The 68,575-nt window shown below is 51.4% G+C and overlaps 4 protein-coding genes across 14 annotated transcripts in view; all 4 read left to right on the forward strand.

Moving 5' to 3' along the window:
- The first annotated feature begins 376 nt into the window (after positions 1 to 376).
- Positions 377 to 6,682, forward strand: Ihh (Indian hedgehog signaling molecule). Its single transcript, XM_040753294.1, has 3 exons — positions 377 to 986; positions 3,364 to 3,625; positions 5,242 to 6,682. The coding sequence occupies exons 1-3, from the start codon at positions 672 to 674 to the stop codon at positions 5,898 to 5,900; spliced, it is 1,236 nt and encodes a 411-aa protein (XP_040609228.1). The 5' UTR covers positions 377 to 671; the 3' UTR covers positions 5,901 to 6,682.
- A 9,599-nt stretch (positions 6,683 to 16,281) lies between these two features.
- Cfap65 (cilia and flagella associated protein 65) lies at positions 16,282 to 50,621 on the forward strand. Of its 10 annotated transcripts, none has more exons than XM_040753295.1 (34): positions 16,282 to 16,364; positions 16,914 to 16,959; positions 18,804 to 18,993; positions 20,884 to 21,068; positions 23,968 to 24,070; positions 24,808 to 24,974; positions 25,107 to 25,306; positions 25,506 to 25,651; positions 26,148 to 26,370; positions 26,732 to 26,997; positions 27,844 to 28,044; positions 28,265 to 28,639; positions 30,141 to 30,278; positions 31,315 to 31,560; positions 32,337 to 32,561; positions 33,255 to 33,413; positions 33,600 to 33,750; positions 34,132 to 34,263; positions 35,444 to 35,657; positions 35,950 to 36,078; positions 42,051 to 42,227; positions 42,459 to 42,525; positions 42,699 to 42,809; positions 43,482 to 43,673; positions 43,780 to 43,938; positions 44,695 to 44,838; positions 45,830 to 45,943; positions 46,128 to 46,235; positions 47,703 to 47,747; positions 47,956 to 48,158; positions 48,695 to 48,823; positions 49,281 to 49,760; positions 50,202 to 50,339; positions 50,451 to 50,621. In XM_040753295.1, exons 3-34 carry the CDS (start codon positions 18,874 to 18,876, stop codon positions 50,560 to 50,562), a joined length of 5,559 nt encoding a protein of 1,852 aa, XP_040609229.1. In that variant the 5' UTR covers positions 16,282 to 16,364; positions 16,914 to 16,959; positions 18,804 to 18,873; the 3' UTR covers positions 50,563 to 50,621. The 10 variants fall into 10 exon arrangements, 7 of the variants coding, with proteins under 7 accessions (XP_040609229.1, XP_040609234.1, XP_040609231.1 ...); XR_005879884.1 differs by having other exon boundaries at positions 16,318 to 16,364; positions 50,182 to 50,339; XR_005879885.1 differs by having other exon boundaries at positions 16,318 to 16,364; positions 50,227 to 50,339.
- Positions 50,622 to 59,644: 9,023 nt separating this feature from the next.
- On the forward strand, positions 59,645 to 62,978 carry Cryba2 (crystallin beta A2). Its single transcript, XM_013113720.2, has 5 exons — positions 59,645 to 59,785; positions 59,964 to 60,128; positions 60,789 to 60,930; positions 62,270 to 62,412; positions 62,773 to 62,978. Exons 2-5 carry the CDS (start codon positions 59,968 to 59,970, stop codon positions 62,918 to 62,920), a joined length of 594 nt encoding a protein of 197 aa, XP_012969174.1. The 5' UTR covers positions 59,645 to 59,785; positions 59,964 to 59,967; the 3' UTR covers positions 62,921 to 62,978.
- A 3,233-nt stretch (positions 62,979 to 66,211) lies between these two features.
- The window catches only part of Fev (FEV transcription factor, ETS family member), a 4,737-nt gene continuing 2,373 nt past the window's right edge, over positions 66,212 to 68,575 (forward strand). Inside the window, exons 1-2 of one of the 2 annotated variants that reach the window (XR_005879887.1) lie at positions 66,212 to 66,381; positions 68,026 to 68,101. Coding sequence is in view for 1 of the 2 variants with exons in the window: in XM_005070484.3 (XP_005070541.1) it covers positions 67,303 to 67,354; positions 68,026 to 68,100 (127 nt within the window). In the remaining variant the exon portion in view is untranslated. Of the gene's footprint in view, positions 66,382 to 67,168; positions 67,355 to 68,025; positions 68,102 to 68,575 lie in introns of those variants that run through there. The other variant, XM_005070484.3, reaches the window with a different exon arrangement.

Raw genomic sequence — 68,575 nt, forward strand, 5'->3', positions numbered from 1 at the left:
AGCCGCGCAGGGGGCGCAGAGGGCAGCGGGCGGGCGGACGCGCGGCTAAGGAGCGCGCGGGACAGGGCTGGCTAGCCTAGGGGCCGCCCGCCCGAGGGGGAGGAGGCTGTGCCGCCCTTGCTGCAGGTTCGCTGTCGAGCGCGCAGGAGGCAGGGACATGGATAGGGTGCGGTCTGCGCGGGGCCCCGAGCCCGGATCTCTTCCATTTCCCCTCTCACTCGACCCCGGGCTGCGCCGCAGACGGCAGCAGCTCCCGCTCTGTCCGAGCCGCCTGACCGCCGGGCCGGGGTGCTAACCGCGGGTCTCTCCAGCCCGCCGGCCCGGCCAGCCCAGCCCAGCCCGGCGGCCCGCAGCCCCGCCGCCCGCCGCCCCCCGCCGTCGCCGCGTTGCCAAAACAAACGGGCCGGCCTATTTATTGGCGGCCGGCGAGCCGGGCAGCTCAGAGTCGAGGCGCCGAGGGGGACAGCACGCCGCCACCAGCCAGGGCCCCGGGCCCCCGCCCCGCACCTGAGTCCCGCCGGCCTTGAGCCGCGCCGCGTTGCCCATGGCGCCCCCGCCTGGAGTCCCCAAGAGCCACCCAGACGCCTGAACCCCCGAAGCTCTCCCAGCCACGCGCCCACCTATCAGCCCACCAGGCGCCCTCGCCTGCCGCTCTCCCGGGCTACCCGGCCATGTCTCCCGCCTGGCTCCGGCCCCAACTGCGGTTCTGTCTGCTCCTGCTGCTGCTGTTACTGGTGCCGGCGGCGCGGGGTTGCGGGCCGGGCCGGGTGGTGGGCAGTCGCCGGAGGCCGCCTCGCAAACTCGTGCCGCTCGCCTACAAGCAGTTCAGCCCCAACGTGCCGGAGAAGACCCTGGGCGCCAGCGGGCGCTACGAAGGCAAGATCGCGCGCAGCTCGGAGCGCTTCAAAGAGCTCACCCCCAACTACAATCCCGACATCATCTTCAAGGACGAGGAGAACACCGGTGCCGACCGCCTCATGACCCAGGTGAGAGCGATCCGTCCTCCCAGCGCGCCATCGAAGCACCGCCACCTGCCCGGCCCTATCCTCTCGCCTGGCACCTTTTCCCGACTGCCTGGCACGCCCCCTGGCACCTGCACTCATGAATCCCGGGTGTCTTTCTGCCCAAGACGGGCTGGCCAAGGGACCCCGCGCAAGTGCTGGCATTCCGGATCCTGCCCATGTCTTTGAGAGGAGTTCTTTGCTGCTGGCAAGCCCCACAGCTCAGCAGGTTGGCGGGCAGCCCCTTTGCCCGCAGCTCAGGTCAGATCTGGCACTCGAAGGTACCTCAACCTGGCTTCCTCTTGCGCCTCGAGGGACCACGTCAAACCTCCTGGCCTAACATTTCTCACAGCCCAGCCCTGGTCATTTCAAAGCCACTTGGCACCCCTAAGGCGAAGAAGCTCAGGACATCAGGGACTTCCCACCCCGTGGTCTTTCCTTCACACGCGCCCTTGATTAGCTGCGCTGCCCTCTCCTGGAGCTGTGCCTTGGCTGGCTCTGGGCTTAAGGAGTAGCAGGGGAAAGTTGAGTTTGGAGGCAGAGGTAGGAAAGGGAACCAGCCGAGTAAGCCCACGTGTCTGTCGCGAGGGTTGAGCGGCGCGGTTGTGGTTAAAGGGTGGGGTGCTGGAGCCTCCAGGCTCTGAGACCAAGCTTGGGGGAGTCCTTGAATTTGGTGGCACGGACAAAAAGGATTGGAAATAGGATTAGGGATGCCTAGGAAGGCCGGGAACAGAGCTGACGCTAATTTATCTCTCCATGCGCTGAGGAGGACCCAGCTCCGCCAGACATCAGGGTCGCACACTTTCATTTCCGAAGCCTGGTGCGCCTTGGGAAAGACATATGCCCCTTCCCGCTGGGATCTACCGGCTCATTCCCTGTTAACAGGCTGCCCCTTTTCTAAATCTTTAGAGAGAGCAGCTAAACCACGGCCTTCAGCATGCGCCCTGGCGCCGGGGCCGGCCGGCCGATGTCGGGGCCGAAGGTTGGCCGGTGGCCGGGCCGGGCTGGGCGCCGAGGAATGCAGATAAGGATCCGGGCCACAGGCTGGGCAATCATTGACAGCGAGCGCCCAGGCTCTGTACCAGAAGGAGGGGGTAGAAGGGAAGAGTCGAACGGGAGCTGGTTAGTAAGGCAGACAGACATACATGAGGTCTAAGGACGGGACCACGAGTATCTAGAAGGAGCTCGCAGAGCTACCTTCTGGGGGGGGGGTCAGCACCCCCAAGCCAGGCTGCGCAGTCAGGAGAACTGACTAGGCCTTGGGTTATAGTCACTGTTGGCTCCTGGGAGTCTAAGTCCAAGGGTCTGTGGGGCCCGAACACAGCGGGGCAGAGGTAGGTTGATACTTGGCGGGCCTAGCACCTCACCTCGGTGGAGGGTCCCTTCCTCGAGGGTGAGAACTCCACTCCCTTCCCTCAGTCAACTGCACGGTCCCCTGGGTGAAGGACCAGGACCCTTGAAGAGGCAACCACTGATGATCCTTGTCTGAGGGCGCAGCTCTACCCCCACTCTGTTCAAGGAAGATCCTGAAGATTCAGAGCCGGTTTCTTGAGATCAAAGGCTCGGGTTCTTCTCTGGCCCTTTCCTAAATAGGGGCAGTGCACCCTGGTGGAGGTGTGAGAACTCCCTGGTCCTTCGCGGGTGTGTGTGTGGGGGGTTACTTTCTGTCCCAGTCAGATGGGCAGGGTACTGGCTCTCTGCCTGTCGTATCTCCAGCTAAGCCTGGGCAGGCGTGGGCTCAAAAGAAGGTCCCAACAGGAATGTTTATGTGGCACTTGCTGGAGGGATCTAAATAGACCTGAAATTTTCCTCCAACACACCCCCTGACCCACGCTGGCCGGGTCTGCACCTGCCGTGCTAGCGAGGCTCCGTGTCGGGTGGCCTCAGCTCTGGGGCTGCGGTGACACCTACTGGGCACCTTTGGCCTTGCATGCCTAGCAGGTCAGCCCGCAGGCAGTAGAATGAATGATACAATCTGCCCCTCCAGGCATTGGTGCCTAGGTAAAACCGAGAAACCCGACTCTGGAAAAGCATGGCTACATTTGTGGCGAAACCAAACGCTAATCAGGGAGAGGGAGCCAAGCGGAACTCCACGGACTGGAGAAGAGTCCCCTGGGGGTGCGTAACTCCATGCGCCCTCCAGATATGTGGCGCCACTATGTGGCCTCGTTCCCTGGGGACTCCTGACTGCTAGACTAGGAGAAGGCATTTAGAGTCCTCTATTCCTGAGGGAAAAGGGCAGAGGTCCTCCCAAGTTTTCCAAGTCCCTTGAGTGCTGTGGGAGAGTTGGCGGAACCTTGTCTGTTACCTGCATCCCGGTAGGGCCCCTTTCCCTAACTCTGAGCTCCGTTCCTCTCCGCAGCGCTGCAAGGACCGCCTGAATTCGCTGGCTATCTCTGTCATGAACCAGTGGCCGGGTGTGAAGCTGCGGGTGACCGAAGGCTGGGACGAAGATGGTCACCACTCAGAGGAGTCTTTACACTATGAGGGCCGTGCGGTGGATATCACCACCTCAGACCGCGACCGAAATAAGTATGGACTGCTGGCGCGCTTGGCAGTGGAGGCCGGCTTCGACTGGGTGTATTACGAGTCCAAGGCCCACGTGCATTGCTCTGTCAAGTCCGGTGAGCCGCTGCCGGGGGGCTGGACCCGGGGCCGGGGCCGCAGGGCATGGGCAGGCAGCACAAGGCCCACTAGGGCCAAGAAGGTGAAGATGGCCTCCAGGGGATGGAGGCGGGGAACCGAGGGAAAAGGATTTCGGAGGCGGAGGCAGCGGCGCTCCCGGCAGCTGCTTTGGACTGCCTGCTCCTCCCATGTCCGGTAGTGCCTGCCGCGGCAGGAGCCTAGAAAGACAGGGCCTATCCCTGCGCCACTGAGTGCTGATGTGGTGGTCCACAGCCCAGAGACCGCCACAGGAAGTGCAAGACAGAACAAGCTGAAGAGATGGAGGAAGCCAGGCTGGCAGGCACCACCGCTCCCCCTCCCCCCCCCCGGCCCCCTTTGCCCCAATCCAGGTCCATACAAAACAAGGCATGGCGGGGCGTGGGGCCAGTGTGTCCAGACATCAGTATACCTGACCAGGAGCCCAAAGGTTCAGAACCTATCACTCAGATGCAGGTCAGGCCTCCCAGTGGGGCGCAGGCGTCCCCAACCTCTTCCCCAGAGCCCCGAAACTGGACATTTTGGGGTAAAGCCCAAAATAAAGTGGACTCAATAAAGTGGATTTGCCCAGATTGGCCGCCTTGTTGATCGGAACTGGCAGGCACTGGAGCCTTGCCCCTCGTCCCCAGGCTCACCAGTGTCCCTATGGCTTACACTTAACCCTCTCATGAAAGTTTCACACGACTCTCCTCTGCGCCTCAGCTGGCTGCAGGCTCCGCCCTCTGCGTGGGACTGTATGGTAGAGCACACACAGACTGGCACACTAGATCTTCTTGGTAAATTTTCCACCTGGGGTCACAAGGGTGATCCTACCAACAACCCCGGCCCACAACCCGACCTTCCAACTGTGCGTACTTAAAATCATATCCACCTTCATCTAACACACTGACCCAAGGCCTGCTCCCCAAATGGTCACTTCTGTTCATCACTTCTGACACCAAACACTGTCTTCCATCCCACCTTCTGATGCCACTGTGTCCAGTCCCTACATAAGTGACCAACACATGAACTGGGAATGAGGATCCTTGCCCTTGCCAGTAACTGAGCACTCACTCTGAGGGTTTTCAGGAGTTTGTTTTCTCCATGGACTGGCCTTCCTCTGCCTTGTATAGACTCAAACGGTCAGCTCTGTCATAGTACTTGGAACATCAGTCCGGGAGAGCCATCTCTTGGAAATATTTGATCAAGCGGTAGAACAGACCATCTAGACCCCAGCAAAGCTAAGCAACTTCCCACTCCCACAAGATGGCAGCTTTCCTGGGGTCAGCCCATTAGTAGCCAATGGCCCTGCTGACCTCCAGGCCCTGGCTGCTTTACATCAGGATGTGACCAGATGGGGACATCACCTGTGTTAGAGCCCCAGTGTGCTCCTTTCATTGGCCAGGGCTTGGGCCGGGGAGAAGAGGAACAGATGATCATAATATGAGTTTGGATGGGTCATGAGAGGCTGAGGCATAATGCTAAGGGGTTTCTCTAAGAACGAGAGCAGCTCCCCTGGGTAGGGTGGTTGGGAGAGGGGCACTGTACCTGAGAATGTGGCCATCCAGCAGTAACACCTTCATGTCCCTTCTACCCACAGAGCATTCGGCTGCTGCCAAGACGGGTGGCTGCTTCCCTGCTGGAGCCCAAGTGCGCCTAGAGAACGGGGCACGTGTAGCCCTGTCAGCTGTGAAGCCAGGAGACCGGGTGCTGGCCATGGGGGAGGATGGGAACCCCACCTTCAGTGATGTGCTCATTTTCCTGGACCGAGAGCCAAACAGGCTGAGAGCTTTCCAGGTCATCGAGACGCAGGACCCCCCACGTCGGCTGGCACTCACCCCTGCCCACCTCCTCTTCATTGCTGACAATCACACAGAACCAGCAGCCCACTTCCGGGCCACATTTGCCAGCCATGTACAGCCAGGTCAATATGTGCTGGTAGCAGGAGTGCCAGGCCTACAGCCAGCTCGGGTGGCAGCTGTCTCCACCCATGTGGCCCTTGGGTCCTATGCTCCACTCACAAGGCATGGGACATTGGTGGTGGAGGATGTGGTGGCCTCCTGCTTTGCAGCTGTGGCTGACCACCACCTGGCTCAGTTGGCCTTCTGGCCCCTGAGACTGTTTCCCAGCTTGGCATGGGGCAGTTGGACCCCAAGTGAGGGGGTTCACTGGTACCCTCATCTGCTATACCGCCTGGGGCGTCTCTTACTGGAAGACAGCAGCTTCCATCCACTGGGCATGTCTGGGACAGGAAGCTGAGAGGACTCTAGCCACTGCCCTACTGGAACTGCTATGCTGGATCCAAAGGCCTCCTCACCAGGAAGGCACCTGTCTGAGGACGCTTGTCTCCATCCTCCGCCCAGAGTGGAGACACCACTGAGACTTGACCAGGTCACGATGGGCCCCACGCCCTCATCTCGGTGCAGTGGTGGATGTGAACTGAGCTGATAAGGGGCCGATGAGGCTCTGCTTATCCCCCAGCTCACTCGCACTTCGATGCTTCACACGCCGCCTCCTTGCAGAGGGAGGACTGCTTACCCCAGTGTTTCTCAGGCCTGGGCTTGGGACTTCACTGTTGGCAACTGATCACAGTGTGAAGAGAGTCTGCCTGTAGGTGGGCTTACACCTCATACACCTCAGTTGACGCTGCTAGATTCCCTAGGAGCCGGCGGGGGAGCTGGCTAGACTCATTACCTCCCAGAACTGAAAGACCACAGCCAGCCTGGCCAGCCTGAGACACGACCCTCTCAGAAGGCCACTCCCCTCCAGACACATCCCCCAGACTTTGCTGTCAATGGGCAGAGTCTCTGTTCCAGGCATTGTGACCCTAGTACCTGGGACTAGGGGAGGAACCTGGGTGTCCTTGCCACCTCTGCCCAGGCTAAACTCCCTTGTCTGCTAAACCACAACCCCCAACCCCCTCCTCCAGTCTGTCTCCCTCACCTTATTTATTTGCATGGAGGGGGAAACCCATGGGAGAATGTTGGGAATGTTTTGGTCTTTTCTTTGTTTTGTAATAAAAAATTATTTAAGTTGTTAGAGCCATGGAATCCGGGATGCTAGCTGGGGCCAATATACAGTTAGATCCAGTCATGCGTGGGTGGTCTAGGTGCCTTCCTTTAAGGTCAAACCTCAGGGCTCCCAGCCTCACTACAAGCCCTTTTCACCTGCAAGATGCGTATGGGACAGGGCTTTTACAGTTTTTCCTAAACATGGCTGTGCCAGAGACAGAACAGAGGTAACCAATCTGTGGTCGTGTCACACTCCCGGAACCATGATACTATGCCCTAGGGAAAGCTGCTCCCCTGTTTGTCTTGAACCTTCTCAAAGACAGTCCAACTTTTAAACTTGTTTTCTATTGCTAATGGACTGAAGTATGAAAAGAAAAGAGTCTGTGGAATTCATGTTTGTAGGCGGCCCATGTGGAATTCATGTTTGTAGGCGGCCCATTCTGACTCCCTGGACAAGTCAGAGGCCCCTAAACTAACATCTGTCAACCATCACAATCACCTGGGCCGCTTGTGTAAAGGATGCTCTTGACTTCCAGGTTTCTGTCTTCATAGCTCCAATGGTGAATGGTCTGTGGTTGCCAGTTAGCTTTTTGTCACCAGGAAGAACTACTTGAGAAAAACAAGAGAAATGGTTTCTTTTGTCTCATGGTCTCTGAGGTTTCATCCCATGGCCTGCCAGCTCCACTAGGCCCCACCTTCTCACAGTCCATTCAGGTAAGAACTCATCATGAAGAAAGATGTTAGTTCCACGACCAAGCTTTCACATTCCAAACCACACCACCACACAGAAGTGCTGCGGTTCTAGAGAAGACACAGTGTATTGCCAAGACAGAATAGCACTCCTCACTCAGGTCCTCTAACATAAGGCAAATTTTCCTGCCCGAATCAGATGAGCTGAGGAGAAATAGGCAGGGTACCCAGAGAACAGCAAGGAAATCAGAAAAACCACACACAAATTGCTGTTCCTGGACTGGACAAGGTGTCACTTGCCTTTAATCCCAGCACTTGGGAGGCTGAGGCAGAAGGATTGAAAATCGGCAGTCAATCTGGACTATGTCATGAGACTCTGCTTCCAGACAAAACAAATAAACATCTTTTATCTGGCCATGGTGGCACTTGCCCATAATTCTAGCACTCAGGAGACAAAGCAGGAGGATTGTTAGAAGTTCCAGGCTAGGTGGGGCTACATAACACCTTGACACAGAATAAACAAGCAAACAAACCAACAAATAATCATTGCCCTGGAGAGTGGTGCCCTAGGTCCCCACAGAATGTCATCTAATGAAGACTATTGCTAAGCAGTATTCTAGACTTTACCCTTGCTGCCTATTGAATTCTTACAACAACCCCATGTGATATATAATAATGTCATCATTTTCCAAATGACAACACCCTGGAGATGACACTTCAAGGGGTGGAAGCGAGATTTGTGTCCTTCTAGTTTACCTCTTAGGCCACCATTGTCATAGGCTTTCTTTTCATGGGGTGAACTCATGACCTCTCTGGAAGGACACTCCTAGCATTCCAGGCCTGAAAGTCTGCTGTGTTGGCACATCTAGAATGGATCTATCTCTCTGTAACAGATCCACTGGCTGAAAGGTTCACATTTCTTATATGAGAAATATGAGGTGACAATTATGATACCCTTATCCATTTTCTTTCCCATTCTTTCTTTTTAAAAAGTAATTTATAATTTATTTTATGTGCATTGATGTTCTGCCTGCATGTATGTCTGTATGAGGATGTCAAATCTTGGAAGTACTGACAGTTGTTAGCTGTTATGTAGGTGCTGGGAATTGAACCCTGGGCCTTTGGAAGAGCAGGCAGTGCTCTTAACTGCTGAGCCGTCTCTCCAGGCTCCCTGGTAGACTTTCTGTTTGGTAGATCAGGTTATAATGACAGCTGGAGAGTACAGACGCCCAGAGTACATGGTTCTCCAGGCCATGGAGGACAAAGGAGAGGGGATGGGGGAGACAGAGCAGGAGGGGGACACAGATCAGTGAGCAGGGGAGAAAACAAAATAAAACCAAAAGGGAAATTAAATTAACAATAATGATAATGGCAGTCATCGAAGTCTCACCAAGGTAGCAGGAGTCAGGAGGAAAGGACTGAAGTCAACGGAAGAGCCTGGAGAGCTTGGAGAAGGGAGGGGCGCATGACCAGAGTTTCCAGAAGCTTCTCTGGCTTCTGTAAGGAAGAGACACTAGCAGGGACAGCAGGGAGTCCATTCACTGTAGGAAGAGTGGGTGGCCTGGACTGGGGATGTGACCACGGGGCTAGAAAAATGGTGACAGAGATAATAAAGCAACGAAACCAAGGAGTGAAGCCAAGACCAGATGGGTCTTGGTGGTCAGGAAAAGACCAAAGTGCAGTTTGGAGCTTGTCCGTGTGGGCTTCACCTCCCCCACCTCAAGTACAGTTTAGCTCAGCGACTGGCCCTGAAAAGGGTTTTCAGCATTTTCCCACACAAACGTCCCGTCTCCTCATGAGCCTGGACACATGAGCCGCGGCGCCAAGGTTCCCGCTGTCTCTGCCTGCACCACCTCTCCATTTAATGCCACCATGAGAGAATACTGCAGGCGAAATAGTTGATGAAGAAAAGCCATTTCATTCTCAAAGTTCCCGAGGTTTTGTGTCCACCATCAAGGTGTTGCCATCTTGGCAGTGTGTGTGTGTGTGTGTGTGTGTGTGTGTGTGTGTGTGTGTCCTCTGTCCTGTCCCATCTGATGGCATAATGCCAAATGGAATCTAAGGAACGGCGCAAACACACAGCTTCACTGGGAACTCACTGGACAATGACTAACCCATCCCCAGGGTATTAGCATTTGTGCGCTCACACAAGTGGCGTCCTCCCAATCTTATCACTCTTACAGGTCCTATCTCTTGCCGCAGACACGTTGAGGGTTATTTTTATAGCACACGAATTTTGAAATCAAGCCATGGCACCCCTATACCTTGAAAGTCCTTGGAGAAGGAACTCAGATTATCCCGCTGTCCACAGGTCCAAGTCCACACGCCCTAGGGGAGAGACCTGGAGATAGTGAGATCTGGGGTGTTGGGGTTCAAAAAAAACAACGTCCTGGGGGTTGGGGTCTCTGGAGCTGCCTGGGGAGACTACCCTCAATGAGAGACACAGTGCAATTAGGTGCCCATTCCCGTCTGTGCTGGCGCCTCTCTGAAGGTACTCACCCCAAGCCATTCCTGTAGCTGTCTCTCTTGTTTAGAAATCACCCTGGGCATGGCTCATTGGAAGCCAAGAGGGCTTCAGTCCTCTCCTCTTGCACACATGAAAGGCTTTAGACAGTGGGTGGACCCTGACCAAGGCAATGGCTCTTTAGGGGGTGGTCTGACATTGTGGAAACACAAACAGGCACTTTCCATTAAAGAGACCCAAGGCGGGGCCTTTATGGCTCTGTGTTACTTGGGCAAAGGTAGGTGAGTGGATCATCAGGAGCTAGTGTGTGGAAGAGAGGTTCAAGGTGCTCTCAGGGGCTAAGGAAGTGATAGTTGGAGCTAAAGGTGTCAGAAAAGAGCCTAGGATGTGTGGTGGGAACTAGGAGCTGTGGCAGGGGCAGGGCTAACAGCCGATGTGACCGGCTCAGCACAACTGCCCAACTGCCCAAAGAGGACGATTCTAGCAATGCAGGCCTTTGAGGGAGAGCACAGGCCCCTTTTCTCACTCCAGAGGGTGCCCCTGGCCAGATAAACCTCCCCGTGGTGACAGCTCCTACTACCCTGTGCCCTCTGGCCTCTGGATGGCTGCACCTGCTGGGGCTCAGCCCCACATCCCACACCCCAGTCAGCTTCTCAAAGCCTCTTTGTTTCCCAGGATGAGTCTGGCCAGCCCGGATCTGATAAGGCCTCTTTGGGTAGATAGCAGCCCAGCCCCGTGTGCTACACTGCCTTGAGACATTGCCTCACACACGTGTCAGCAGAGACTGGGGGTGGGGGCTTCCCATCCAAGTCGGGGTGTTTGGCCTCTGGTGTAGCCCTACCTGCAGCCCCTTTAAACCCTCTATCATCCCATGGGGAGGCAGAATAGGAGAATTAGCATGCCTGTTTCAGAGATGAAAAAAATTAGCTTCCCAGAGAGTAAGCAGCTTGCTTGTGTTCATTTCTTCCAATCAGGAACTCTTCCTATTGGTCAAGTGCGTTAGATGAGCTATTTACATCACAGCTCCCGGCCCTAAGCACCAAGTGAAGCTATCACTATGTCCTCCTTTGCACATGAAGAAATAAAAGCCCGAGAGAGTTGTTTTCCCAAACGCAATAGCAGAACCTAGATCAGAACACAGGTTCCTGCAGGAAAAGCTAGGGAGATGGGAACTGATGAGTCCATCTTATGGGTATTAGAAGGGATTTCTAGCCACAAGCTAAAGGACATAATGAGTCCAGGAGTGGGTATAACCTTCTTAGAAAACAGTGGCCCTGGAGGAGGAATGACCTAAATGTTGTGGGGGAACCCGAGATGGGGTATGAGGTGATTAAAATACATCCACAAGTTCTTTGATTTTCCCTGTCCTCATGAAAGGCAGGGACAAGTCTGAAGATAAGTAACCTCTAACAAGTCATAAATGGCTGTACAACTTCTTTCTATTTATACCTCTATCTGGGTGTTTATGGCCAATTGTGCACCTGTCAACCGTGGGATTTTGCCATCTGGGACATCATTTTAATGTGGTTTTGGGTATCGAACAGCAAGTGTTTTACCCACTGAGCAATCTTTCCCACCCAGTTCTAATCTCTGTCTCTGTCTCTCTGTCTCTCTCTGTCTCTCTGTGTGTCTCTGTGTCTCTGTCACTCTCTCTCTGTTTTTTGAGACAGGGTTTTTCTGTGTGGTCATGGATATCCTGGAACTCACTCTGTAGACTACACTGGCCCCAAACTCACAGAGATCCACATGTCTCTGCCGCCTGAGTGCTGTGATTAAAGGCGTGCACCACCACCATCCTGAAGTTTTAATCTCTTAATTCCAGAAAAAGCAAAAGGTGGGCAGAACTAAAATCTAATAAAGAATAGATTAAATCAAACTTCATATTGGAAAATTCCTGCAGACACCACTTTAACAAAGAAATCAAGGTTAACAGAACCAATAATGCAAACTGGCATGGGACAAAGAAAGAAAGAAAGAAAGAAAAATCTAACGAAGGTAGAATCTTGTAGATCAATCACAAGTAAGCTCTTTTCCCATCTTGACCCAAGAGGACTTTCACATCCAAAGGAAGTCATCTGTCATGTCTTTATTTCATCATGAAGTCCCTCAAATCTAAAGTCTCCACTTATTGATTCTTATCATTGACAAAGGGCTTGTTGCATTTAACAGCTACTTTTTCACTCACGTGGTCTTCTTCTGGTCCTCCAGTTCCATGCCTACTTGAGGTCCCAGCACCACGGACAGCTCCAGTGGTTCTGGACATTCCCCCTTTCTGTCTGCTTTCTAGCTAGTTTCTTTTCCCTAATCCAAGCCCCCAAATTATAAAATGAACTGAGGGAGGGTGTCCTTGAGAGGAGAGAAGAGTGGAGTGCTTAGGAAAGAGCCTGGGGTCATTGAACTCAATATGAGTTCAATCCCATCACTTAGATTTGAGGGACTTCTTGTTGGAATAAAGACCTGGGTGTACAGATGCTGGTAAGAATTTGTCCTCAAGACTAGGTTGAAACTAGTTAGTATCGCTTTACTGGACTGAACCCTCCCCACGTTTGTTCTTTCAGTCTTCTCTCCACATACCCAGGCTCTGTCCCATGACCCAAGAACTAAAGGGTCAAGACCTGGCACAATGTGGGTTCTAGGACACTGCTCTGGCTCAGACGAAGCTGGTGTTTATTCTGTGAACTCCGGTGCCCATATCTTACCAATTGTTACATGTTTGGAATACAACTCCCATTTCTTTCATTTTTATGGAGGAGTAAAGAGAGGCTTTACAATTTGTCTGACATTGTCAGAGAAAGATGGAACCAGGATTTGAGCTTAATTTTTTGGGGGGACAGGGTTTCTCTGTGTAACTTTGGAACCTATCTTGGAACTCTCTCTGTAGACCAGGCTGGCCTCAAACTCACAGAGATCTGCCTGCCTCTGCTTCCTGAGTGCTGGGGTTAAAGGCGTGCGTCACCACCAACCAGCTTGAGCTTAAATTTTTTAAGATGAAATATTATGTTTTCCCCCCATTCCCTTACTTTTGGCCTATGTGGGTTTCTACTCTGTGGTAGTTTAGAGTATAGGTGGAGGGAGAAAATTGTCTAGGATGACACGAGATTTTTGCCTAGGAAAATTAGAAACCCACAAGTTAGTCCTAAACAGGGTGAAACTTTACTTTGAGGTCTCTTGTCACATGACAGCTGTAATGGTTAATCTTCGTTGTCAGCTTGACTGATTCCTCTAGGAGACACACCTCTGGGCACGTCTATGAGGGTGTTTACAGAGAGATTAACTGAGTAGGATAGACTTACCCTGAATGTGGGTGGCATCGTCCCATGAGCTGGAGGCCCAGCCTGAGTGAAAGGGGGAAGAAACCCAGAAGAGTGTAGTACTAGCACACTCTTCTTTTGTTTCCTGACGTATTAAGATGTGGAGTCCCAGACACATGCTCCCACTGCCTGGAACCCTGCCATGGCTTTACCCACCATGCTGGACTATAAAATTTGGGACTTTCAAATCTCCATCCCAAACAAACCCATCCTCCTTTAAAGTGTGTCTATTGGTGTTTTGTCACAGTGATGAGAAATGTAACTGATACTTTAGCCTCCAGCCCCTTCAGTTTTGGAGAGGCAGCCCTTTTATCTGTAAGTGCTGGGTGGGCATGTCAGCTGGTCAGCAGAGCATCCCCCAGCACTTAGGTACCCCGTGTTTGACTTTCCCTACTTCAGCACAGCAAAACAGCCTTCGTCCTGGAGAAACAGAGAAGGGGGGTGTGGAAAGGAGAAAGTGTACTGAAGGAAGGCCAAGGCTGGTCAAGAGGGAAGGTGAGGCCAGGCATGGCGGTTCATGACTTTAATTCCAGCACTCAGGAGGTAGAGGCAGTCAGATATCTGTGGGTTTGAGGCCAGCCTGGACTACAAAGTGAGTTCTGGGACAACCAAGGCTATTAGGTAAAGAGGAATATTAAGCTACATAAAGTATACAGGGAAGGGATGCCGTATGATACTTTATTAGAAAAAAACATAAATATAAATAAAAAGAGAAAGGAAGGAAGAAAAAAGAAAGACAGGAAATAAGGAAGAGAGAAAGAAAGAGAAAGAGAGAGAGAAGGAAAGAGAGAAAGAAAGAAGGAAAGAAAGAAAGAAGGAAGGAAAGAAAGAAAGGGAAGGTTCGCAGAAAGCTGGGTGGTTTGTTTATGGAGATCAGAGGGGTGGGGAGAAAGTGTTTTCTCTGCTTTTCACTCCTTAATCTTCACACTGTGTTTTGGAAGTTGACTCCTACAGGAAGTTAATCATCAAAGCCTTTGTGTCAAATGTCTAGAATCCTGGAGACTGATGCAGGGGGATTTCAAGTATGAGGCAGGCCTGGTCTACAAAATGAGAACCTATATCTACAAACAAATGAAAGAGGAAAAAAAATCCACAGCAAATAGATAAGGAAATCGAGGTTCAGAGATCATGTGACTTCTTCAAAGCCTTACAGCCAGAAGATAACAAAGGTTAATCCCAGGCCTGTCTGCTTTCCCAGTCCAGAATCTTCTCTATTCTAACATGTGGTGGTGAGAAGATGCTTGGAAAGGACTCTTAGCCTGGATATTTTGTTGCAGTGAAGCCCAAATTGCCAAATGTGCTTTGTCCCTCCTGCCCCAGGTCAGACAAGGACCTCAGGTCTCCCACATAGCCTTCCCTTCTCCAACCTTTCAGTCCTTATCAGTTTCCTGAGTCATCATTCACTTTCATTCACAGCCCGAAGCAAACAGAAGCTGTCAGTGGGCCTGGGGAGGACTGACCACTGGCATCCAACATCCATTATCTTCGGGAGAATCTAAGCTCCTGAGAAGGGGACTTCCAAGGCAAACTCAGCTTCTGCTTCCCTCCACTCACACCCAGCACCCAGCCATACCTTGGCAGGTTATTCACCTTGTTGGGCAAAGTCCAGTAGGCGGGGTCCTCTCCATGGGAGTCCCCACATCAGTTGAGATCACTCTGCGGAGCTTCCAGGAGGCAGTTAAAATTCCATAGAAACACAGGCCACAGGGCCTGGTGAGAAAAGGAACTGACCTTTCATCATCCCAGCCCAGAATGCTTCAAGTTATAAACCCACAGGACTCTGGGAAGGAGTTTCTCTTGGATGGAGACTGAAGGATTCATGGTTCAGAAAAGGCCTGACTTCATCATCAGGTTGTTCTTATTGGGATCTCTAAGGTCCCCACCAAATTCTGCTTCGAGGGTCAGTGCTCTCCGTTTCTTTCTGACATAAGTATGAAAAGGTTCTCCCCCCCTCTTTTTTGTCCATAAGGTTTAGCTGAGTCGGGCTGATTAAAAAAAGAACTTGAGGAAAAACAAAAAAGAAATCATTATAGGAACTCTAAGCAGCATAAACATCATCATGTCCAAAGTACAGGCTTTTGATTCTGAGAATCCCGTTAAAACCAGTGAAACACTCACTGAGTGCCACATTCTTTAATCCTCACAAAACTCCGGGCTTAATCGGCATGACTTAACTGACCTCCTGGCCTGCTCTTCCAGCACTCCTGACCTCCTCTGGTCATGTGATCTCTCAAGCCAGCTCAGACCACTTTGTCACTTCAGTCCACCTTACATAGGGGAACCCCAATCCTTCACACTGCTAGTTTATTTTCTGGGTTTGCCCCCCAGCTCTCTAAGTTGTCCCTCTGTAACCATACCACACCTTTTCACTCTGAGAAGAAATGGGTTCACTGTTCAGGCAGTAAAACATGTTTAATTGCCGAAGAATGAACTTTGAGATTCTCAACTTTGTCTATGTGTACCAGCAAGACCTTACTCCCAATATGCACAACTGAGCTTCCAAAAAAAATCCCTGTTGCATGTAAGAATTTCTTCATACATTAACTTTAGTCTCTCTTCAGATGAGTTAATTCACCTTGATCTTGGACCAGAAGACACCCTGGAAGAAAGTGCCAAAGACATTCTCTTTCACCAGCAGAAGGAACACATTTAGGAAGCACTGTGCAATAAAAATAACCAGGGGCTGTTTCAATTGAACAGTTGAGATCATAGGGAAAGATGCTCTGAACCTAGATCAGCAATGTCTGCGAGAGACTAGGAATGAGACCGACAGTAGTACATGAACACCGTTGTCGACTAAAGTAAGGATTGCCAGGGCGCCCTGAAAATTAGTGGAAGCGTGTTTGCTTTGTCTGAACTGGAAGACGATCACAGTAATTACTACAGCAGGGAAGGTCTGAGCTTTAGGGAGATTAAATTTGGGCAGCACTGACTTGGGGTGCAGCTTAATGATACTTAGTGAGCCTCATCACCAACAAAAAAAAAGATAAAGATGAGAAGAAAGAAAAAGAAAAGGGAGAATAAAAAGGAATAGAAAGACAAGAAAAAAGGAATGAAATGAAAAGGAAAGGAAAGGAATGGAAAAGGCGGCAAGTGGGCACATTCGCTTTCCCTGAACCTTGGCTCCCTTGGGTTGCCGTCGTTGCCCTGGGATACCAAGAGACGCTGTGTCCCTCGCGTCTCGTATCTATGGAAACGTCTGCAAGGCGGCAGTATGAGTTCTGAACGTTGAAGCCCAGCGAAAGAAGTAAGTGTTAAGGAAAGTATCTGTACCGAGACCCCTTCCTCTAGGAAATCGCGGCGGATCTTTAGACAGCACTTTTGTCGTGGGCGAGATTAATTGGACACGGGATGAGGGAGACCTGGAGAAGCCCTCTAAGAATAATCCGTCCCCTTCGTTTTTCCCTTTGCTTCCTCAACTCTACTTGGCAACACCCACCTCTCCATCCCTGTTTTTCCACAGGTTATTTTAGAAAATTTTAAGATCGGAAATTAGGCAAATAAAAGATAATATCCTTTTCCCTACCTTGAAACTAGAAAATTGGTTTAAAACAAACCAAAAAAAAAAAAAAAAAAGCAAAACAACAAAATCCCCACAACTACTGGACCACTTTTCTACTCTTTTTCTCATCTCTTTTCCGGTCTTTCAGAGACAGCCTGATGTGTGGGGACTTTCAGATGGGTGAGGCAGGGACTGTCTGTTGAATCCCCTGATGTTTGAGGGACAAGGGAACAGGGGCAGGACTGCAACGCTATCCAGCGACAGAAAAGTAATGACTCTCCTCCCCACCAACAGCTTGCATTTCCTGGATCGTGTCTGAACACCCATTGTACAGTTGGAGGTAGGAACCTTACTTGTTTTGTTGCAGGTCCAAAAGAGTGCAGGCTGTATAGTAAGTGTTCGGGAAAGGCTCTGTGAATGAATGGTTGGGATGAAGGCAGGAATGGAGATGGCTCCCTCCAGTGGTTGGGGAACCAACCCTCTAGGAACAAATGAGGCCTTCTCTGCTTGGTGGAGAGGGAATGAGTGTGTCTGCGTATGTGTGTAAACTCACAAAGGTGATTGTGAAATTGTTGAATGAATGTATTATCGCTTGGGGAAGTTAACCACCTGAAAAGGGAGATTTTTAGGCTAAATAAAAGGCAAGTCACAGTTAGTCAGTGGTGCACACCTTTAATCCCAGCACTTGGGAGGCAGAGGCAGAGGCAGAGGCAGAGGCAGTCTGAGTTTGAAGCCAGCCTGGTCTACAGAGCAGGTGCCAGGGTTATACAGAGAAACCTTGTCTCAAAACAAAAACATCAACAAAGACAAACAAACAAAACAAAAAAGGGTGGCGGGTGGCATGCGATTATAAACAGTTGTAAGGATTAAATGAGTTCCAGGACAGCCTCCAAAAGGTACTAACTAAAAAAAAACTTGTTAAAAATCTGGCAATACTACCTGACTCTTCAGTTCTAAGTAGAAGGCAGTCCCAAATTGATAGTTTCAGATATTGCTATTTAAAGAAGTAAAAAGGATACTCAACAGTGTGAGATATACAAATATGTTCAAAATAAGTATTCCAGTTTTGCTGTTCAGTGTGGTAGCCACTAGCCATCTGTAACTATTGAGCATTTGAATTTTAGATGTTCTGAATTGAGATAAATTGCAAATATAAAATGCACTGGACTGAAGAGATGGTTTGGTGGCAAGAGTTCAGTTCCCAGCACACACATATTGAGTGGCTCACAACTGCTAGTAACACCAGATCCAGGGGATTGAATACCCTCCCTGGCTTCGACCAGTACCTGCGTGCACATAACACACACACACACACACACACACACACACACACACATACACACACACGAATAAAAATATCTTGTTTGTTTTTGAGGCAAGGTTTCTCTTTGTAGCCTTAGCTGTCTTGGAACTTGCTCTGTAGACTAGACTGGCCTCAAACTCACAGAGATCCTCCTGCCTCTGCCTCCTGAGTGCTGGGATTAAATGTGTGTGCCACCAACACCCAGCTAAAAATAAAAACCGTAAAAATACGATACACTGTTGAGTATGGTGGCACACTCCTTTAATCCCTGGGGAGGCAGAAGCAAGTGGATCTCTTAGAGCTCAAGTCCAGCCTGGTCTACATAGCAAATTCCCTGGCCAGCCAGAGCTACATAGTGAGGCTATGTCTAAAAAACAAACAAACAAAACCATACCAAACTGAGTAGACCATGGGAGCAAGTCCATGGGCAATGTTCCTCGGTCATCCCGGTTTCAGTTCCTGCCACCAGGTTTCTGCTTTGACTTTCCCGGGAGTCCTACGGTAAAATGAACCCCTTCCCTCTCTAAGTTGCTTTTTGCTCATGGTGTCTATTGCAACAGTAGAAAGCCTGCTAAAACACTGGGTAATGTCACGTGTGGCCACAGAAGAACATGACTGCCCGAACCTTATCCCAGAAACCCTTTTGTGTGGTTTCTTGAGTGGCACTTGAGGCCACTGAGCAAAGCTCTGATCTTCAGCCTCGTTTCTCACGGTGCCCCTCAGAGCACTTGTCAGAATAAAAAGCGAATCTCTCCTCCATCTCAACTATGATCTTCAGCCTCGTTTCTCACGGTGACCCTCAGAGCACTTGTCAGAATAAAAAGCGAATCTCTCCTCCATCTCAACTATGGTGACTCTCCTCCATCATCCCTCTTCTGCAGGTTCCTCCTCTGCTCCCCTCCCAGATCCAGGCTTACATGTGGATCTGGTAGGAATTTCTGGGTTGGCTAGATGCTCACCCAGGCAAACTCCGGCCACACTATGAGGCCCGGGGACAACGGAGACTACACTGTGAATGAAGGATCGTGCCTGAGTGCCAGCACACTGGCAAGTAGCAGTGTCTCTACCCAGGTGAGGATCTGGTCAGGGTGGTGGGTCAAGCGTGGCTAGACCACATAGGGGCGTTGTGACAGTACAACAGGGTGAGAATCCGAGAGACTGTCTCTCCCATATACACTCTGGCCCTCACCTCCCCAGATGGAGCCCTGGGCAGACTTGAGTACAGGCGGATGCTGTCCCAGCTGTTGATAGCCCTCCTGCTCTGGCAGGGAACTGACTCTGCCTCAGAAGAAAGGGCTATCAACGTCTGAACTCGCTCTCCAACCCTACTGAACATTTACTGATGTTGATAACCTGCGGGTTTTTTCATTGTCCTTGACTATGTATTGCACTAGTTGATAGTGTGCATGTGTTTGTGTGGTGTGTGTGTGTGTGTGGTTGGTTGTCTATATGGGCATGTGTGGAAGTCAGAAGTTGCTATCAGGTCTCTTTCTGTGTTTCTCTCTCTCTCTCTCTCTCTCTCTCTCTCTCTCTCTCTCTGTCTCTTCCACCTTACATTTTGAGAGAGTCTCTCACTGAACCTAGAGCTTGTCATTTTGGGTAGACTTGTCTGTCTAGCAAGCCCCTGGGATCTACCTGTCTGCCCCCCTCAGCACTCACCCCTGCACAGTGCTAGGGTTGCTTGGGATCTGAATTTAGGTATTCATGTTTGCCCAGTAAGCACCCCACCCACTGAGCCTGAGCCTCCTCCCCCCAATTGAGCTCTAGAGTGGCATCTTTTTTCCTGATTGAATCATGACTGATGCACTAATTGGTTTTGGTAATAGATTAGTCTTCCTCATCTGTGCCACATTTCCTCCATAGGCAATCAAGGAAAGAGAATAGATTGGCCATCCAATGTTCTTAGTAAATATTGAAACGGAAAGTGTAATATCCAGAGAGAAGGGATTTGTAAGTCTTCTTCACCATCATGGCCCAATTGCCTTGCATGGTGCCTGGCACATGACAATCAGCAAATATTTGCTGAGTGGATGACTCCATCTTGTTATGTAACAGCAGACAAGCAATAATTGGTCTAAGATAAAATAGTCAGTGAGTTGATTTTTTATGGTAATGCCATGGAAGGAAGAGGTAACCAGTTTATCCATCTTCCATTTTACTGCCTGAGGGGTTTCAGCGCCCTTCCTCCTCAGCTGGATAAGTGACATGGGTCAATGAGAGAAGTGGCTTGTTTGTTTGTTCTGGCACAGTGAGGTTTTTTTGTTGTTTTTGTTTTGTTTTGTTTTGTTTTGTTTGTTTTTATGAGACAGGGTTTTTCTGTGTTGTTTTGGAGGCTGTCGGTCCAGCCCGGCCTCCAACTCACAGAGATCCTCCTGCCTCTGCCTCCTGAGTGCTGGGATTAAAGGCGTGTGCCACCACCACCCGGCTCACAGTGAGTTTTAAACAGCACTTGAGCTGTCCTTGGAAGGCATGGTGGGTCTTGGTCACAGGCAATATGGCTCCTTCTTCTGCTCCAATAGTCAACTGAGGGTCAGGTGAAGGGACTGTGCAATGCCCTGCATTCTGGGGAAATGCCTGGGTAGACCATTCCAGCTAGGAGAGGATTCTAGAGAGCAGGGCAGGTTGAGAAAGAGAAGGAGGTGCAGGAAGCAGTGCCTGTGGTGGCCGAGGGATGGAACCCAGCAGCCAAGACCCCCATCTGCAAACCTGATGGAGCAGCTGGATAGGGCAGCTCAGGCAAGCCCTCGTTTCTGGGCCTTTTATGAACAAACAGTTACAGTGACTTTGCATGTGGTGATGCTGGACTCCTTCTCTCTAGCCCACATCCCAGGGTGAGGAGCGTCGTCCTCTCTTAAGTGCTAATGGCAGGATGGAGATGGGCGCTCTGTCTGTTTTCTGAGTCTTAGCATGCTATGCTCACTGATCGACTTTGCTTCTCCCCCTTTCCTGCCACCTGCCCAGCTTCTAAGTCCCCTGGACAAAAAAGTATGCATCCCCAAGAAGCAAAACGACGTGAGGAAGAGAGTGTTCTGGGGCATCGAGGTTGCCGAGGAGCTGCAGTGGAAAGGCTGGGAGCTGGGCAAGGAAAGCACCAGGAACCTGTCCCTCAAAAATCTCTCCTTGAAAATCCAGAAGATAAAGTACAGGTACCAGGATGAGGAGCCCAGAACCTGAGCCCTCAAGCCCCCAAAGTGGGTTTTCTTTGAAAAAAGAAACAAAACAACCTTTAAAAAACTCACCAGTTCAGAAGTCTATTCAAAGCACATGCAGTGTGAAGAATCCTAGAAATAATAACTGGAGGCCACATCATGGGACCTTCCTCCCCACAGAGAACTATCCTGCCTCCTGTTTTAATGACTTCCTTGCTTTTCCAAAATGGATTCACCGTGTGTGTTGACATCCTTAAATGGTACAGTTTAATTTACCTTATGAACTTTAAATGAAAGAATACAATATACTTTTGTAATCTTAAAAAAAAACAACTTGGTTTGTCTTTCTGTATAATCTCCAGGTCATAAAGATAGTCCCCTAGAGTATTTTTCTAACGAGACTTTTGAATTGTTCTTTTATCTATGTGGAATTGCTTTTTTGTGGATGGCCTGATGATATAGTTCCTCAACTGAATGTTCCATTTTCTCAGCATCATCTATTAAGCTGATGCACTCCAGTTGAGGGTCTTCCCACCACTGACACAGTCTGACTGCTTATGTGTAGCTCTGCACTCTAGTCTACTAGTGTACTCCTGGGTTTAATTGTTGCAGCCTGAATTAATCAATTGAATTTACAGCAAACTTGATATCTGGTTGTGTAAGTCCCCCACCTTCTCAAGATTGCCTGTTCCTTTTTCTTTGTTGTATGAAATTTTTAACATTTTTTATTAATTTTTTTTACATTCCAATCCCAGTTTCCCCCACTTCCCTCCTACTCCCCCAATTCCCTCCACCCCAGCTCCCATCACTCCTTGGAGAGGGCAAGGCCTCCCCTAGTCTGTCCCATCATCTCACTGAGGCAGGACCAAGGACCACTCCACCCCGCACACCCCTGTGTCTAGGCTGAGCAAGGTGTCTCTCCATATAGAAGGGGCTCCACTAAGTCAGTTTGTGCATTAGAGTTAGATCTAACGCACAAACAGTGGCCTTGCCTGTTGTTCTTATCCCTTTGAACTTTCTTAAAAATTTAAAATCAACTCAAAACACACACACACATACACACTTTTTGTGTATGATAATGGGATTTGAGTGTATATATAAATGAATTTGGGGGATTACACATTACAGTACTGAGTCCCCTCCAATCTGGTTCTCCGGTTCTGGGATTATGGGCATGTGTCACCATGCCAAGCTGTATGTGATGTGCTTGAAGTTGTTTTCATGCTTTGTTTGTTGATAGTTTTTTTGAAGCTTTCAATGATCTTACTATATAGTCTTGCCTGACCAAGAACTCACTATATAAACCAGGCTGGCCTAGAACTTGTAAAAGTTCTCTTTCCTCAGATTCACAGGAAATAGGATCACAAGTATGAACCACTGACCAGCTAGGTTTTCTAGCATTTTTAAAAGTTGTTTTTAAGATTAATTTTTATTTTTGTGCATATATGTTTATGTTTGCATGTGTGTATGAGTGACAGAAGAGGGTGTTGGGTGTCATAGAATTGAAGTCAGAGGCAGTTGTGAGCTACCATGTGGGCGCTGGGAACTGAACTTGGGTCCTGTGAACCTGTGAAGGAGCAGCAAGTGATCCTAACTTCTGAGCCATCTCTCCAGCCCCTAGCATTTGTTAATTGAGATGTTATTTGTTTTGTCTTTTTTCATATGTCAATTGTATCAACTGACTTTCTGCATTATTTCTGAATAATTCCAACATTATTATGTTCTCCTTTTTTAACTAATATTTGGTTTCTGAGATTAGTCTATAGTTTTCTTCCTGCCTCTGTCAGGTTTTAGTAATGACATACGGTTGTTTGGGACTATTTCTATATTATCTGGAAGAGCTTAAAACTGGAGTTGTCAGGGTGGAGAGATGGCTCAGAGGTTAACAGCACTGGCTGCTCTTTCAGAGGTCCTGAGTTCAATTCCCAGCAACCACATGGTGGCTCATAACCATCTATAATTGGATCTGATGCCCACTTTTGGCCTGCAGGCACACATGTGAACAAAGTACCCATACATTAAAAAACAAAACAAACAAACAACTGGAATTGTCTCCCTCTACTGCTAGGTGGGACTTGCTGTGAATCCATCTGTTCTAGTACTTTCTTTACAGGAACATTATGCCTACCCTTCCCATTTCTTTAGTGGTTTGGGGCAGGATGACTGTCTAATTCTCGAGTTAGTTTTGTAAGTCGAGTTTTCCTGTGGGTGTGTTTGTCCCACCTACACTTATCTGACCACTGGTGCAGTCATAACCAACATCATGTTCTTTCTAACACTCCGAAAGTCTGCTGTTCCCATGCTACCCTGCTGGGTCCCTGTTACGTCAGGACAGGCCGTCCATATGTCTCTCCATGACGACCATCTTCAGCAGAGATACGGGTCCTGATATGAAAGGCTATAGGTGTAGAAGGAGTAGGGAGTCAGGTATGGGGTCACAGACCCGCAGGAATAGGAGTTCAAGGCTCCGTATAGTGAGTTTGAAGCCAGTCTGTGCTACACAAAACCTTGTTTCAAAGAAAGAAAGAAAAAGAAAGAAAGAAAGAAAGAAAGAAAGAAAGAAAGAAAGAAAGAAAGAAAGAAAGAAAGAAATGGAAGAGGCTGGGCATTGGTGGCGCATGCCTTTAATCCCAGCACTTGGGAGGCAGAGGCAGGCAGATCTCTGTGAGTTCGAGGCCAGCCTGTTCTCCAGGACAGCCTCCAAAACAACACAGAGAAACCCTGTCTTGAAAAACCAAAATAATAATAATAATAATAATTATAATAAAAGGAAGAGGAAGGGCATAGGTCCTGTTGCAATCTGGCCCCATTGAGCTTCCTCAGTACTCCAGCTTTGGCTTCTCTGGTGGCTCTGAGCCCAGCTCTGACATGTTCATCACCTGGCTCTTCACTGCAGGCCTCCCAAGACCAAGTTCTTCTTCACCATCCTTCCTCAGCCCATCTTCCTGAGCCCAGGCATAACCTTCACACTCCCCATCACCTTCCGACCTCTAGAAGAGGTAAGGTCTGCCAGGGAAGCAATGCAGCGTGGGGAAGGCAAGAGAACAGAGACCCGAGCAGGGGTTTCCCCCAACACCTGCACACCCTGCAGAGGCAGGAGGATTTCTCTGAGTTTAAGGCCATCCTGGTCTACATAACAAGTTCAAGCCAGTCGAGGCTACAAAGTGAGATACTGTCCCAGAAAAAAAAGCAACCAATCAACCAACCAAACAAACAAGCAAAATAAAAATACAGCTTAGGAAGACTCCAAAAGGGACACAGACCTTGATGTCATCCAATAGAGGGGTATTCCCCATTGGGAATGGGGTCAAAAAGGCTGTAATGATCACCAGAAAGCTCTAGATTCCTTAGCCTCTTGATCCCTGCAGGCTTGCTCAGAATTTTCGGTGAAACTTTGTGTCTTTGAGAGCCATTATGTTGAGTCATACTCTCACTGTGTGACCCAGGCTATCCAGAACCCTCTAGGCTCAAGCAATCCTCCTGCATCTGCTTCCCAAACAGCTGCAATTACAGGGCATGCCTTGGAATTCCTGGTTTCCCACAAAAGTGGCCCTTTTCTCAGAGGCCAAGACAGTCTAAGAGCTAAGGAAGTTAGGACACGGTGGGCTACATCCCAGCCCACCTGCCAGGCATTTATTGGAGGGATGGCATAGCAGGGACGGGATGTACTATCCTGAGTTTTACCTGGAGTACCACTCACTGGTGACTGCCTCTTTCTCTGCCTCCTGTCCTGCAGAAGGAATACACGGACCGGCTGTGGCTCGAGAAAGAAGAAGGAGTGTTCTGTGTGTCCCTGAAGGCCTCCTTGCCTTGCCATAAACTAGCCTGCCCATCATCCCTGCAACTGCCCATGTGTGCCATTGGGGACACAGTGGAGATCTGGTTCTGTCTGAACAATGTGGGGTGAGGAGGAAGGGCTGAGCCCCCGAAGGGGAAATAGCAGCCCCTGGGAGGAGAGCCGTAGGGAGCAGAGGAGATGAGTTTATGCCAGAGGGGAGCAGAACCCCAGGACCTGACCCTACCCCCTCCTCTTAGGGACCTGCCTACCTTCTTCACCTGGGAAGTCCCAAACCCATTCCAGATATTTCCCACTACGGGGTTACTGGAGCCAGGCCTGGGTTGTAGGAGCAAAGTGACCTTTCAGCCCCTCATAGCGGTCGTTCATGAAGTCGAGGCACTGTGCTGGTATGGGAAGGGCGCCAAGCAGAAGAACAGCATCCAGATCCAGGCTGCAGGTAAGCCCGCCCGCCCATCTGTCCCCAAAGACCCTGCAGCCCTCCCTGGGCCTTAGGCCCCAGTGTGCCCCACAGGTCCCCACCAGCCTCCTGCCCGTTCTATCAAGTCACAGACTGTCCCTCCTGGATGGGCAGGGGACACGGACACTTCAGCTGGGGCTATAGAGACCCTCGAGATAACCCCCCATCTCTGCCCCAGCTAAGTGTGCACAGCTTCTGGTGAGCATAAAACACAAGCAACCAAAGGACCAGGACACGGAGGGTTTCCAGAAGGTGGTACACTTCGGCTCCGTCGCCGTGGGCTGCACCATGGAGCGGCAGATCAGGCTGTACAATCCATCTGCGGTGTGCATGGGCTGGGAAGGGATGGACGAGGGAAAGGGCAGGACTCAGGGACCCCAAGACTCGGTATGCTTAAAACCCATGGCCTCTCCTCTCTGCTCTCAGACCCAACGCCTTACACACTCATATTTATTGATAAAAACACGGGACTCTGTGTGTGTGTGTGTGTGTGTGTGTGTGTGTGTGTGTGAACAGCCGTCAGCAGGTGCTCTCTCTCCTGTCAGCTGGGGTCAGGTGCCCTGTAGCCCACTGAATGCCTGGACCCTAGGTCTAAGGTTAGCTCTCATACTACCTTTGGGAGAAGAAAAGGATGCCCTCACTTTGGGCAGTCTTGAGATGGGACACACAGCTCGGCCTCTTTCTCCTGGTGTTACCTGCTACTCAGGCCTGACTGGATACCAGTTGTCCCTGACCCTTCATGTGGCCTCCTCAGTATAATGCACAAACTGCCCAAACCTGTGACAAGAATCTTTTCTCTCCCGAACCGCTGACCCTACAGGTGAACGCCCCCTTCAAGATTGAGATGTCTGAAGACATGGTGACCAAAGAACATGCCTTCTCATGCTCCATGGGTCAAGGCATTGTGCCCCCAGGAGAGAAGAAATGCCTCTCAGTGTTCTTCCACCCCAAGACCTTGGACAGCAGAACCATAGACTACTTATCCATTGTGCCTTCTGGTTGTGCCTCCCAAACTCGGCTCCAAGTCGTTGGTTTCTGTAAAGGTAATGTCAATCCCAGGAGGTTGTGACCCCCCCTCCCCAGAACATGAGCATCTCACTAGGGAGTCATTCCCTTGAGCTTGTCTGCTCCAGAGAGACCTTTGCTTCCGGGTCCCTCAGTCTAGGTGTCTTCTGCCCCCTGGTGGCCATGTGGGGAATCATTGTGGATTCCTGGTGAGTCCATCTTTCCAGACAGTGTTGATGGAACTCTGAGGATTTGCAGGGGTCCTGGGCCTTACCCAGCCTGGCCATCTGGCTCTAGAGAGCACCTCATCCCAGCAGCGGGACCTCTTATGAGATGCCCTCTGACCCGCCCACACGAGGAGGAAGGGGCCTCTCACAAAGACCGGTCTCCTCTCCCTAGGTCCTGAAGTATCCTTGCAGCACTACTGTGTCAACTTCAGCTGTGTCCAGCTCGGGGAGAGCCCAGAGCAGACCCTGTGGATTGAGAACAGGTCAGACTGTTTGGCTCACTTCCAGTTTGACATTGACTGCCCGGAGAGTGTCTTCAGCATCAGGCCTGCCTCTGGAACCCTGGCGGGCAAGGCCCGTTTGACCCTGCACTGTGCCTACCAGCCCACACACCCTGTCATCTACTTCCGGAGGGTGGCCTGCCTCATCCACCACCAGGTGAGTGATGGAGAAGGGACCAAGCTGGGGATGAAGAGGCCATTCCGTTTAGTGAGAAGCCACGAGGCTCAGATGAAGGCAAGGCTTGGACACTCCCTTCTTTTCAGAACATCTGAGGCTGTCTGTCTGGGTCATCTCTTCCTTAGAATCTCTGCCATGGTTTAGAGGCAGAGCATGGCCAGGGAGTCATGAAAGCTCACTAATCCAAGTGGGCATGCCAAGTTTGCCTTAGGCTCTGCTGCTTCTGATGTTAACGGCTGCCATTGCTGTCAGCCAGCTGGAAGCAGAAATTTGGATATCACACCATCCCAGGGTGGAGACTCTGAAGCGAGAATCCAAACCCAGTCCCTTGGGTGTGTACCTGGACATGATGACAAAGTTGAGGCTGGGATGTAGCCTATCCTCATCAACTAGGCCCTGGGCTGCACCCCTCTACCTGGGGAAGGGTTCCTTTGCCCAATTCTCACAAGTGCCACATGCACCCTGGGAGGCCTTGAAGTGAAAGGACGGAGCAGACCTGGTTTGTGCCCCCCCCCATGGGCTAAATGCTAGGTTCCTGATTGGCACTGATCTTCGGGAGAATGCCCAGGATCCATGGGAAGGCGGAGGGCAGTAAATAGGTGAGCAGCCTATCTCCAGTCCTGGGCTGCTCTTGTCTTGTCCGGAGTCCCACTATCTCCTCAAGCAGCCAGCGACTCTCAGGATGCTCCCGTGACCAACCATCCTCCAGCCTCTGCTCCCTGTCTACCCTCTGTCCAGCCCCCACACCCCCTTGCCTCACCACCTACCCCAGGGTCTGTCTCGCACGGACAAGCGTGACTATGGTGTGGGACTTCGATGTCACAGGACCCACTGTTTCTGGACCTGATTGGGACCTGTCACTCAGCCAGCACCAAGCCAGCCATCCTGAGACCTCAGCACCTCACCTGGTACCGAACACACCTGGCTCGGGGCTTGGCACTTTACCCTCCAGATATTCTGGCTGCCATGCTGAAAGAGAAAAGGCTGGAACGGGATGGGAATGGGGCCCTCATGCTGCCCGCTGAGGTACGTGGGGCGCCAGACATTCCTGCCCCCTAGAGGCAGGCTTCTCTCTCCAGGTCCTGGTCCCTTCCCTGGCAGTCACTGAGTAGGCTTGTGCTCTACACCATTGTAGTGGGGGTGGGAGCAGGGGGTGACCTGCATGGAGATCTTACAGTCTTTTCTGGAAAGGAGGGAGCTGAAAAAAGCCAGCAGCAAGAAGAATGACATTTGAACCCTGTCCCAGTCTCTCCCTACACAGGGTCTGGAGGACTCGCCAGCCACAAAGTACCCCCACATTCCCCCCATGATGGAGTACTTTTTTGATGGCACCAGGGACCTGGCGGTCTTTCCCCCGGCTGTCAGTCTAGAGCCTATTGATGTGGACTTTGGTGCCTGCCCTGGGCCTCAAACCCCCAACCCTGTTCCCTTGTGCCTGAGGAACCATACCAAGGGCAAGATCACCGTGGTCTGGACTCGCAGACCTGACTGCCCTTTCTGGGTGACCCCAAACACTAGTGTGGTGCCCCCGCTCAAGTCCACAGCCCTGCGTCTGCACTTCCAGCCGTCTTCCCCCAACAGCCTCTATGCTGTGGAGCTAGAAGCCTTTGCTGTCTTTAAGGTGTGTGCATACAGACCAAACAAACGGGAAAATCGGTCCTTCCCTGCCGCCTGCAGGGCAGCCACTAGCACAAGGATGACAGGAGCCCACAGGGCCCATCCTCTCCCTGCAAGCTTCTGTTTCTCTTCCTTGGCTGGACAGTGCCCTCTACTGGCTTGATTCTCCCAGATTCTCTCACTTCTGTGCAGTCTCCCTTCCTCTCCTCCCCCAGGGAAAAACTCAGCTGGGATCAAACTCTGGGAAAACTTAGTACCTAAGGAGGAGTTCTCTGGGGTCTCAGGTAGGGGCTCCTCACTTCTTCTCCTTGAAGGCGATAAACCCAAAGCAAAATAATTGTTTTTAGTTTGTAGTTGTGTTTTTTGTTGTTTTCCATAGACAGGGTTGCTTTCACTATATAGGCCTGGCTTTAATTTGTTTCAACCTTTCTGCCTCAACCTCAGAGCATGGCTGTAGTGTTTTGTTTTGTTTTTGTAGAGAAGATCTTGTCTAGTGCAGGCTGGCCTTGAATTTGCTGTATAGCCAAGGATAACCTTGAACCCCTGACCTTCCTGCCTTCATTTCCTGAGTACTGAAATTGCAGATATGAACTACCACACTCAGTCAATTTGGTGCTGGGGACCAAACCCAAGGCTTGATGCATGCTAGACGAGCGTTCCACCAACTGAACTATACCTCCAGTGTCTGCCTTATCCTTCTTCACTTTCTTCCTGTTTTTCTTCCTTTTTCTTTATTCCTTCCCTTTTTAAAAATTATGCAGGGTCTCACTGTGTAGCCTCAGCTTGCCTGGAACTCCCTATGCAGACCAAGACATAGGCCACTATGCCTCACCCTAAAGCAGCGTCTTTAACTGCCCCGTTCTCATGTGTTAGCAGGGGGTTGGGAGACAGGAAGGAATGGGATGCTAACTTCTGGCTGGTCAATGCTGAGCATTCAGACCTGTGCTGTTCCACAAGGCAGGAAAGTCACAAATGACCAGTGAACACCTGAGATATGGTGGTCCAAGTGGAGATTACTGCGAGTATAAAATATACCCATATTTCATAGCTTTCAAATGAAAAGAATGTAAACTATCTCAGTTATAGCATTTATAATGATTGCATGATAACGTGATTAGAGTTTGGAACTATTAAGTTAAATAAAATATATTCTTGAAATCAATTTCACAGTTTTTTAAAAAAAATATGGCCACCAAAACATTTTAAATTGCGTTTCCAGCCAGAATCTGGGCTCGTGCTGTATTCCATTGGCCAGCACTGTTCTGGGCTCATTACCGTAGAGTGAGTGCTGCTTCCACCTCTCACCCTGATCTCATCCCGTGCAGTGTGCTGAGAGCCAATTAGAGGCTCCTGCAGAAGGGGCGGGGCACGACTGTCCTCTGCCGGCCCCCTCAATCCTCCCTTCTTGTGCCCCATATAGTATGCCTACAGCACAGGGCCAGGGAGGGGCAAGGTGACTGTCTCCTAGGGTCAGACTGAATTTCCTCATGGGCTGGTCCCTGCAGGTCCTTCAGAGCTACAGCAATATTGAGGAGGACTGCACAGTGGCCCCGCCCTGGTGTCTGAAGGTTCGGGCTCGAGGACACAGCTACTGTGCCGCCTTAGAGCACCACATCCCCCAGTATTCCCTGGATGCACCCAAGGTGAGCATGGCCCCAGCAGCAGCGGGAGCAGCATGAAGGGATCCCAGGCTGCCTCTCTTTCCAATGGCCTCAGTAATGCATCCCCATGTCCTTTCTGGCCATCTGAGGGATCTAGACCAACGGAAGACTTGCTCTTGGGCCATGGTCCCAGCACACGAACGGTCTAGAGACTGGGCACCAGCCTTCTCCACTCCATCTGGAACCTTACCTGGTCCTCTGTGCTTCCCACCTCCTTCATTTGTCCTGCTCGCTGAGTACCTGCCGGCTCCCAAGGCCTTGGCTGGGCCCTAAGGATAAAACAGTCCAGAGCCGGAGCTTCTGCTCGACAACCGCAAGCCTATGCTTCCTTCACATCCACCTCATGACCACCCCTCCCTAAAATGAAGCTCTCCCTGATGCTCAAGGGTATCCTCACCGATGCCTTTGGTCCCTTGCCAGCCCCTCCCAGTGTGAGCTGACACCTTTCCACGGTCTACCAGAGGCCTGTGTTGCTTCTACATGGACTCACATGAACTTGCTGGCACAGTCAGATAGGGAGTTGGGCCAGGGATTATGGGTCTTGTGTTGTGTAGCCTGTTTAGCTTTTAGCTTTGTTCTGGCCACATCCAAGACAGCTAAGACGTGTTTATGACTGGGACTACAGGGGTTGACCCCCCTCTGATACCTGAGTGAGAATCATGTAGAAAGAGCTAATGACTCCAATCTTCTGAGAAAGTAATTTTTCATAGTGTCTGGAAATCACTGTTAAAAACGACTCCTCCTCTAACCTTGAGCACAGGCCTGACTATCCCTGGGACCTGGGACCACCACATCCCTATGTCTGGAGGTCTTTGGAGGACAGAAGTATTCTTTGGTGGCAGGTTGTGGGTCCCCCCACCCTTTACTTCCCAAGAATTCTTTGCTGGTTGTGCTGTGTGCAGAGATCTTTGGTGTCCTTGGAGACAGAATCATTCAAACCAGAGTGTCCCTGAATGTGCATCTAGAGATGGAGATCTGAGGAGGGGCCCCTTTCCCTCTTATTGTCCCCAACTCCCAGATGTTCCCAGCAGTGTCTTCTGGGGAGCCCTCCTACAGAAGTCTGCTTCTGGTCAACAAAGGCCCCATGCTGTTGACCTTCAGCTTGGCCCCCAAAAGCACCTCAGACATCACCCTGAGACCCTCCTCTGGCCTGGTTGCTCCTGGGGCCCACCAGGTCTTCCTTATCAGCACGTACCCCAAGGGCACCTCATGGAAGCAGCACATTTTCTACCTGCAATTCAACTTTTACCCCCAGTATCTCAAGGTAGGAGGCTGGGACCTGTTTTCCCAAAATCACATTTTTAGGGTCCCTGCCAAAGTAGCTGGTGGGTGGGGGTGGGGAACATTCCTCTAGGAAACAGGAATGTTAGGGAGAGAGCCCTGGCTCCATCGGTGACAACTCTGCTGCTTTTGGGGTCAGGGAAACAGCTACAGAGACCCCAGACTCAAACTGCAGGTGATGGAGGGCTGTTTACAGCCAGTCCAGGGGCAGGGCAGGGCTGGACAGCACCCCCATATCCGAGCCCATAAAAAATGGGTACATCCTCTCTTGGTCCCTGAGTCTGATGTTTGTGGGGGAGTTTTGTTTATTTATTTGGTTTTTTGTTGGTTTGTTTTGTTTTTTTGAGACAAGGTTTCTCAGTGTAGCTTTGTAGACCAGGCTGGCCTTGAACTCACAGAGATCCACTTGCCTCTGACTCCCAAGTACTGGGATTAAAGGCGTGCGCCACCACTGCCTGTCGATGTTTGTGTGCCAAAGACAGTATATCACTATATAAGCCAGGCTGATCTTGGACTCAAGGCGATCCTCCTGCCTCACCTACTCTAATGCTGGGATTTCAGGAGTGATGCATCACACCTAGCTCTGGTGAGGGAGAGAAACTGCTAAGTTCAAGCAGGAAGACAGCTTTGTCTGTCCCCTTCCAAGGGCGAAAACCTGTACAGCCATGCCCCCTAATCATAGGGAGAGCCCAAAGGTCATGGCATTGTCCACCTTCCTTCCATCCTTCCTTCCTTCCTGCCTTCCTTCCTCTGGCTCAGGAAGTGAGCATGCAGAGCAGAGAGGAGTCACCGCAGCTGAAGCTAGACACCTGCAAAAGTGTCTTCTTCAAACCCACCTGGGTGGGCTGTTCCTCCACCAGCGACTTCACCTTTCGCAACCCCTCACGGCTGCCCCTGGAGTTCGAATGGAGAGTCTCCCAGCAGCACCAAAAGGTGCTGGCTGTCCAGCCCTCCAAGGGTATCATCCATCCTAATGAGAACCTTGTGAGTGCCTGGGTCCCATTGCCAAGGGGAGTCCAGAGGGTGCCTGTCACCCTTACCGTTGCCGTCTCTTACATGTGGTGCTCATGAACTGTAATGTACACCTACCTAAGCAATCTGTAGTCACCTCCCCTAGCTGAGGTTTGGTAGATTTTAGTAACACCTTCCTCACCCCCATCTTTCAGGAAATTGAGACTCAGGGGAAGAGTATTTAATTAAGAGCAAGATTAGGAGTGCAGACTTGGAACTGTACACAACATTAGCGAAGCCAGGGCCCCAGCATGTCTAAACTTCATCATTCATGATATCCAAGCAGCAAGATTCCTGGAAGGTAACTTAGTGTGGTCCACCCAGAGTTTCCAGATCAGTAGAAAAGGAGGGCCCAAATTGGCACCCAAAACAACAAACTTTGTCCATAGTCTTAGGTAGGTCAGACTCAGAGCAATAACTACCAATACTTGATACCCATAAATACCCAGGGACAAGAAACAGGAGCCTAAGAGAGCACTCAGATGTAGGACTGAGGGGCTTCCAGAGAGGAGATAATATAATGTGTGCAAAGTGCTCAGCACTTGGATAAACAGGCAGATGGAAAACAGTGTCAGGATTCGGCAATGGGACATCCCCCAGCCAGGAGCCCAGGGTGGGGTGTCCTGGACACATGCATGCAAGAATGAATCATCTCTGTGACCCTAGACACTGACATGGATCTTCAGCCCTTTGGAGGAGACCAAGTACCTGTTCCGAGTGGGGATGTGGGTCTGGGAAGCCAGACAGCAACAAAAGACCAATCCCCGAGCCAACATGCACTACAGGATTCGGCTGGTGGGCATGGGCATTACCGGATGCCTCTCTGTGAGTGGAGGCCCTGGTGGAGGTGGAGCCAGGACCCAGGTGGGAGGGAAAGTCCCAGGTGCCCAACCTTAAGAAGGTAGGGGACAAGATATGGATCCTTGCACAAACCTCTTATCTGCCTTTTCTTGGGGAGTGGTCTGAAGGCTAGGGGTTGGGGGAGCCCCCAGCAGCTGGCTGTGATCTCAGGTGAAGCCAAAGGAGCTGGACTTTGGGAATGTACTGGTGAACAGCCGGGAGGTCAAGTCTTTGGTGCTCCTGAACGATGGCAACTGCACCCTCTATTACCGCCTGGTCCTGGAGCAGCACAGGCCTAAGGGCCTCAACAATGACCCCTGTGGTACTGAGGCCTGGGCTGGGTCTGGGTCCAGGGAAGAGAGAGAGAGAGAGAGAGAGAGAGAGAGAGAGAGAGAGAGAGAGAGAGAGAGAGAGAGAGAGAGAGAGAGAGAGTCTGTGTGTGTGTGTGTCTGTGTGTGTGTGTCCTTAAGACGGATGACCCACACATGGTGTAGGTCAGGCAAGACAGCTGGAAACCTAGCATTCCCATTCTTCAGCTGTGGCAGGTGCCAATGACATCAAGATGCATAGTTCTTTCCACCGCAGCCTGCTCTGCCCTCAGGGAGTTTTGTGGTGACTTGGGGGAGGGTACATGAGGAGGAACATGAGGGGCCAGGACACCTCTGTCCAGTTGTCCACCGATGACCCCTGCACTATCTCTCAGCAGCTCTAGAATTCGACCACTTGGAGGGGACCATGCCGCCTCATTCCCAGGATACCATCTATCTTACTGCCTGTCCTAAGACCCGTTCCCAGTATTCCTGGACCATTAGCTACTGCCTCCTGTCCCACAGAGGTACCTGGGTACTCAGTAGAGATTTTGGGCCTGGAAGGGGAGAAGGGAAGAGGTGAACTATGAGATAAAGCTAGAGGCATGCTAAGTTCAAGACAAGCTGGCACAGTGAGTGAGGACAGGGTGGACTGTGCCTTTGGAATCTGATGTGTGTAACTGTGTCTGTCCATGTGATATCTACACGTGCATCCCTGAGTTTTGGCGACACAAGTGTTAGAAAACATGCTACCTTCTGTTGAGATCACAGGCAAATTCTCAACCAAGCTTCAGCCCTCTCCTCCCTGAGGCAGAGTTATTAGTGTTCCCTGTGCTAGCTGGAAGTTCCTGGAACAGGCATCAGAAGAATATCCATATTCATTGGGATTGGGTTCTGATTCTCCCACACTTACTGGCAGAGTGGTTCTACCTAAATATGCCTCAACTTCCCATCAATAATAGGGAGATGATCGAAGACTACAGGCCACTAAAGCAAGAATGACGTAATAGCATATGCCACCATATTGATGGGCATTGGAAGCACAGTGCTAAGTGAAAGAAACCAGTCAGAAAAAGCCCAGCACTGAATGACTCCATGTTTGAAACGTCCAGAATAGATAAGATACACAGATGGAGAATAGAGTAGTGATAGCTGGGGAGAGGGGAGAGTGTTGACTTGTTGGTACTGAGTTTTTTAGTGGGACAGTAGAAACTTTCTAAAACTTAGTGGTGGTTACGTGCCTGTGAATACATGGTCTACTGAGTTGTCTGTGTTAAAAAGTGGTTTTTTTGTTTTTTATTTGTTTGGTTGGTTTTGGTTTTTTGAGACAGGGTTTCTCTGTGGCTTTGGAGGCTGTCCTGGAACTAGCTCTTGTAGACCAGGTTGGTCTTGAATTCACAGAGATCCTCCTGCCTCTGCCTCCCGAGTGCTGGGACTAAAGGCCTGTGCCACCACCATTAGACTCTAAAAAGTGTTTTTTACGGTCTATGAATTATGATTTATTACAATGAGTTTGGAATACAGGTAGTGGTACAAGTTAAATGCCAGGGTGTGTGTTAAAGCAAGGCAGTGCCGAACACATAGAAGGTTTTAGACAAGGGCTGGTTGCCATTGGAAACGTACTCAAGCCACTGCTTCTGGCCAGGGTTCTGCACCTACCTCCAGGGGAGCTAAATCCTCTGCTGTTCCCCACACCCATGTCCCCAGACAGCGTGGTTGGCAAAACACAGGAGCTGTGCCAAGTCTCCCTGGCGGCTGTGTACCCTTTACTCTCCATCCTGGACGCCTGCTCTTTGGGCAGCGCTGAGGGCATCACCCGGAAGCACCTGTGGCACCTCTTCTCCCTGGACACACTCAATAGCTACTTGACACGGGACCCAACCCCCAGGGAGCTCACCTACAAGGTGCCCACCAGGCACAGGTAAACTAGGCTTGGGGGCAAACAGGAAATACCAGAGATGCCCACAGAGCATCTGCCAACAGCGCTCCAACACCAGACCTTTCCCAGGAAGCTGAGTAGTGGGTGGGGGAGAGGTTGGGGGGGCAAATTCTTACCTATTCTGAGAGGGGCCTGGGAAGGGCAAGGATTGACCTGAGGACTAAGGAGCTACCTCACTGACCCTGAGTTCCAGACTTTTCACTTTGTGCCTGGGGGTAGACACCCAAAGTTAAAGCCATCTCCTCGCACTGAGCCGTTTCTCTGCCTCACACAGCGTGAGCCATACGCCCCCTGTCTTCACTCCTCTGAAGCTGGACTTCAATTTTGGAGCCGCGCCACTCAACGCCCCCTCTTCAGTGGTGCTCCTGTTACTGAAGAACAGCGGACTGGTGTCCTTGGACTGGTATGGCTGGGCAGAAGGGGCCTGTTACAAGGGTCTGAGGACAGAGCTCTAGAGGCCAGGCGTAGGGAATAGTCAGTTTCTGGGGCTTCCTGGGAAACCTGAGGTCTGCGGTGGGGGCCCAGAGGAGACTGCAGTTCCCACAGCACTTGGGGATTGGCCCTGGCTGCAGCTAGGCTCTGGGCAGTGTGCGATTCCTGGAAACTGGTCACAGCTGTATCGGTAACTGGCTGAATGATACAGATCAGGCGCTGTGCTTTTCCAGTCTTCATCCTGGATCTTGGCAGTGTCCCTGTGAGAGTGACCCCCCCAGACTTGTTCAAAAGATAGGGCCTGAGGGTCAATGGACTAAAGGCTCCATCAAAGACACCCAACTATTAGAGGTAGAGCCAGGTTCAAACCCAGATGAGCCAATTCCTGAGTGCCTGCCTGCACCAGTTAGTCAGCAAGAAGGCAAGAAGGCTTCAAGTTACTTCTGTGCAACAGGGCAGTCTAGGCACCCGGCTGCTTGCCAGGTCCCAGGTCAATCTAGATTGTCATGGAGGACAGGCATCGGCTGCCACAGAGGAGCCTGCCACTGGAGGATGTGACTGAGCAAGCAGGAACGGCCACAAAACAGTCACCTAGCAGGTCACAGGAAGCCAGTTTAACGACCTGAGCCTGCTAATCTTGTTCATTCTTCTGTTCTTCTGCCCTCTCATCAGGGCCTAGAACTCGTGCCCAGCAAGCTTCCTGTTTCCACAGCAGGCTTGTTCACGTTCCTGGCGTGAATATACTTCATAAATGTCTACTTACAGACTTTCAGTTCTGGTTGAGTAATAAGAAAAAAGAAAAAGGTCTTAATCTGGATCAGGCAGAGAGAGGGGGGGGAGGGAGGGAGGGAGGGAGGGAGGGAGGGAGACAGACAGACAGACAGACAGACAGACTGCCTGCCTGAGGGTGCTGAGAAGATGAGGAGTGAGAAAATGCAGCAGGGCCACCGGGTCAGGACCTGCTGGCCTGAGCAGAGGACATCTCAGAAGTGTGGGGTGACAGACGGGGCCCTGTACTGATAGGTATGTAGCGGTTACCCCTAAGCTCTGGGTCCCCCACGCCTTCATGATGTTGAGATGGGGAGGTTGGCTCATTAGGTGGCAACAGACAGGAAAAGGCAGGACTGGGGGTAACCAGAAAGCTTGAGAGGGCTACAGGCCTGGTTGGGGAAGCCCAGAGCCTGCCTGGAGCTTTAGATTTGGTACTGGCTGGGCCTCTAAGCGGGCAGGAGCCAGTGTCTATAGAGCTCAGGGCATTGGCCTGTGTCCTGGTGGACATGGGCATGCATGTGTAGGAGGAAAGACCCAGGTGGAGAGCTCACTGGACTGGATCCTCTCAGCAGGAGATCCAAAGTACAGGAAGCTGCCCAGGCTTCTCCCCAGAGCTCAAGTGGTCCGATTTTCCTGTGCTTTTTGTGCTGTGGTTCATTTCAGTTTCTTAGAAGATGGTTTTTGCAAACCCTAGCATCTCTCTGCTGAGCTCATAAAGACTGGATGGAGGCTTTTATTCCTCCCAGGACCAGTGGTGCAAGGGGAGTGTGGATTTGGTCTGGAGATGGCAGTAGGCAGGATGAAGGGCGACCCCGAGTCAGGGAGGAGGATCAGAGAGCCCCCCACAATCCTTCTCCTCCTGACACTTCTGCTGTATTTGAGCCTGGGATATGGCTGCCTATATATACCTTGCATTCAAGCGGACAGCCTCAAAGACACTAAATTTGCTGCCTAGCACTGGTGTGCTCTTTATTTCATTGGCTAAATTTGTCCCAGGTGCTTCTAAGATCAAGCTTCAGGTCAGTCCTGAGAATAGAAATAAGGACCAGGCCTATCCCTGCCCTCTAAATGCCACAGGAACCCAGGGTAGGACAGCCTCCCAGGACCGGGTAGTGTACTGGGAAAGAGGGAGTTGTGACACTCACGGGGGTCATTACTCACACTTGATAGGGTGGTAGTGACATCAGAGAGACTTTCAGGAGGGCTGAGTGTGTGGTGACTCAATAGTGGAGTGCTTGCCGGGCGGTGGTGGCACACACCTTTAATCCCAGCACTCGGGAGGCAGAGGCAGGCGGATCTCTGTGAGTTCGAGGCCAGCCTGGTCTACAAAGTGAGTTCCAAGACAGCCTCCAAAGCTACAGAGAAACCCTGACTCAAAAAACCAAAAAAAAAAAAATAGTGGAGTGCTTGCTGGGCATACACTAGAGCCCTGGGTTCGACCCCTAGCATGGTGAAGAGGAAGAGGGGGAGGAGGGTTTTTGAAGAAATTGGGAAAAGGATGACCTTGAACACAGCTGGAGGTCCAGGCAGGGGCAGCACTTGAAGAGCCTGCAATCTTTCTCTGAAGAGTTTGGACTTGCTAAAGGACTGAGGAGATGGGAGCTGCAGAGGGGGGCCAAGGCCTGGTTAATGTCCCATGGCCTGTCACTCTGATCTCCAGGGGATGATGGGTGTTGCTGTCCTCCAGATTGTTGGAGAAAGCATGCACATTAGAACAAGTCAGGGTGCCGGGCGGTGGTGGTGTATGCCTTGGTCCCAGCACTCGGGAGGCAGAGGCAGGTGGATCTCTGAGCTCAAGGTTAGCCTGGTCTACAGAGCGTGTTCCAGGACAGCCAAGGCTCCACAGAGAAACCCTGTCTCTAAAAACAACCACAGCAAACGAACAAACCAGGGGAGAGACAGTGAAATCATTTCCTCAGGAGGTGAGTTGAGTGACTGTGTATAAAGGAGATGCAGGAATTTCCCAGAGGGTCCTGAAAAGCCAGAGCTCCCACTCTGCCACTGGCCAGCATCCCCCAAATAAAATGACAAAAGCAGCACTCACTGCAGCAGGCCAACCCACACAGCTGATGAGAGAGACGTCAGAGCCCTCTTCCTCAGGCTCATGCCCATGCTGGGGTGGCCAGGGCTTGGGAGTAGCTTGCTGTTGCTCTCCGTGTTTGCTGTGCACACACAGACAGTTGGGTGCTTTGCAGAGTGGTTCTTCCAGCGTTTGTGTAGGAAAGGCACAATGCTATCCAAATTTCAGTCAGCATTCTATTAACAGCTCCAGAATGTGTCCTGCGAAGGAAGAGAGTATGTAGCTGAGTACTTCTCTATCTAGGACATTCCTTTTATCAATTGCATGACATTCTTCATTATAAAGGGACTTAAGTTATTAGGCCACCCCTTTACTGGAAGATTCTGTTCCCAGTAATAGGAACCAAAAATGTTTTTGTCATTTTGCCACCACAAAGAAAGTTTTGTATATGGATGTATAGATACACACAAGTGTGTGGGAATGGGGGAATGGTGCCTGGGGAAAAAGCTTGCTACATACATGTGAAGTCCTGAGTTAGGAACCCCAGTACCCATGTAATGCCAGCCACAGGAGCACATGTCTGTAATTCCAATGCTCCTGTGGCAAGATTGAAAGAGGAGACTGAACAGTCTCCAGGAGCTTGTGGGCAGCTAATCTGACATCTACAGTGGTAAACAAAGCCTGTCTCAAACAAGATGGAAGGCAAGGGCCGACACCCTGAGTTGCCCCTGACCCAGTGCATGCTGTGGCACATATGCACCCACATTCACACACATGTACACATAGGACACACACATGTATACATATGCACTCACACTCACACACATGTACACATAGGACACACACACATACACATGTGCACATATGCACCCACACTCACACACATGTACACATGCACCCACACTCACACACATGTACACATAGGACACACACATGTATACATATGCACTCACACTCACACACATGTACACATAGGACACACACACATACACATGTGCACATATGCACCCACACTCACACACATGTACACATGCACCCACACTCACACACATGTACACATAGGACACATACACACACATGTACACATATGCACCCACACTCACACACATGTACACATAGGACACACACATGTGCACATATGCACTCACACTCACACACATGTACACATAGGACACACATGTACACATATGCACTCACACACACACATAGGACACACACATGTACACATAGGACATATACACGCACACATGTACACATATGCACATATGCACTCACACACACACATAGGACACACACATGTACACATAGGACATATACACGCACACATGTACACATATGCACCCATACTCACACACATGTATACATATGCACCCACACTCACACACATGTACACATAGAACACACACATGTACACATGCACTCACACTCACACACATGTACACATAGAACACATACACACATGTACACATATGCACCCACACTCACATACATGTACACATAGAACACATACACACACGTACACATATGCACCCACACACATATGTACACATAGGACACATACACACACAAAATTATTTTTTAGATATTCAGTATGTGTTGGTATATTTTCATGTCTGCATTTTAATCATACGTGTGGGTTCCTGAAAATAGGACTTTTGGGTCAAAGAACACATATATGTTCGGTCTTCGTAGATGCTGTCAAATTCTTTCCCAAAGCTCGCAGGGCTTCCCTCTCGCCCCACCTATGTTTGAGGGTGTCTGCTCTTTCTGAACATTACCAGCGCCGCATGGCTCTGTTTTCAAATTTCCCACACGAGAGGAAACCAAATCCCTTGTAAGTTTGTAGACCCCTGACTCCTGTGAGGCTTGTGGGCTCTTCTGCCTTCTGTTTCTGGGCGCCCTCTGTTCAAACCCTTGCCAGGTTTGCTGCTGGGGCTAATTCCCTTCCATCTCTCTGAGAGAGTTCTATCAAATGGTGATGCTGGGACCCTTATCACTAGTCTTGCCAGCTGTTTGGATGGCGATATCTACTTTGCTACATTGTGAAGCCTTGCAGGGGAGTGGGCGGTTCTCTTCACACTCCTGCATGCTTCAGATCACCAGCTCTGGGAACCTGTTCTCCAGCCTGTGTCCAAGCTAGCCTCAACACCCTCCTCCTCAGGGGCCCCTGGGTGGTATTGCCAGCATTCCCGGGAGTTGCAAACGGCCCCTTCCTGAGACCTTATGAGAGAATGATCAGTAGCCAGCCCTAAGTGGCTCACATACAAGTGACGCCGCTGGCTCCTGGTTCCCAAAATGAAAGTCCCAGTCGTCTTCACTTCTTTACTCATTTTGGGTCTGCCCCGTCTCTAGTTTCTGTTTTCTTGTGTAAAGACAGCGTTTCAGTCATTTTTCTTATTGCTGTGATGAAACACCATGTCCAAAACAACTGTTATAAAAGAAGCATTTGCACACATCTTTAATCCCAGCATTCGGGAGGCAGAGGCAGGCGGATCTCTGTGAGTTTGAAGCCAGCCTGGTCTACAGAGCAAGTTCCAGGACAGCCTCCAAAGCAATGCAGAGAAGAAACCCTGTCTGGAAAAAAAGAAACATTTAATTGGGTGCTCACTTACAGTTTTAGGGAGTTAGTCCATGATCATCATGGCAGAAAGCAGACCAGCGTGGGACTGGAGAAGTAGCTAAGAGCTCACACCCTGACCTGCAGGCAGCAGCCAGGGGGAAAGTGAGGTGGGGCCTGGCATGGGCTTTTGAATCCTTCCAAGCCCATCCCTAGTGATACATCTCCTCCAGCATGACCACACCTCTTACTCTTCCCCCAAACAGTTCCATTAGCAGGGGATCAAGCATTCAGACATTTGAGCGGCCACTCCAGGCTAGTTTGAAGCTCACTATGCAGCTTAAATTGACTTTGACTTTTCAGCAGTCCTGCCCATTCACCCAAGTGCTAGTGTTATAGGTGTGGCCCACTATCTTAGCTATTCCTAGGTTGGGGGACATTTATGAAGGGAGAATCCACCTAGTCCCATTTGCTCACCAGAACCTAGGCCGGCTTATGAAATAGGGGTGTAAAAGGCAGGAGGTACGGTGAAAGTTCTGTCTGTCTGTCCGCCCGTCCTTCACATGGCTTCCCTCCTCTCATTTGCCTTCCCCAGGGCCTTCCTCTTCCCAAGTGATCAGCAGCTGGATCTGGATCTGTGGGCAGAGCAGGCAGAACTCAGCTGCACTGAGCTCCACCAAATGCGTGCTGAGGATAATTGCCTCTTCTCCATCAACCCCAAGTCTGGGAGCCTGAGGCCTGGGCAGGAGCAGATGGTGGAATTCAAATACAGGTGCTCCTGCACCCTATCCCCTGCCTCTCCTACCAGGAGATCCCTGGCTCTGAGTTTTCTCTGTATGACTCCAGGGGACCCTAGACAACCCCCCCCCCAGGGAAACCATCTCCTGCAGGAGATGTCCATGCAATCCCAACTCAGAGGTGGCTGTCTGGTCCAAAGCCACAATTGCTTTTCCACTCAGAGGAGACTCCAGAACTCACTGTCCACCTTGTCGCCTCTTTTCAGCCATTTGTTTATTGGCACTGATCGCCTTCCCGTGCTCTTCAAGGTGTCCCATGGACGGGAGATCCTGGTGAGACCTCACACCCTAGTCCTGCTGGGACTGGCCACAGGAGCTCTTTGGCCATCCAAGAGAGGAGCGGGGAGTGGTGCCCCCGCCCGCCCCGGGGACCTGGGGCCCGTATCTCTGCTGGGTGTGCCGGTTCACACGGGGCAGCATGCCATCCGTGGGCTCTTCGTTTCCAGCTACACTTCATAGGTGTGACAGTGCGGCCGGAGCAGAAGTACGTGCACTTCACCTCCACCACTCATCGGTTCATCCCCGTCCCCATCGGGGACACACTGCCCCCACGCCAGGTCAGTGGTCTGTGCCATCCTGTCACCAAGAGGTGCAAGTATTGATCTCTGTGTGTCTGTGTCAGCCCCTCCAGGAGGACAGTCACTGCTCCACATGGGACAATTGGAAATGATAGCTCTTAGAAGCACCTCTTCTCAGAGAGCTGAGGACAGGAATGTGGGTCTGTAGAAGGTTCCCACACAGAACACCTCTGTTGCTTCTTTCCAAGACATCCTTGGGAGGCAGTCTTCAGTTCTTCAGAACCCTTCCCCAGTGTCTTTAAACAAGACTTCCTCTAGTAGCAGACATGGAAAGCGACAGTCTTCATGGTGGGCTAGATTGAAAGTCTTAGATGGTAAAGGGTCTAGGTGGTATATAGGCATATGTGGGCATTTCCCCAGACCCCAATATGAGGGACACTCACATTAGGGTCTTTTATAAACTTGGCAAGTGTAAACTGAAGGCAAATGACATAGGTTGCTGTTTTACAAGCAGCATTGCTGCTGTCCTAAGATTTTACAGACTGAATATCCAAGTATCAAGCCAGAGGGGAAAATGATTAGGGGGGTAAGGGCTCACAGACCTTCGACTTATTGTGAAGATAACCCACCCTCCCCAAATGAACAGAGCCCTAGACTATCTGCTCTGCACTCTTGAGCTGGCTGACCATCTCCCCATTCCTGCCCTTGCAGATTTATGAGCTATACAACGGTGGCTCAGTACCTGTGACATACGAGGTCCAGATCAGTGTTCTGTCACAGGTTCAAGAAAAAAATTTTGACCATCCTATTTTCTGCTGCTTGAACCCCAAAGGGGAGATCAAGCCAGGTACTACTGCTCGGATCCTGTGGATATTCTCACCCATCGAGGCCAAGACCTACACAGTGAGCAGTGGCCTGGATAATATTGGGAACGATTGGGGTTGGAGCTGTGACTTCCTCACTGAACCTTGATTTCACCGGTTCCTTCCCTACCTCTGTAACTTCCCAGGTGGATGTACCCATACACATCCTTGGATGGAATTCAGCTGTCATCTGCTTCCAAGGAGTGGGATATGACCCTTATGTCATGGGTGACACAGCCCCTTTCCACAACATTTCCTCGTGGGACAACAGTTCCATATACTCTAGGCTGATGATTCCTGGGCAGGTGCGAGGAAGGGAGCTTAGAAATATGGATGCAATAGAGAATCTTAGAGTCAAGGGTGGCCAACATCAAGGGCTGGGGAAGCTATGGAGAAGAGGAGCTAAGTTAAGGAGGGATAGAGGGTCAGACTTGGAATTAGCCTGGCTCCACCTTCAAAGAGCATCAGCTCTGCAAGAGGCTTACCCTGTCAGTTGATGCCTAGTATTGTTGGTGTACTAGACATAGTAAGTATGTATGATGTATAGTATGCTTGGGACACTCCACCTGTTTCAGCACCCTTGATCCCAGCCTTTTTGTAAGCATAGGGCTTAGAGGAATATTGCAAGATTTATAAAGAAATCTTCCTATTCTAGGTACTGTCTTCATATAAAACAGTCCCTCTCTTGGGTTCAGGTGAATTTTCCTCAAGATATTAGTCATCACTAATACTACATTTCGTCCACATGCTTCCTGTTGGGAGGCCTGGCACACTCATCTGGCCACCCATTTATTCAATTATCCATATATGTACTTTTCCATCTACCCATTGAACCTCATACCGCTTACTAGTCTATGTATCCAACTATACAGCCATCTATCCCTGGACTCATCCATCGAATCACTACACATTTGCTCACTTTTCCATTAAGAGCCCGATTAGACCCCTAGTTCAAGATGAGTACTGGAAACCCTGGGAACAGAGTGCATAGGAGCTGGTAGTGCTCCTGTGGTTTCTTCTTCACACCCCCAAAGTTGATGCTATGCTGTCTTTACCAACAGAATGTCTTCCTGTCCCAGTCTCATGTTTCCCTGGGGAACGTCCCTGTGCAGAGCAAGTGTAGCCGCTTGATCTTCCTCAACAACATCTCCAAAAATGAGACAATTGTCTTCAACTGGAAGCCAAGGCCCTTAGACTTTGGAGAGGTGAGAATCCACTTGCTCCCACAATCAGAATTTAGGGAAAGGCTCCAGACTCATTCTATACTGCCTTATCTCACCTCGGGTTATCCTGTTCCCTCCCAGCCTATCCTATTACATCCCATCACCAAGCCTCTGTCTATTCTCTCCCACCCCATCCTTTCCTATCCCACATCATCTTCTCTCATTCTGTAGCATCCCATCTTGTTCTGCTATCCCATCCCATCTCATCCCATCTTGTCCTATCCCATCTCATCCCATCTTGTCCTATCCCATCCCATCCCATCTTGTCCTATCCCATCCCATCCCATCCCATCTTGTCCTATCCCATCCCATCCCATCTTGTCCTATCCCATCTCATCCCATCTTGTCCTATCCCATCCCATCCCATCCCATCTTGTCCTATCCCATCCCATCCCATCCCATCTTGTCCTATCCCATCTCATCCCATCTTGTCCTATCCCATCCCATCCCATCTTGTCCTATCCCATCCCATCCCATCTTGTCCTATCCCATCCCATCCCATCCCATCTTGTCCTATCCCATCCCATCCCATCCCATCTTGTCCTATCCCATCCCATCCCATCTTGTCCTATCCCATCCCATCCCATCCCATCTTGTCCTATCCCATCCCATCCCATCCCATCTTGTCCTATCCCATCCCATCCCATCCCATCTTGTCCTATCCCATCTCATCCCATCTTGTCCCATCCCATCCCATCCCATCTTGTCCTATCCCATCCCATCCCATCTTGTCCCATCCCATCTCATCCCATCTTGTCCTATCCCATCTTGTCCCATCCCATCCCATCCCATCTTGTCCTATCCCATCCCATCCCATCTTGTCCTATCCCATCCCATCCCATCTTGTCCTATCCCATCCCATCCTATCTTGTCCCATTCTGTCTCATCCCACCCTATCTTGTACCACCTTACCTTGTCCTATCCTCTGCCATCTTTCCTCCCAAACCCACAGGCTCTTTACTTAAATCAACAGGTGTCTGTGAGCCCCAAGGAAGGAGAAGTGGCTCCTGAGGAGGCAGCCCCAATCTTGGTGACCCTCAAGGCCTCAGTTCATGCCAGCTTCTATAGCGTAGACCTGATATGCAAGGTAGGGTCCAGCTACAGAGAAACACATGGGGGTTGAGTCACAGATCCCAAATATAGGGTGGAGGAGGGTCCTGAGGTCTCCAAACCCTCCGAGAAAGGCAGAAGACGGCTCTCGGAAGGGCCCAAGTTGAGCTCTAGCTGAGATCCTCCAGATGTAGGCCTTCTCTCACCTTGTGCTGGCCCAGGTATACCGGCAGGAACTTATGCAACAGTACCACAAGGAGTTACAGGAGTGGAATGAAGAGAAGGCACGGCAGGAGGTGGAGTTCACCATCACAGATATGAAACCAAAGGTGAGGAGAGCTGGCTGGGCCTCACATTCCCAGATCCCACGAGCTTTACCAGAAGGTGATGGGCTGAGGTAGCCCTCCATATGAAACTGCCCACTCTGCCCTAAGAGATTAGATCTACTCACTAGACTCAGCATAGCAGCTCCACAGCTATCAAGAGCTACCCAGGGTGGGGAAGGCTGAAGCAATTCCCTGCTTCACGCAGAAGGATGTCGTGAGTGTCTGTTGTGTGCCCAGAGCTGAGAATACACAGGAAATGATGAAGGCCTCACCTTCAGATGAAGGACACTGCAGCCTAGTGACTTTAGGTGCAGCTCTGAAGAGAGCCTTAGGTGTGATTCTTGGCTTTATCCTTTGCTAATTATGTGGTCCTGGTTAGGCTACTTAACCTCTTACTCCCTTGACTGTAAAATGGAAATAGCATGAATTGAGGATTCTCTTCAAGATAATCCACAGGCGAGAGACAGAGAAGACAAGAATGGCCATGAGTTGTTAATAGCACTGAATTATTGAACAATGGAAATTCTTTGTAGCATTTGTTCCCCTTTCATATATAAAATATGGGCATTCAATTTTACTTACTTATTGTTTTGGTTTTTTTCGAGATAGGGTCTCCCTGTGTAGTTCAAGATGTCCTGAAACTCGCTCTGTAGACTAGGCTGGCCTCCTACCTCTGCCCCCCGAGTGCTGGGATTAAAGCCGTGTGCCACCACCACCTGGCTGGGCATTTAATTGTTTAAACATTGAGTTGAGCTCTTCCTTTCTCAGTCTTAAGTGCTGAAGTTACAGGCACGAAATACCAACTCAGTCAACAATAAATGTTTTAAAATATTAGAATATTAAAATATTAACTATTAGAATATATTAAAATATGCTCTAATGCTAGTGAAATATCCACTTTAAAGCTACTACTGTGAGCATTAATATACACAGTGTGCCTATAGTTGAGTCCAGTACCCAGCCACCATTTCCAAAACACAGGCTGCTAAATATCTCTTCAGGGAGACCAATAGTAGACATAAAAACATCTTGCTTCCTCCTAATTTTACTGCCTGCCTCCACTCATGTCTTTATCCCTCAGTCTTCTCTGTGATGACCACATAGAACTCTTTGAAAGGCTCTGCTCCCCTGAAGCCTGGGCCCCTGAGAATACAGATCATATAGGGAAGTGGAACAGCTTTCCAATGGTCTTGAGGGTGCAGGCTGTTTCCTTGTCTCTCTGAGCCTCAAAGACCCAGGCTATCACGGGCAAGCGCCTTCAGGGTCCACCTGTCTACATTTGATCCCATTTCAGTCTCCATCTTTCACTTGACTACATAGATTCCCCTTGTGTGTTCCCAGGCGGCGCTCACCTAGGGAAGGCTGGAGGAAAGGGTAGCACTGGGAGGTGGGCAAAACCGAGCGTGAAGCAAGGTCTGGTAATACAGAGGGGCTGGGGCTGTCACATCCTAAGCTGGGATCTCTCTACAGAGGGGAGCGTACTGTACAGCCTGTGAGCCTGTGAAGAAATACAAGGTGAGCCAGAAAGCCCGGAGCCACTCTTGGGGTAACTGAGAAGGTTCTTGCTCGTCCCCAGAGATACCCTCAAGCCCTCAGCCAGTCTCCAGAGTGGAGGGAGGAAAGTACTAGAAGGCAAATCCACAACCCCAGGGAGCAAGGCCAGGGCATCCATCGACAGTGGGGGTACAGCTGCCCTATCCCCTGTGTCTGCCTCTTCCTAAAGACACTGCCTCCCATCACAAACCAACCATCTCCCAGCTGGCCTGCCAGCTGGAACCTGAAGATAGCAAAAGAGGAGACCTCGTGGCCATGTCCTCAACCACCTGTGCCAGGCCTGCTCTGTCTAGGCCTCACTGCGAGGGCCCATGCCACTGACTACTACCTGGCCAACTTCTTCTCTGAGTTTCCTTGCCACTTCCTGTACAGGTGAACTCTTGGGGAAGCATGGACCACCTTCCTCTAGTCTTAATCCTCTCCCCTATTGTAGAGCAGCAGATGTCCCATACTCAACCTTTAGGAAAGGTTGAAGCAAGACCAGGGTCGATGAGAGTCATTGGGCACCATGGGCCCAAGATATCATCATTACTGCTTAGGTCCCTTTTGTTGGCTTGCTTGCTCTTCGACACTGGTTTTCTCTGTGTAACAGCCCTGGCTATCCTGGAATTCACTTTTAGACCAGGCTGGCTTCGATGCTTAGGTCCTTTTCAAGAGGGTGATAAAGAGGCCCATGAGAAATCCACCAAGGTTTCCCATTCTCCCCCTTTTCCAACTGGGAGCCTCTGGGTCCTGCTCTAACCTAAGGGATGGGTGTGGTTCTCTGACTACAGTAACTACATTTTGTTAAGACTGGGAGTGTGCATATTTATGTCCTCATGACTGGGCAACTACCATCATGGCTTGTGCCCCTCTGCTACAGCATAGTAGCTTTGCAAGTCCACTCAGAATATCCTGGTCTACCTCAGGGAGCTGCCAAAGAAGAAATCCTCCAGGGAAGAGCCAAAAGCTTTTGAGGAGGAACCCTTTGACAAGGAGGGTCCTGTCTCGAGACAGAAGAAGCAGCTTCTGGTTGACTGCCTTACCGCCATCATCAGGTACCCACTGCTCTGAGCATCTCCACCCTCACCCTCCCATCTCTCCAGCTACATCAGACAAAACTTCCTCTCCCTGAGAAAGAGAGAATTCCTTTGCAAGATCCTTCTACTGGAGGACGCTGGGGACCAAACAGGTGTAATAGAGCTGCGTCCTGATTCTGTCACAGTCTATGACTAGTCTGATGTTATCTGGAGCCAGTTCCCTTTGGTCTTGGGAGCCCTTCCCTTGCCTATGTCATTCTGACTTGCTGGCCCTGCCTGCAACACATCTCATTCACTCTCTAAGACTCTACAGGGCTCAAAGATGCCTTGTTCCAAGGCCTCTCCTTCCAGACCTAGCACTTGATAGGAAAGACAGTCACCACGGCTGTCCCTTAGGAAGCAGGGAAGCCAGCATTGTTGTAGCTGAAAGTCCTTTCATTATACTCCATATCTCCTCTTTTTTGTTCCTGTCCAGGGGCCTTCTGGAAGACAAGAATTTCCTTGATGCTGTGGGTCAAAGCCTGGAGGAGCAGGTGCCTTACTTCTGCCAGTTCTGGAATGAGGAGTCAGCCAAGTTCCTGAACCAGAAGAGCAGTTTGTACTTAATGCCAATCCTGTCCCTGCCCTCCAGCTGCTATGAGGAGGGGAAAGGGAACGAGCAGGAAGAGGACAAGTACAACCTCGGGAAGAAGGCAAGAGGGGTAGAAGATGAAGATGAGGAGGAGGAAGAGGAGGAGGCTAAAGAAGAGGAAGAGGAGGAGAGAGAGGAGGAGGAGTTGAGCAGGGAGGAGATGGAAGAGGAGACAGACAAGGGAGTAAAGTTGACCTGGTCAGAGATTAAGGGCACCGCACAGCCGTCTGGGTCGCAGCAGTCCCTGCAGTGGCACTGGCAGCAGGATCTGAAAATGATAATGAAGGAGGAGCAAGAAAAGGATGAGAAGGAAGCCATTGGAAGGTGAGCAGCTGGGACCAGATGAGGACTGGGAAGAACCTCACACTGAGGCTAACCCCAACTTGTGTGTGACTCTCCAAAACTGGGGTCCCAGTGACAACCTCGTGGTGTAGTGTAAGATTTGGGTGGGGGGGTTTCAAAAGAGCAGAAGAGCTCTTTATGTAGTGTGTGATGCCTGATGGGTAGCATTCACCAACACGACGCTACCAGGAATGGGGTGGTAGTCTTCACAGTCTCTTCAATGATCCTGCGGGACCGAAGAACCAGCACCACTTTTTCTGACACCACGTTCTCCTGGTGCTTTTTGGGGGGAGGGATTTCTTCTGTCCCTTTGGGATCCCTTGACCCCACACAGCCACTTCTGCGTCCTCTGCCAGAGGGAAGTGGAGGAGTGGGTTGTAGGTCTGTAATCTCCTGCTAACAGGGGCAACACCCTCCTCCCAGGCTACCAGCCTTTGCCAACCTGCAGGAGGCGATACTGGAGAACATGATCCAGAACATACTGGTGGAGGCAAGCCGTGGAGAGGTGGTGCTCACTTCAAGGCCCCGCATCATTGCTCTGCCACCAGTCAGCATGCCCAGGTAGGGGCTTGGGGTTACAGCTATTGCTTGGAGGGAAGTAAGACAGGAGAGGCATTCAGATGTGGTTGGAAGCCCCACCATCATTCCTACCATCGGCCTTCTATTTTGCAGGACAGACACCCTGTTGCCGATGCAACAAGGGGAAGCACTCTGCTCTGGGATGCAGCACCCTACTGACTGTTTGCTGGCGTCAGGATCCAGCCCCTCTTACGTGGCTATGTAATCCATCTCCCCCCCCCCCCTTTACCGTCCTGCTAGTAAAACATTTAGCGCCCCTCCCCACCACATCTACTTGGATTTTATTCCCCCCCCCTGCCTAGAGAAAGAAGTTTGTTGAGACGTGTGGAAGGTGAGAGCTGCGGCTGGACCCTAGAGACCCACCATACTTTTAGAAATGGGAGGGTGATTTTCCCCTGGACTAGCAAGAGTTCTTGACACTAACAGAGGGGTGCTGGACTTAGTCTCACCAGTGGAGGGCGCTTCAGGAGCGGCACAACTGATCTATTGCTATGGTGTCTCCGGATAGTAGACGCCACAGCAAAGGCCTGGTGGGCTAAACAGCTGGCCATGAAGGCAGGATGGACCCTCCTTCCTTTCTACATCTGTTCACCAGCATCTCCAGGACCAGCCTGGCTCCCTGAACTCTGCTAAGAGATTAAGAAGAAGCCTAGGCGATGGTGGCGCAGGAGGATCTCTCTGAGTTTGAGGCCAGCCTAGTCTACAGAGCGAGTTCCAGAACAGTGAGAGCTAAACAAAGAAACCCTGTCTCTAAAAACCAAACCAAACCAAAACCAAAATCAACAACAACAACAAAAAGGTTAGGAAGGAGGAGAAACGGAGGTACGCGATAGTGGGCCAGAATTAGGATCTGGGCACTTTTGGAAGCCACAGTTTAAGGGGTTACAGATGCTACTAAATGACCTCCTTTACCAATCCTCAGACCCAGAAATGTTCCCTTCGCTAGGACGTCCGCCTCTCCCCCCCCCCGCCCCTAAGCCCCGCCAGGCAGCCTCTGTCCTCTGCTCCTCCCGGAGCTCAGAGCCAGGTGGGTGGAAAAGTGACATCTGGTGTTGTTCCAGAGGCGCTCAGGTCCCCGGCACCCTCCCCTGCACCGCCCGCCCGCCTGCCCGCCCCGAGCTGCCAAGGCCTCTGCAGAAGCATGGTCTCTGAGCCAGGGCGGGGGAGGGGGACGCTCCGCCTCTATGAGTCAATATTTGCCCCGAGCAAACGGGCGCCGGGACAGGTGTGTGTGTGTGTGTGTGTGTGTGTGTGTGTGTGTGTGTGTGTGTGTAGGGGCGGGGACTGAACTGGCAGTATAAGAGTGCTCTGAACCCTGGCTAGGGCACAAGCTCGAGGCGTGGGCTGGGGACGAAGCCAAGTCTTGCTGGTTTGGGTGGAGGGGCAGAAAAACTGTGGAGGGAGGCCCGGGAGGGAGGGGCGGGCCAGGTGTGCACCTGTGGCATCCGCCGCTGCAGCCGACGTGTCAGCCACAGCGGTGCGCAGGTGAGAGCGGCGGCTAGCGGAGCGAGCTTTGTGCGACACTGCGCTCGAGGAAGATCACCAACGGGACATCGCCGAGAACCGCCGCCAGGCCCCGGGTCCTCCGCTCCGGCCCCGCGACGAGCCCCTCGCACAAACCGGACCTGAGCGTTTTGTTCGTTCGGCTCGCGTGAGGCAGGGGCGGCTTCTCAACATCAGCCCCGGGGCCGGCCGGATCGCCACGCAAGCACCTGCCGGCCGCCACCACCGCCACCATATGGGTCGCAGAGACTGAGCACCGTGCCCGGGGGACATCCGGCTCCCATCAAGCCCCGCCTGCCCTGCCCGCAGACTCTGAGCTGCCAGGCACAGCTTGCTGCAGGGTAATGCGGGCTGGGCAGGCTCCAGCAGGGTGGCCGGAGCGGGCTGAGGTCCAGAACAGATCCCCTTCTGCAGGTGGAAACTGGGATTCTATCCCCGCTCTATCAGGGCGAATTCTGTGGCCTTGGACAAGTGTTTTCTCAGTCTCTCGGTTCTCCCGTTTGCAAAAAATGAGGCAGCCTTGTTTGGTACAAGAGTCAGGGCCTCCTCTTTATCCTGGTTCCTGGGCTCCTACGTATCCTGTTGAGCCCCTTTAACCTGACCCTCTAAGAGTCTGTGCCAGAGCTGTGAGGTGCAGAAAACCGGGGTGTGGTGAGCTGAGGACTTCTGTGCAGACTCCAGCTCTCTTCCATGCTGCCACTACAACCCCAAAATTTCACTCTTGCCACCTCCTGCGTCCATCTCTCAGTCCAATCATATCTGAGAAACCAAAGAGGACAAACACGGATCTTCAGACACAGGACAGAGCTCACCACCTTTCTCAAACCCCAGAATCTTGGATTCTCTGCTTCCCAGCTAGACAGGCTAGACTGAGTCCAGGTAGCGCTCAGCTCAGCCAGAGCTCTGCCAGGGATCATTAGCCACAACCCAGATCTGGGACAGGCCACCTCCCTCCATTTCAGTTGCTTAAGATGCTGTGACCTGACCTGCAAGAAGGGATTGTCTTACACTCTGGCTGAGGAGCCCAGTCTGAGAGCTCCTGTCACAGGCCTGGGGAGAAGCTAGGCCAGAGCCCAGTGAGTCTAACCCTGCGATTCCAGGTGCCTTCCATTCCCTCTCGAGAAAGTGTGGAGACAAAGGCCAGCTGTAGGTTGAGGGCAGAAAGGGGGCTCTGCGTAGGACAGCATGGAGCCCCTGGCTGGTTTCCCATTAGGGTCAAGAAGCCATAGTGGAGACTGGTACCCCACACAACAAGACAGAAGCAAGGCCAGGGAGGTGGAAAACAGGATCATTGCAGTTTTCCTAGAAGTGCCGTCTTGTCCATCCCCCACCACCTGAACTGCTACCCAGAGGCTCCACAGGACCTGCTGAGTCCCAAGGAATGGTTTTGAAGTGGCTCTGATGAGGAGAGGGTGGGTTCTTGTCTGAGCTAGCCCCAAGGCCAGGCTAGACCCACGTGTCTCCAGATGGGTATATGTAATCCCCAGCCTGGCCTCCTTGACCAGGTTCTTCCCTTGCTGGCACTGGGTGATTTACCCTTCCGCAGCCTGGATCGCCTTTCTTGTGCCTTTGATAGCACACTCTCCCCACCCCAATCGCGGCTTGGAGTTAGCACTCCTTGGGGGTTCCAGATCTTGAGTCTGTCCTTGGAATAGTTCCCCAGAACATTGAAAAAACAGCCCTTGGAAGTAGGGTGACTAAAGAGAGATCACGCAGAGGGCTGAGGACCTGGCCTGGTGATGGACATTACTTCTTAAAGCCTTCTTCCCCATAACCCCACCCCGTACCCACGTCCAAGCTTCTCTTCTCCAGGCCAGAGTGGGGCATCTGGCCTCTCCTCTGGGTCCCTCCCCGAGGTGGAGTCTGACAAGCCTGCAGGTGCTGGGACGGAAGGGGGGTACTCAGCAGCTGGTGTGCGGGCTGCCCCTCCCCCTTCCCTGCTCCAAGCCAGAGCCTGCTTCCTGTCTTCCCTGTCAGCACTCCCCGGTCAGGGAGGGAACAGGTAGGGGGAAGAGGGAAGGGGCAAATCAGTTGAAGCGCTGCCCTGCAGGTGGGGTGGGGAGATGGGGCGACTGGGAAGCAGCAGAGGAGAAATGGCCAAGGGGGTGGCTGAGAAGAGGCCTGAGAACAGGGGCAAAAGGCACAGAGAGTTAATGTAGCTCAGAGCCAAGTCAGGTCAGAGGCAGGGGCAGCACTCAGGCAGGGAAGGGGGAACTATAGAACCTTCAGACAGTGGAGACAAGACCTAGGGGGAAACCAGGGGCAGAGGCAGAGAGAAACCAGACACATGTGGGCACACACCACCCACACACACAGGGAGAGAGAGAGAGAGAGACAGAGAGACAAAGACAGAGACAGAGACAGAGACAGAGACAGGGACAGAGAGACAGGAGAGAGACAGACAGACAGACAGACAGACAGACAGACAGAGACAGGAACAGAGGCAGAGAGACAGAGAAACGGAGAGAGAGACAGAGACAGGGACAGAGAGAGAGACAGAGAGAGACAGAGAGACAGAGAGGAGAGAGAGAGGAGAATCTTATGAAAGGACAGAAGATGGAAACCAGAGAGGAGTCAGACATCCAGTGGGCAGGGACGGTGGAGGGAGAAGAAAGTGTGAAAACAGAGTATGCAAACAGCCCCAGGAATGCTATAGAGATGGACTGCAAATGCTAACTGCCAGGGCTGGCCTGGCTGGTAGGATGGTCATTCTCCTCCCATTAAAAGCCAGAAGACAGAAAGCTACAAGGCCCACACATGCAGTCCCTGAACAGTGATGGGCAGGACGCCATCTTTTCCTGTCAGGTCCCTGCAGAGCAGTTGCCCTGCCCATACCCACTCTGGTGCATCTGGCTCAGCCTTGGAACTTCTTGGCTTGGAGGCCTCTAGGGTCTGTGTGAGAATAGAGAGACTTAGGAGTGGAGGCTCACATCCAGATGCTAATCCCTACCCAGCCAGGTTAGTACCAGAGCCCCGGTGACCTTCTTGGAGATTAATCTCCATGGAGATGCAGCTCGCCCCCTCACTCTGGCTAGGCCAGGTGGGTAGCTGGTGGGGCAGGTGCGGCAGGTGGGGCAAACTAGAGGCAGGATGGGGAGGGAAGAGAGCCTTCTTCAGACATGGCAGGATCATGGTCAAGGCCGGGGTGGCTGAGAGGCCCCCTGCAGCAGCCAGCTTAATTCACAGGTAAAGACCTGAGGCCCCACACAGGGGTGGGCTTGGGGAGGGCTGGCAATGACCCTTAGGGAACCAAGAAAACCAGAAGAAACAGAGACCAGGTCTTCAGCTCGACTCCCCACCTTTTCCCTGTGACAGCCTATGCCTGAGCAAAAACGGGGGAACTTGGAACATGTCCCCTGACCTGTCAAACTTGAGTGAGCAGAGTACCTCCTGGGAGATGGAAAGTGAAAGGCCTTCTGCTGGCTTCTCTAGAACCAGGATCAGGTTGGAAAAGGAGGTTAATGATCCCAGGGCTATGCTTGCTGCCTTGACCCCTCCCAATCCAACCCCACCCCATCCCAGAGGAAGTGGGGAGAACCCTGATACAAAGACATTCATAACCTGAAAATATTCCAACAGCAGCGGCTACTATTGAGTGTACTACCTTGCAGTGTTTTCCATGTAAATGCCCATCATAGTCAAGGCAATGATTCCCATTTTACAGAGGAGAAAATGGAAAGGTCAAGTGACCAGATGACTTTTACACAGTAGAGCAGCAGCAAGGTTCCAGAGTCCATCTAGTCTTCGTGATCACGGCTGAACAGTTAAGATGATGCCTCTCTGGATAACTGCAGAGGGGGCATGTGTGCTTGTCACGGCACATGAGGGTGTGCTCCAGTGTGAGCCCTCCCCCATGCTGGCCGCCAGATCCTGTAAGTGATTGAAGAAATGTCTTCCCCACAAATGAATAGACTCTGGGGTGCCTACAGAGTCCCAGGACAGGGCAAGTCATACATCAAGTCTGTGGGATCATGCCCATGTACCCGTTACCGAGGATGACCCTACCTCCACCTGACCGTGAACCTGTGTGCAGTGTCCTCTCCCTGCCTAGGAGAGTCTTGTAGCATTGTGTTGAAGTGAGTGCATGGTGGTGAAAGCCGCCTCTCACCTCTCTGGATGGAATCAGTTCTCCAGCCCTACCGAGGGACAGAGAAGACAGGGTGGGGTAATGGGTCTGTGTGGGTGGGGCTGCCATCTGTATGATGAACTGGGTTTGTCTCACACTGACTTATCTCTGTCTCCTGGGAGACAAGGCTTGTACAGCCCCAGGGAAGGAGCTCATCTGCCTGTTCCAGACCTGAAGAGGGGCGGGGCTATAGGAGCCAAGCTGCAGAGGAAAAGGCTGGCAAGGGGAGTGGGGTGGATGAGGGCACCACTCACAGAATTTGCATTATTCAGTCCCCGAGGCCCTGCATGATTTCCCTGTGAAATGAGGGAAAGAGGTGGGGATCAGGCCACCTCGAGGAGAGGACATTAGCCACCAGAGCCTCTCAGCTGTCCAGCAGAACTGACAAATAGGGTTCTTCATGGAGTGAGACTGCACAGGGGCAGTGTCCCTTCTGTTGACCTTCACTGAGATGGAGATGTGGACGGGAACTCGGGGTTGGGTCTGGACATTTATCTGCAGGGTCTTACAGGTCCCCACATGGGATGGAGGATTTGGGTGGTGTGACATCAAGCTCAAGCCTGCATGTTCCTTGTGGATCTAAGGGTCAACGTGGAACAAGTATTTTCTTAAAATTATGGGGTGGGGGTAGACTAGAATAGGAGTGGGGATGTGGATAAAGTCTTAGGACATCTGGAGTGTGTGTGTGTGTGTGTGTGTGTGTGTGTGTGTAGGTCCCTATAATTACCAAAGTGGGGGTCAGAGTGGAAATTGCCATGATGAGAGCCTTGTGAGATCTCCTAGTGACTTGGGTGAATGAGTCTGAGGTTGCTGGGGTTTTGTTTTTTATTTTTCCTGACTGTTCCCTCACCGTCAAATCTGTGGATGTGGAGGGGGTAAAAGGGATGGTACCGAGCTGGCAAACAAAGCCACCTGGGTTTCCATCCTTCAGGAAGCTCTAAGCTCAACTGATCTGGGAAAACAAACAGGAACAGCTGCTGGGGGTGGAGGGACATGAGGGAGAGACGAGGGGCTGGAATTGGACCAGCCTGGTGGAGAAGGGAGGCTAATGGAAGGAGTCTATGGCATCGAAAGTTTTGTTCAGGCATCAAGGTGTAGGGGCTGCCTGAAAGCCTCTTGGCCCCTACCCTTCAGTGGTGTCTTCTCTTATTCTCTTTGGGGAGAAGAGACCTCAGTTGCTACAGGTGGTAGAAGCAGGTGTGCTGGAGACAGATATGCCATTTAGCTGACTGCAGATAGAACTAAAAGCCATGGATGTGTGGTGTGACCTTTATATTTTCCTGATGAGGAAACCCAGATAGAGGAGGCTGGCTGCTGCCAAGAGAACTTCCAACTGGAAAGGGTAGGCTTGTCATATAGATCATCAACCCCCCCAAAGCAGACACCCCTAATTTAAGGATGATCTCATCTTCCCTTTGTCCCTCTCCAAATCCTGGAGGGAACACATATCTCTGAGGACTTCTAACCAACTCATGAACTGGAAGCTGCTTCCACCCCAGGCCTAGCTCCTGCTAACCATGACAAACACAGCCTCAGATCTAACACAGAGGCCCACAGTCACCAACAACACAGATGTATAGCCCACAGTCACCACCACAGCCCCTCCTGAGCAAGTAAACCTGAGCGCGCGCGCGCACGCGCGCACGCACACACACACACACACACACACACACACACAGGCACGCACAGCTTTCTGGCTAGTGCAGCCTGGCTCCGCCCCCTGGTGGCCACCTCTAGAATTGTCTGATGGAAGGAAAAAGATCTTTTTAATTTATTTTTCTTTTCTCAAGCCTTGTTGCAGTCAGGACTTGTGAAACAGTGAATAAGTGAGAATGCTAAGCTCCAGGAGTATCTGCTTCCATATATGGAGTCTGAACTTTCCCCTGAGTCTGGGAAAAATCACAACCCTTTTATGTTTTTCTAGCCCTCTCTAGGGAAGAGTCAAGCAGCTAAACAGTGATTCTGGCTCCACCCTCAATCAGACCTCAGGCGTGTTCCATTTTCCACCCATGTTCTCCTGGCTTGGACTATAGCCTCAGCTCTCTCTTGTATATGAGTCTCAACAGCCATTTCTCACTAGTGAATGGAGAGACCAAAGGGAGGTGTTGCCTGACCCCCCCCACAGAAGCCAAGAACTGCAAAAATGGGATTAGTAGGGTGGACAAACCATCACCCCCACACCACGGGAGACTTTCTTGTACACTCCGTCCCCATGAACATTTGGCCAACAATTGGCCATCTTGTTAATTCACTCCAGTTTTAATTGAATCCCTACTCCGTATCCAGCACCATGCAGGTTTGAGTATAATAGCTGGGAGCAAGGCAGACATGGTTCCTGCCCGTCAGTGTGGGGTTTACACTCTAGTAAAGGAGGTACCGTGCATTCACGAACTAAGAGGAGGGTGTCTTTAGGCTGACAAACGCTGTAGAGAAAACGGATGTGATGGTATAAGTGTGCTGTGACTCGATCATGCACACAGTGGCAGAGGAACCAGTCATGCCAAGAGCGTGTGATTAAAACACTCCGTGGACTGTGAAGGGCAAATGGAAAGACTCTGGGCTGGGGGTGGGCTTAGGTTAGGTGGGAAAAAAAAGGCGCCTTACGCAGGCTTTCAGGAGTTGGGGTGGGAGGCAAAAACCAAAAAGGTTGGGTTTTCTTAACTCTGAAACTGTCCAGTTACGAATTTTCACAAAGCCCCACACCGGGTTGAGTTTGAATTTCCCCCTTTCTGTGTACAAACTGAACCCACCAGGCTGCTGTTGAATTTACAAGGGAGACACTTGGCAAAGAGGAGTTAACAAGATTATTTTCCACCACACCCGCTCCCTGCTGGGATAGCCTCTCACCATTAAAGAGTACTCGCTTTATAGATCTGCAAGAAGCCTAGTGTCTAGCTGACAGCTAACGGTGAGGCTATCCCCTGCCAGCAGCAGCTCTACCTTGGGTCTCTAAGCCCCACCCCCTCACCGCTCCTCAGTCACCCCCACCCCCACTCCAGCCCACCTAAGCCGGCCGCAGCCAATGGCCAGGAGCTCTGGATTCCGAATTCAAGAGCCTTCGACTCTCTCGCAGGTGGTGGGGGAAGGTTGAGAGGCTCTTCCTACCTAGGACAGTTAGCCCCTCCTTTGGCACCGGTATTCCTAAAACCCAGCAAACCTATGCGCTCCGGGATGCTTTTTTTTTTTTTTTTTTTTTTTTTGTGCTTAGTGCCGCCTGGCGGTGAGGCCTGGTCTGGACCTCAGGGCGGGAGAAGATTAGTTGAGAAGCCACCCCCCGCCCCGCGCCCGCACCTCCCCCTGGGAAGCAATGGACAGATCAAGCGATAAGAGGCCTGAGGGGCTTGACTCAGGTTCATTAGAGAAGGGTCTTCGCCGCCGCCGCCCAAAAGAGAGATCTTCACCTATGGAGTTGTAACATTGGGAAGAACCGTGCTGTGCCAGGCTCGGGCTTAACTTTCACGCCTGAAGGTCTATGCCAGGGTTGCGTGTTTTGCCCCTAGGCTGGGAGTCTCTGCCAGGCTTAAGCCTCACTGAAAGAAAGCGCAGAGTCAGCCTGGGCTCCTGCGGACTCGCGATGTGCGCCTCAGCACTTTCCGTTGTCATCCAGACGGGCTTGGACCAGATCCGTGACTCCGCTGCCTGTGCAGACCAGAGATGACCAAAGCCAGCCAGCTGACTCAGCTCGCCCACCGCGCTCGGATCCCACAGGGAGAGGCAGCCAGACATGGGTATAAAGCAGCGCACACCAGGCTTGCACGCAGCCTCTCCATTTTCCGTGCGTGCAGCGCTCACCCATCCGGTGAGTACTTGGTGCTGGGGAAAGGGAGGGAGAGAGGAGTGGAAAGCCCCTCTCTGGCAGCCTGTTTCCAGAACCAGGCCAGATCCAGTCCCAGAGTCCCTCACATCCTATCGGGGATGGGCAGACTTGGGCTAAGTAGAGGAGCTTAGTCGGTGATCCTGTCCTTCTTAAACCGTAGCGGCATGAGCAGCGCCCCCGCGCCGGGTCCGGCGCCCGCCTGCCTCACGCTCTGGGACGAGGAGGACTTCCAGGGTCGTCGCTGCCGACTGCTGAGCGACTGTGCGAATGTCTGTGAGCGAGGAGCCCTGCGCAGGGTGCGCTCAGTCAAGGTGGAAAACGGAGCGTGAGTGATCCTGCTTTGGCAGCTGAACTAATTTAGGGGGTGTCCAACATCTCTCATTCCCACCCCAGCCAAAGTTAAGAGCCTGGGACCTCAACCTACACTCCAGTATGTCCATAGACAGACTCATCAATGAGAGAAACCTTTGTCCTCTCCAAAACTCCCAACCCTCCCCAAGACAAAGGCAATGAACTATCTATGGGGCTTTCCTGGAACCCCAACAGTTTTCTTTGTGCGAAGTCAGGTGGTTTCGCGGGAATAGATCGTTTCTGCTGGTCCAATTTTAATATCCTAGAAGCCAGCTTGGAGTCCTGGAGAGAACTGAGGTTCCTTTGCAGGCCAGAAGGTTGGATACACATAAATCCCTGAAGATAGTCCCTGGTCTGGTGATCTTTATAATCTGAAACATTCCTTCTAACCTGTGGGCCCTTCCTTCCAACCCCCGAAAGCACTGGGTTTGAGGTTTGGGGTTTGGGGTCTGGGGCCTGGGGTCTGGGGTTTGGGGTTTTTCAGAGGGGGTGGGTATGTCCAGGGAATGGTCTGGAGTTGGAAGAAAGAGTTTGGGTCCCTGGTCTTTTTTTTTTTTAACCACAACAAACAAGATGATGATGTCAGAGAGGGAGACTGGACAGATACCTCCCAGATCCTCTTTTCCTTTTTCAGATGGGTGGCCTTCGAGTACCCCAATTTCCAGGGACAGCAGTTCATTCTAGAGAAGGGAGACTATCCTTGTTGGAGCGCCTGGAGCGGCAGCAGCAGCCACCACAGCAACCAATTGCTGTCCTTTAGGCCGGTGCTCTGTGCGGTGAGCACGACCCACTTCCCCGTCTCTCCTGTCGCCTACCTCCAGGCACCCTGAAAAATCGTGGTGCCTTGGAAGGCCCACTGACCCCTAAACAGGATGTGTGAACAAACTCTTAGGTGGGTGGACGTGGTGTTACTCCAGAACCAAAACGTCTGAAAATTGGGATTATGGACACAGGCCTGGATCAGCACCACGGACAGCATCAAAGACCAGCCAGTTCTGAGCATGTCCCGCGCCATTCTGTTTTCAATCACACAGGTGGTAAGGAGCCTTTGTCACAGTCCAGGAGACTGCGTTGGCTGCTGTCAATCCCATACACAGGCTTAGAAGCGAGAATCAGAGGCATAATGTGACTTGACAGGGCCAAACGTGTTACCATGCAGATGACACCCGAATTCAGTCCAGGGATTCAGGGATCAGACTGAGAACAGGGTCAGGGTCAGTGTCAGCCTGTCTCAGTGTTGGAGGTGTGTGTGTGTGTATGTGTGTGTGTGTGTGTGTGTGTGTGTGTGTGTGTGTGTGTGTAATAATGAGTCACATGTCTCAAAGAGGAGATCCTCACTCTCCGGAGAGTTCATGCTCACTTAGGTATTGGTGAGTCCTGGGGTTGGTGGTGGTGAAGGTCAAAGGACCCAGTCCAGTCCAATTTCTCTGTTCCAAGATTGTGAGGGTCCATAACCCTGCAGCAGGAAGACCCTTGTGTTAGGGAGGCCAGGTACAACCAGCACTGCCATGTTGCTCTGACACCTCTCTGGTGTGATTTTTCCATCCAGAACCGCCTAGTTGGGTTCTGATCTGACAGAGGCAGTGATGAGGGGCTAGGAAAGGAGTTGGGTAGTCAATAAGACCCTTAAAGAAATATCCTGGTTAATGGGTCAGATCCTGTGATTTCCTCCTAAAAGTAGGCCCAGGTAGATAGTGGTACAAGCCTATAATTTCAGCTACTTTTGAGGCTGAGACAGAAGCATCACAAACTGAAGGTTAGCCTAGCATACTCAACTGTGTTTGATCCCCATTATCACAAATAAAACAAAGAGATGACAACAACAAAGGGGTTCCTGTCACAGACATTCCTTTAGCATTGAGCTCAAAGAGGTTCTGGGAATTCCCTAGTCTTGTACATAACTCAAAGTCTTGGTAAGGCCCAGGCTTAGCCTCCGAGCATCCCAGCTAGCAGGACTTACTAGGAAGTGATGGAGTGAGCTCCTGTAATGACAAGGAGTCTGTAGGATAGGTGCTGAGCAGAAATTGGGTGACTAGGGTTAAGGCTATAGCCATGAACACCCCTTTAGAGAGTCTGACATCTCTGTAACTCTTGCCCTCTATTTCTGTGTCTCAGAACCATGGTGACAGCCGTGTGACACTGTTTGAGGGGGAAAACTTCCAGGGCTGCAAGTTTGAACTCAGTGATGACTATCCATCACTGCCTTCCATGGGCTGGACCAGCAAAGATGTGGGTTCCCTCAAAGTCAGCTCTGGAGCGTGAGTCCTGGGGCTGGAGCGGGGGTGATGGGAAGAGTGGGAAGTTCATGAGAAAAAAGAGAAGATGGGCTGAGGGTGGGGAGGGAGAGAGGAAGTAAGAGGAGGGAAAGAGCAGGGAGAGGTAATGCAGACCAGGAGCCAGGGGGTGTGTGGGGTGTGGGAGGTGGAAAACTTGGGTGAAGAGGAAATGTGGTTTTAGGAGACAGACTAAGACAGATCCCAGGAAGACCCAGAGCAAAAGGCAGAGCTGAAACAGTAGATTTGGAGCTGGCTGCTGGTAGCTGGGACAGGGGACTATTGAGGGTACACAGGTGGGGGTCATGCAAAGCCAACTCACTACCATTTTCTTCACTATCCTAGATGGGTGGCCTACCAGTACCCTGGCTACCGAGGCTACCAGTACGTTTTAGAGCGGGACCGGCACAGTGGGGAGTTCCGCACCTACAGTGACTTTGGCACACAGGCCCATACTGGACAGCTGCAGTCCATTAGAAGAGTCCAGCACTAGGCTTCACATTCCCGGTCATCATCGCCCCTAAAATTCTCAATAAAAGCTCTTGAATCTACCTGTTCCTCTTGCCTCTTCTCTGTCTCTCTGTCTCTCTGTCTGTCTCTCTCTCTCGTGTGTGTGTGTGTGTGTGTGTGTGTGTGTGTGTGTGTGTGCATGCACGCGCGCATGCGCGTGCAATGGAAGCTAGAGCTTTATGCATTTGTGCAACATTTGTGCATTCAAGGCAAATAATCTCCCTACTCCTCGTCCTCCTTTCTTTTTCTTCTTTGGTTTTTCCTTTTCTTTCTTTCTTTTTTTTGAGACAGGGTTTCTCTGTGTAGCTTTGTAGACCAGGCTAGCCTCAAACTCAGAGATCTGTCTGCCTCTGCCTAAATGTGTAGCCCAGGCTGGTCTTGAACTCGTGATCCTCCTGCCTCTGCCTCCTTCAGCGAATCCTACTGGTGTGAGCCACCACATCATCTTCTTTGGTTTTTTGAGACAGGGTTTCTCTGTGTAGCCCTGGCTGTCCTGGAGCTCTCTCTCTGTAGACCAGGCTGGGGCTGGCCTCAAACTCACAGATCTACCTGCCTCTGCCTCTCAGGTGCTAGGATTAAAGGCATATGCCACCACTACTCAGTAGGTGGTAATCTCCATTCTTATCTTTCTAAGGATTGTTTTCTTTGGGTAAGGGCCCAGAACATTTCTCTATCAAGCATGACCTAACTTCAATGTCCATGGGTGTACTCCTGGGGAACTAAAGGGGTTTACAGCAAGAGTTGTGGAATCCAGTAAGCCGAATCCAGTTCCAGACCTCACCTTGGGAAAAGCCCACCCATGTAGGTCAAAGTGTTGAAAGCTCAGATGGTACCTTTGTCATTCTCTAGATGGATCAATAATCCTACCCTGATGTAGGGTGGACAGCTGAATTTCAACCAGCACACACTCCATGGGCCAGGAACCACCAGGCAGGAAAGAGCATCATGGACCATATACAAAAGCTCTTTTTGCTTCTGTACCCCCACCCTGGGCCATCTTCAGTCTGCATCTCCACCCTGTCTTCCTGCCAGGGTCTTCCAGAAGCATTAGTGGGAGGTCCTACTGTCCACTGTACCCTCTACAGGGGAGGCCAGACCCTACCAGCAGTCAATTGTATCTCCTATGATATTAGACTTCGCCATCTGCCTGTAAACCGAAGCTATTGATTCATGCACCGTGTGTGTCCAGGGGTTGTTGTGAAGACTTAATAGGAACAGGCTAAGGACATGTGGGATGTGGTGGGAAAGCATTGGAACACGGATGGAGGACCCTCCACCTGCCCTGTCATGGGTCTCAGAACCAAGGATCTGAGCTCTCAGTGGGTATGAATTCTGCTTCAATTCTGAATGGGCTCTAGAGTCCATGGCTCCTTTGCATTTGATCCTCCAAATAGCTTCCATTCTCCGGCTATCTCATTAACTAATTAGAAATTAACCTGCCCAATCAGTGACTAAGTCAGGGTTTGAAAACAGGGCCCATGATGCCAAATACAGGTTTAATTAAGGCTAAGTTGAGCTGTGGCTAAAACCTCAGGCTTCAACAGAGCCTGAAACATATGTGGAATTCCTGGTCATCTCTTGCAGGATGGAGGTTGTAACAAAAGCTAAATGCATATGAATTGGTCCTTAAGCACTTACCATGTGCCATCTTATTAATAAAGCTCACAATATGCCAGTATGCAGATGTTTAAGTCTTCAATTTTAAGACAAAGAGACTAAGTACACTTCTTTTGCTTTGCTTTTTGAGACAGAGATTCCCTGTGTAGCTTTGCAGTCTGTCCAGGAACTAGCTCTTGTAGACTAGGCTGGTCTCGAACTCCACAGAGATCAGCCTGCTTCTGCCTCCCAAGTTTTAGGATTAAAGGGCTGCACCACCACTGCCCTGTCAAGACTAAGTACACTTCTAAGGTGATTTAACTTCCTCAATGTCACACAAGTAGGAAAATAGGCAAGATTATCGAACCTGGATCATCTTGGCTTTAGAGCTCATCTCCTCACTCCTTGTCAGCAGAAATAGGCAATGAATGAGAGAGGAGGTACCTTCTTTTGGATGTGGATCCTCCTGTTAGGACATCTGTGCTCACTGGGAAGCATCAAGAGGTTACCTCTAGGACCTGGCAGAGGGACCCTGGATAGGTTGCTGGTCTTGGGTTTTTTTTTTTCCAGCTTTTTAGATTTGCCTTGATCCAGGAGTCACATTCTGTTTCCCACATCTATCATCCCCTGGTAGCATAAAAATAGAGGTTGAAGTAATCATATCTGAGGGTTTTCATCTCTGGCTCTCCCATTCTGGACAGGCTGGTGGTCTGTACACTCAGGAGGAACCATAACACACGCCCTGGCAGGGAGACAATGGAGGGGCAGCTATCAAGGACTGTCATCTGTCATCAGGAGGAGATGGAGAAGGTGGGGTGGGGAGACTCCCCTCCCACACACACTCCTGCACCTGAGTTCTCTGTCAGGCTGAGCACAAAGCCTGAGCTCTTAATACTTGCCCAGCATACAGCTAGTCTCTTCTCCCTTCTGCTTCAGCCTCCTGCTGAGAGCATTAAGTGGCTGGACCTCCCTGTCTCTCAGCTCTTCCTGTTCTTACCTTCTTGCTGTTGCCTTCTACCAGCAGTGTTTGGAAAGAGCAATGAGAGGGCACAGGAGGACTGAGATCTTGGAAGCATCCTGAAGCTCTTTCCTGAGGTGTCCTAAGCTTGTTCCTCCCAAACATCCCAACCTCTGCCTTTGCTTCCATTAGATTCCACATCAGCATCCTGAAGTCTCCATCCCCGTCCAGATAGGATTTTGTTGATTACCTCCCACCCTCCATCCTCCTCACCTTTGCACCTTTGCAGGGTGCCTGCAAAACCCGAGGACGATTTTGCAGCAGTCCTCATACAGGCACCCTAGGAACAAGGACCCTACAGGAGGTCTGGCCATATCCAACTCTCCTGCCGCCCCCCCCTGCGCTCCCCCATGTTTAAGCAACAGAGAGGAGGACCCAGAGAAAGGCAGTTCTGACAGCAGCTACCCCCTGCGTCAAGTGTCACATACCCAAGTGTCACACGGTTGCTGAAAACGCATTCCTAACCCAAGGTCCCGACTTCAGTCTTGGTGCTGAGAAGTCTCACAGGTACCCAGACACCCTGGTCTACTTGGAAGCTGCGTCAGGCCTTAGGAAAGGCACACATACAGGTTGGATTATGATCTCCGTGACCCCGCAGGGTGGTTCAGTCATAATCAGCATGGGAGGCTTTGTGAGAGTGGGGAAGGGTGGGAGAGAAATAGTTGTAGTGAGAAGTGGGAAAAGGAATGGGAACCTACAAGGAAAAAGCAGCTTATCTTCTGTAGACTGGCCACCAATTTATGGGAACTGAACAGATGGCTAGATGGGAGGAAGAGAGAAGAAAGGACGAGAAGAACAGTAGACACGGGGCAGCACGGAGACCTAAGAAGGTGGGGAAATAAAAGAAAGAGCAACTCTGAGGTTGCCAGGGGAGATGCCCCAGCGTCCTGCCTGAGGCCTGGGGCCAGACGAAGACAGGAAACCTGTGAAAGCGTAGGGGAGACCGAGAAGGAGATCGGGTCTCTAGGGACCAAGCGAGAGTAGGAGAAAGGAGGGAGAAGGCACGGGGGTGGGCAAAGATAAAGGGAGCCACGGCAGCGCAGCCGGGAGCGCAGCGACAGGAGAGAGGGAGGGAAGCGGAAATTTAAAAGTGAAGATGCAGATAACGCAGCCTGGAGACGGGGACCGGGGGGGGGGGGGGAGGGGGAGGGGCGGAGAGTAAGCAGTGAGAGAGGGGAGGGAGAAGGTTGGAAAGAAGGCTCATAGAAGGGGCCTGAGGCTGTGGCCTAAGAGGTCTTAAGTGGGGCCATCATTCCCGCCCCATCGATGTTTGCCGAGAGTCGAGGTGGCGGTAAAGAAACACACTCCTGCCCCCCCCCCGTCTGAGCTCGGATACTGGGCCCATCCCCCGCGTGTCTCCCGGGCTGCGGGGCGCAGGGGGCTGCCGGGTGCGCTTGGCTGAGGCGCTGAGCATTGGAGACTTTATTGCGATGGGAAGATAAGAGGGGCGGGGGCGGGGTCTGGGGGGGCCGAGGCGGCCGCACTTTAATTAAAACGGAAATTGCGGCCCCTGCCCGCGCGGGGCCGGAGGGCTGCAAGCCGCCCTGTAGCTAGGAGCATCGCTCCAGGACCCCCTCCCTCCTCGCCACACCCTGGCTGCCCGCTCCCGCCTGGCCTTGCCGGACCCGGTGGCGTCTACTATTCCCAGTCACCCACAGTCTCCTCGGGCGGGGATCGGCACCCCAAGCGCAAAGCTGACGTGCCCCCCCAGCGGTCCCCCCCCATCTCCCACCGCCCAGTCCCCGGCAGCGATGAGACAGAGCGGCGCCTCCCAGCCCCTGCTGATCAACATGTACCTGCCAGGTACCAGGGGCCAGCCGAGGCTGGAGGCACCGAGATCCGGGGCGGGAAGTCTAGGCCTGGGCAAGGGGGCAAGTTCGGTGGACCAAAGGAAGGGAATGCTTCCAGAGAGTCGCTTTGTGGGTGTGTGAAAGGGACTGATGGCTGCAGTCTGGGGCATTCAGGGAACCTGCAAGGTATACAGCGAGCTCCGGGGTTTCAGTGTGGGTCTAGATAGGACTTGCAGATTTGGGATCCTAGGAGGCTGCAAGCAGGGATCTTTGGCTTGGTGATCTCCAGATTCTAGCTTTGCCCGAAGGCTGTGATCCGCTGGGCGTTGTCCCTGCGCCCTCAAGGGTCCTCACCTTCGTCCTCCGAGCGTTGACACCGGCCGAGCCTTCCAAGCGCCCCCTTCCTTTTTAAGAGGGGCTCCGCTAGCTCAGACTCGGCTGGCGCGATCCCCTCTGGGTTTTATAAGGCTCCAGCCGGCCCCTTCGGAAAGCGGATTTCCTTTTTCCTGGACGCGTTTCCTGACTTGGGCGCTGCGGAGGGGCTCTGCGCCGCACGCGTCGCAGCCTAGCTTGGGGAGGAGGAGCTGGGTGGCCCGGACCCCCAGAACACTATAGCCGGGGCCCTTTCGGTCAAACCTGCAACTTCCACCTAGGTCTGCTTAACTGTTTTCTTCTGCACCGCAGATCCCGTCGGAGATGGTCTTTTTAAGGAAGGGAAGAACCCGAGCTGGGGGCCGCTGAGCCCCGCGGTGCAGAAAGGTGAGCTGGCTGGTACACTGGGCTGATGGAGAAGGCTGGAGTAGATGGGGCAGGAGTGCGAGTCCCAATAGGATAGGTACCCTGTCACTAGACAGAGGGGCAGAGATGTGTGCACTCCACATTATGGAAAATTAGAGGGCAGATTGTACAGAGGACTTGGGAAGACAATGATTTGGTCTTGGACTGACAGGTTTGACTAAGGAGATCCTGGCCTCCAGATTTATTATTATTATTATTATTATTATTATTATTATTATTATTATTATTATTCCAAGCTTTTAAGCTGTGGTGATAGGCATCCTTTTTTGTATCAGCTGTCTTTGGAGCACTTCCTGGTGGGGTGGGAGTGGGGGGCATAATTATTCTCCAGCCACCCTAGGGTACCAGACTCCTAAACCCCTAGCAGGCACTTCCTGCTACCCCTGATGAACTTTCTGACTCTGCCAGCCATGCCAGCCTTGGCGTTGTGTTTGAT

The sequence above is a fragment of the Mesocricetus auratus genome, unplaced genomic scaffold (assembly GCF_017639785.1).
Source record: "Mesocricetus auratus isolate SY011 unplaced genomic scaffold, BCM_Maur_2.0 Super-Scaffold_100010, whole genome shotgun sequence".
Taxonomy (NCBI): Eukaryota; Metazoa; Chordata; class Mammalia; order Rodentia; family Cricetidae; genus Mesocricetus; species Mesocricetus auratus.

Excerpts from the sequence above, each read along its gene's own strand:
- Cfap65 (XM_040753295.1), top strand. The coding sequence starts at position 18,874 with ATGCTCACCCAGGCAAACTCCGGCCACACTATGAGGCCCGGGGACAAC. Across the intron at positions 33,751-34,131 it reads CCTCAACAATGACCCCTGTG|CAGCTCTAGAATTCGACCAC; the intron begins GTACTGAGGCCT and ends ACTATCTCTCAG. Across the intron at positions 45,944-46,127 it reads GCGTAGACCTGATATGCAAG|GTATACCGGCAGGAACTTAT; the intron begins GTAGGGTCCAGC and ends GTGCTGGCCCAG.
- Cryba2 (XM_013113720.2), top strand. The coding sequence starts at position 59,968 with ATGAGCAGCGCCCCCGCGCCGGGTCCGGCGCCCGCCTGCCTCACGCTC. Across the intron at positions 60,931-62,269 it reads TTAGGCCGGTGCTCTGTGCG|AACCATGGTGACAGCCGTGT; the intron begins GTGAGCACGACC and ends TCTGTGTCTCAG. Across the intron at positions 62,413-62,772 it reads CTCAAAGTCAGCTCTGGAGC|ATGGGTGGCCTACCAGTACC; the intron begins GTGAGTCCTGGG and ends TCACTATCCTAG.
- Ihh (XM_040753294.1), top strand. The coding sequence starts at position 672 with ATGTCTCCCGCCTGGCTCCGGCCCCAACTGCGGTTCTGTCTGCTCCTG. Across the intron at positions 987-3,363 it reads CCGACCGCCTCATGACCCAG|CGCTGCAAGGACCGCCTGAA; the intron begins GTGAGAGCGATC and ends TCCTCTCCGCAG. Across the intron at positions 3,626-5,241 it reads GCATTGCTCTGTCAAGTCCG|AGCATTCGGCTGCTGCCAAG; the intron begins GTGAGCCGCTGC and ends TTCTACCCACAG.